This window comes from Amblyomma americanum, chromosome 5 (genome assembly GCF_052857255.1).
Source record: "Amblyomma americanum isolate KBUSLIRL-KWMA chromosome 5, ASM5285725v1, whole genome shotgun sequence".
Lineage (NCBI taxonomy): Eukaryota > Metazoa > Arthropoda > Arachnida > Ixodida > Ixodidae > Amblyomma > Amblyomma americanum.
In genome coordinates this window covers 69,614,703-69,685,799 of record NC_135501.1, presented here as the reverse complement: position 1 = coordinate 69,685,799, position 71,097 = coordinate 69,614,703, and the positions used below count along the sequence as shown (strand labels likewise).

The 71,097-nt window shown below is 45.9% G+C and overlaps 4 protein-coding genes and 1 non-coding gene across 6 annotated transcripts; 2 read left to right on the top strand and 3 right to left on the bottom strand.

Moving 5' to 3' along the window:
- Positions 1-9,516: 9,516 nt before the first annotated feature.
- TRNAP-AGG (transfer RNA proline (anticodon AGG)) lies at positions 9,517-9,588 on the bottom strand. The gene has a single exon. It is a non-coding gene; the product is annotated as a tRNA-Pro (tRNA).
- Positions 9,589-23,428: 13,840 nt separating this feature from the next.
- On the bottom strand, positions 23,429-43,543 carry LOC144134775 (uncharacterized). Of its 2 annotated transcripts, XM_077667605.1 has the most exons (6): positions 43,031-43,543; positions 29,664-29,734; positions 29,420-29,516; positions 28,956-29,050; positions 26,258-26,480; positions 23,429-24,039 (listed from the first exon to the last, which is right to left on the bottom strand). In XM_077667605.1, exons 1-6 carry the CDS (start codon positions 43,377-43,379, stop codon positions 23,918-23,920), a joined length of 957 nt encoding a protein of 318 aa, XP_077523731.1. In that variant the 5' UTR covers positions 43,380-43,543; the 3' UTR covers positions 23,429-23,917. The 2 variants fall into 2 exon arrangements, with proteins under 2 accessions (XP_077523731.1, XP_077523730.1); XM_077667604.1 differs by having other exon boundaries at positions 29,420-29,734.
- LOC144133631 (uncharacterized) lies at positions 30,940-35,768 on the bottom strand. Its single transcript, XM_077666808.1, has 7 exons — positions 35,580-35,768; positions 34,943-35,037; positions 34,618-34,852; positions 33,397-33,557; positions 32,382-32,520; positions 32,220-32,294; positions 30,940-31,242 (listed from the first exon to the last, which is right to left on the bottom strand). Exons 1-7 carry the CDS (start codon positions 35,761-35,763, stop codon positions 31,112-31,114), a joined length of 1,020 nt encoding a protein of 339 aa, XP_077522934.1. The 5' UTR covers positions 35,764-35,768; the 3' UTR covers positions 30,940-31,111.
- On the top strand, positions 36,581-39,398 carry LOC144132521 (uncharacterized). The gene is made up of 4 exons (XM_077664993.1): positions 36,581-36,653; positions 36,786-36,875; positions 36,974-37,075; positions 37,168-39,398. Exons 3-4 carry the CDS (start codon positions 36,998-37,000, stop codon positions 39,385-39,387), a joined length of 2,298 nt encoding a protein of 765 aa, XP_077521119.1. The 5' UTR covers positions 36,581-36,653; positions 36,786-36,875; positions 36,974-36,997; the 3' UTR covers positions 39,388-39,398.
- Positions 43,544-44,107: 564 nt separating the features above from the next.
- Positions 44,108-63,527, top strand: LOC144133949 (uncharacterized). Its single transcript, XM_077666995.1, has 4 exons — positions 44,108-44,592; positions 45,436-45,579; positions 46,635-47,587; positions 62,918-63,527. Exons 1-4 carry the CDS (start codon positions 44,278-44,280, stop codon positions 63,525-63,527), a joined length of 2,022 nt encoding a protein of 673 aa, XP_077523121.1. The 5' UTR covers positions 44,108-44,277.
- Positions 63,528-71,097: the final 7,570 nt, after the last annotated feature.

Sequence of the window (71,097 nt, the reverse complement as noted above, 5' to 3'; positions counted from 1 at the left end):
CTTAACTTAAGCTGAACTCTTTTCGTTAGCCTCCACGTTTCTGCCCCGTAGGTGAGTACCGGTAAGATCATGCTGTTGTACACTTTCCTCTTGAGGGAAATTGGTAAACTGCTACTCATGATCTGCGAGAATTTGCCATATGCGCTCCACCCCATTCTTATCCTTCTAGTTATTTCCATCTCATAATCAGGATCAGCTGTCACTACCTGCTCTAAGTAGACGTATTCCGGCACAATTTCTAGGCTCTCGCTGCCAATTGTGAACTGTTGTTCCCTTGCTAGGCTGTTGAACATTACCTTGGTTTTCGGCATGTTAATTTTTAGACCCATCGATCTGCCCTGCCTGTCTAACTCGTTGATCATGACTTGCAGTTCACCTCCTGAGTGACTCAGCAATGCAATGTCATCAGCAAATCGCAGATTATTTAGGTATTCTCCATTTATTCTTATTCCCAACTGTTCCCAATTCAGGCCTCGAAATACCTCCTGCAAACATGCGGTGAACAGCATTGGCGAGATCGTGTCTCCTTGCCTGACGCCCTTTCTTATTGGAATTTTATTGCTGACTTTATGGAGGACTATAGTTGCTTTGCAGTCGCTATATATATCTTCCAGAATTATAAAGCAGGAGAAAAAAACAAACAAACATGCCGCCGGTGGGATCCGAACCCACGACTTCCGAATTTCGCGCCCGGTGCTCTGGGTTCGGTTACCACCGGCGGCTTGGTAGTTTTTTCTGCTGCTGAATAATTACAGTTGTTGGCTGCGTATATACCATCAGCCAGGTCCCAAAGTTAACGCATCGTCCATGCAGTATTCACTGCCGCTTGTTCAATAAATCTGAATTTAAAAGCGAAAGTCATCGCGTACGCTTGTTCATCGTGTTGACTTCCACGTCGTCACGTGTACCGACTTACGTTTGCAGCCTTGTTACCAGAATCTTCTTTATTCCATATTTCCGTTTTTTCCTGAGCCAGAAGTGCCCCTGAGGGTAGAGTGAATGAATTGCATTCGGCCTGTTCTCAGCAAGGTGCACACGGCGACCTGGTGACGGCTGCAATGTTACCTCAAAGAGGAGAGGCGGTCGCAACTCAGTTCTCAAGTCGACTCGTTAATTAGGTTTGTTGTGACGACGAACGATGTAGCATGTACATGTCTTCACGGTTTATTGCGCGAGGTTGCTTCAGCTTGCCAGCTTTTAAGAGCACGATTTTTCTTGCAGTATTTGTCTACGCTGACTAGAAGAAAACTGTATATTGATGTACGTGGCGCGTTGCTACCAGTGGCATTGTATCGTTACATATACGGTGCAGGTAGAGGAGAGAATGTTCTAAAAAGAGTTAAGAAACTGCCAATGCGGTCTTTAGCTACAACTCTTTTTTCCAGCTGCACAGCAATATGTTGCCAGTTAAGCCCTGGCTTGAAGAAAAAGACAATTTTGTTCCGTGATCCGTCAACTGCCTTACATGCAGAAAACCCGAGACCATTGTACACACTTTTCCTGAATGCTGGGATGTGGTTTTTTAATGGGAAATCCTCCAGCGAACATTGAAGGAAGAGTTCCCGTTGCCACCTCGCGGTATCCGGTTTTCCCCCTTTCAAATGAGGAGAGTGCACCACTAGACATGGTCATGCTACTAGCACTGCACAGCCTATGGAAAGTGCGTATGGCAGTTCGCAATGCTGATATGGATGCTCGCCCAGGGCGACGGTACTTTATTGAGAGTGCCATATATATCAAAGACGTCCTCAGTAGTCAAAGTGTATCCCCAGGGTGTATTTTTATATTGGATGACATTGTAAATCTGAAACTCTTTAATTCAATGCTCCACCAAAGGTGGCGGATATGTTATTTAAGATGTGCTGTATATCGTTCGACAAGCCTACAATAAAGAAAAAAAAGACTCGTTAATCTAAGGGAATGATTCTCACTTCGAGTGCGGGACGTCCCTTGTTCAAATCGTGGACGAGCCCGGCAATAATTTTTAGATGACGATTTAAAACAACCAATTAACCAAACGTGGATTCCTCATTGGTAGCCACCTGGAGTAGATAAAGAGAACGCTGCGTCACTTCCGATTTAAAGAGAACAATAGGTCGGCGAAGCTTCCCGGGGCATGTAAGGTTGCGCGGCATATTTACACTGCTGTCCTCAAAACGGCACCGAGTGGTTCCAGAAGTTCCACCCCGTTGACTGTGCCTATTACGTGCTCTTCAAGGAACCGAAAAACTGAGGTTGTCTGTGAAAAAAGAATGAACCTTTGTGAGCCCTTTTACTTGTCACAGAAAAATAAAAGAAAGTAGAGTACATAAGCTAAGACACCGAACAGCAACGTTTAAAGCCTTGTGGAAGAAGGTTAAAAGGGCTGTTGCACCAGTCAAGGTTTCATAAACGCCAAAGCAATGGAAACAATATAACGAACGCTCGGCCATGCTCTTTGGTCTAGGTGCATTAGTCTCGCTTCCTTTTTCTTTACTTCTGTTATGGTTCGTCATGTACACTGTAATTACGTAGGCGCGTTAAAAGAAAAATTATGATAATCGACCACCATCTAAGTAAACCGGTAGGACCGCGCTACGGTGGGTATCTACCTATATGCTGTATGGTCACCTTGTCATTGAACACCTGCGAGTAGCATCAGTTTCCCTCGTCTTTTTTTTTGTCTTTGTCTCCATGCGCTAAAAAGCGGAATAAATTTAAATTTTAGCTATATAGTAGACGTAAAGTTAACTCCTTTCAAATACAGTGACGACTAAAAACAGGTAAGAGAAAGGGCGATAAGTCCATAGTAGTGCCTCTCAGTGGTTTTCGGGCATCAGGGAAGGATATAAGACAAAATACGCGCTCTCTTTTCCATGCCAACATTGTTGACGAGGCGAGCATAGCGCAACTTTGATCGAGCTGCTTCAAAGTGCCCACATTTGTTCCTTGCATGTCATCTTTTTACCGGCGCTGATATCTCCATACATGAGCATTATTTTAGCAAGTTGGCATTTTCATGTAATAAAGCGAGAGTATGCTGAGCGAAAGAAAGCCATCCGGCTCGATAGGCGCCGCCGGTACCAGAGTGTATTGCTTTTAGCCAAATAGAGCACGAGTCGACACCAGCCATACTTAATTTTTTAACATTAGGTACTGACCGAAACTACCGTGCTATGCACACAAAGCATGCAAAGCATTTCCTATGCATACAAAGCATGTCATTGCTGAATCCTGATCTGCTGCCCCAAATTCGTGAAGCACGTCGAATTTCATTAGGTAGTAAACTTCCTTCTTTTTCCTTGCCTAGCTCTGTTTAGTGGGCACATGTTGTAATGGTCGGCGTGCTTACCTTCGCCCTGAACAGGCGCACGAAGTCTCAAAGCAGTTTCATTTCAATTGGCTGCGCTGTGCCAACGCGGTCAGGATAAAACAGTCGAGTAAGGGGTTCGAGCTTCGAATCGCATAGACTATTCCATAACCAACATTGTCTGCAAAAACTTTGAAAATTGGGAACTTGTAAGATACTTTTATGAAAAAATATAAGGTAATGGTTCTTTCTTGTGGTATGTAGAAAGATCTTTTTTTAAGTGTTTCTATCGATCTCATCGAACTGTTAAGATTGCGTAGAAAGCCAATGGGGAGCGCTTTTGACGATAGCAAAAACGTTAATAGAAAAAAATACAAGTCTGGCACCGGGTGATCTGCGGATATGTTGAATGTTATAGTGAAATCTTGCGTTTTATGAGAAACTGCGTCCATAAAACGTTTCCTCCACAAAAACACTTTTGTTCAGAATTGTTGGGTATGCTTCGTCACAATGCTTCGGCCTAGTCGCAATGGCCCATGCTATGCGGCAGCACCTTTACGCTGACAACACTAAAAAGCGACAGCACGTTGCAACCACATTCGGTTAGAGCACAGCACGACGCCGCCGTTGCAACTTTCGGGAACGCAGTCTGGGTAGTCGCATTAACACTCTGGTGCACTTTTTCGCTGGCACATAGTGCAACCATACCATACAATTGTTTTCTATAACTCATGACTGAGTGGTCAGAGCCGTGTCAGAGAGTGAACAGCGCTCAGCGCTAGGGTCAGAGCTGGGACCGCCAGTTCAATTCGGCTCCTGAAAGTGGACTTCGCGTAGACCGCCGAGCGGTTTTATATAAAACATAACAGACCTCCAAAAAGGTTTGCTTTCAGCTTGGGTGCGCGATGTGTAAACGTATTACATGGGCTATATTCCAAGGCAGCTGCACTTCATTGCTTACACATCTCCGACAGCGCATGTTTCACATTAATGTGGTCTTAAGCAACGCTACCCTACCGCTGTACTTTTTGTGTAATCAATTGAGACGCTGAGATAGCAGTTCTGGAGGTGTTGATACATGTGAGCGAGCTGACTGCTCTGTCAGAATGAGATCCAACTTTCGCCCACCGCTCTTTTCTGTTCCTCCAGAAGTATTGGTTTACACAGTGCAATGTATTGGTAAACTATAACTTATGTAGTCACAACTGCCCCAAGAGTAGAGTTCATATGTGCCGAAATTGGCACCGAGACCACCGAGTCTTTCCCATAGCATTTTTCTCGTACTGCTTGGAGTAGCCGGTCTTCGGTCCCTTCATATTGGTGAATTAGTCTCTGAATAGATTTGCTGCTTTCTGTTTTGCTTTTGCTTGGGTCCATTAGTGTTCTGAGGATCTGCCACGTTCTAGCTGTGCTGAGGGTGCCATTCAGTGAGGTACCAAACTGTTGCCACCCCTGTCTCGCTAGCTGCGTTGCATATTCCTCAGCTTGCAGTGTTATTTCAGCAATTTTCTTCTTTAGTTTCCGATTTAGTTTTTGGCGCTTCCAGCGCTTGGTTAGGCCCCGTCGTGCCTCCCATAGTCTGAGGAGTCGCTTGTCCACTTCCGGCGCTTGTTATGCTCGATCTACCTCTTTGGTGTAGAGGTCCATGATTTGCTTGAGTTGTTGGCTCCATTCTTCTACTGAAGCTATATCCCCTTTTAGCTGTTTGCAGTGGATTCTGAAGGCGTCCCAGTCTGTTAGGGTTGCCTTACCAATTATCCTCTTGATGCTTTCTGCTTCCGTGCTGATCCTAATGATGTAGTGATCGCTTCCCAGATTTTCTTGCAAGTTTTCCCATTCCACTTGCTTGGCGCCCCTGACAAAAGTTAGGTCGGGACATGTGTCCACACTGACGCTATTCCCCTGTCTAGTAGATTGGCCCTCACCTGTGAGTAGTTCGCAGCCTATGTTTTCTGCTGCTGTACAGATGCTGCGTCCCTTTTTGTCTTCAATTCTGCTGCCCCATTGCGGGCTTTTTGCGTTAAAATCCTCGGCTATTATCAGGGTGTTTTGTCCCGGTAGCTTTTTTGCTTCTGTAAAGAGTTTAATGAAGTCTCCCCTATTTTTAGGTGGGCTGTATAGATTGACTATGAAGGTACATTTAGCTTTCCGCTTCCTCTTGGGGATTATCTCGGTTACTATGTGTTCGAGGTGTGTATCCTCGAATTCTTTGTGTGCAATGGTGGTGATTTTGCTGCTAATTAGAGTAGCTGTTCGTCCGTTCTCCTGGCAAGTATATCCTCTCAGGGCTGGAATGCAGTTTGTCTCTTGCAAAATTATTAGGTCTGGTGGGGTTCCTCTATTGCTAATGAACTGCTGTAGGAGCCCTTGTTTGCGCTTGTAGCTCCTGCAGTTCCACTGCCATATCTCTAGTTTGTTTTGTCCTGCCACGTTGATGTATTAGAATTTGCTTTCGCTCCCTGGGATTCTGATCCAAACCTGCGCTCATTGTAGAGCCGGTCTCTGGCTTCATTTACAGTTCTCTGTGTATTTTGATTCTTTACATAATTTCGAAAGCTCTGATCCTGCATGGCTATCTTTTGATTTAGCTGCTGCATTTCGCTGTTGCATTTGCTGTATCATTGTTTTCAAATCGTCTATCGGGGAGGTTCCTCCTTCGTTAGTCTGTAAGCTTCCTGCGCTCTGCTGCGGGGGTGAGGGTGCCCTGACAGGCGGAAAACCTGCCTTTCGCGTCTCTTGTATTTCTGCTATTAGTTCACTCATTTGTTTTTTGAGCTGCCTGTTTTCTTCACGGGTCTGCTCCTGTTCCCTCTTAAGATTATTAATTTCGACAGTAAGCCTTTTTTCGTTTTCTGTTTGTGTGTTTGTTTTGTTACTGTTGTGCGGAGCAAAACGCGTCTTGGGAGGGCCGGCTCCGCAGCTCACCTTAACTCCGCCGCTCTTCTGCTGTAGTTGCTTCGGCTTCGCCCAGGCCTGCTGACCGCCCAGGGGTGGGTAGGACTCGTCCCGCTCCCGGCTCCGGCCCTGGCCTCGGCTGCCACTGCTGCCCCGGCTGCGGCTCCTCGACTCGCTCCGGTAGTCGCCTCGCTTCTCCTGGTCTTCGTTCCGGCACCAGCGTGGGCGCCGCGCTCCGCCTCTGCTTCTGCTGCGGCCGCGTCGTTGCTGACCCTGGAATCCCCATCGTAGTTCGCTCGTTGTCTTTAAACGTTGCTTGCAGTCCTTTGTGCCGGCTGTGTTGGGCTCCCCACACAGCAGCCACTTGGGTGCGCATTGATGGTGTTCCTCTGGATCCTTTTGGCCACACTGCCTGCAGGTCTTGATCTCGGGAGTCGGGCAGACGTCGGACCGGTGTCCCTGCTGACAGCAGATGTAGCAGATCTGTCTCGTTGGTCTGTAGGGATAGCACCACATTTCTCCCCCATAGTACAGAACTTGCTTGGGGAGGATGGGGCCATCGAAGGTGATTACGGCAGTGCTCGACCGGCCTAGCATTCTTGCCGCCAAAATCTTCACACCCTGCGTTCGGGTTCGTAGGTTTGCCTCGAGTTCTTTGGCAGGGGTTCCCGGGTCCACCCCGTGGATTACCCCGCGCAGCGTTCCCTCCGGCGCCGCCACGTGTGCGTTGATGCCGTAGCTGTGCTCTCCAAACTTCAGCGGCGTAATGCGTCTAATTTGTTGAGCAGCGCTTTCGTTGTCGGTGCTTATAACATTGATGTTGGAACCTGTGCACAGTCGGATAATAAGGTCTTCTGCCTTGCATTCATGTCCGGTGGCTGCAACCACCGCCCGCGCCACTTGGTGCGTCTGCAGGTTCTTCACAGCTAGTCCCTTTGGCCTCAGGACTATTTTTAAGTAGTCCTTGGGTAGCGGAGGCAGTCTAAAAAAATAACATGCAGAAAACCAAGGTGATGTTCAACAGCCTAGCAAGGGAACAACAGTTCACAATTGGCAGCGAGAGCCTAGAAATTGTGACGGAATACGTGTACTTAGGGCAGGTAGTGACAGCTGATCCGGATCATGAGAGGGAGATAACTAGAAGGATAAGAATGGGGTGGAGCGCATATGGCAAACTCTCGCAGATCATGAGTGGCAGTTTACCAATTTCCCTCAAGAGGAAAGTACAACAGCATAATCTTACCGGTACTCACCTACGGGGCAGAAACGTGGAGGCTAACGAAAAGAGTTCAGCTTAAGTTAAGGACAACGCAGGGAGCCATGGAAAGAAAAATGATAGGTGTAACGTTAAAAGATCGGAAGCGGGCAGAGTGGGTGAGGGAACAAACACGGGTTAAACGACATCCTAGTAGAAATCAATAGAAAGAAATGGGCTTGGGCAGGGCATGTAATGCGAAGGCATGATAACCGCGGGTCCTTAAAGGTAACGAGTAAATTCCAAGGGAATGTTATCGTAACAGGGGGGGCAGAACGTTAGGTGGGTGGATGAGATTAAGAAGTTTGCAGGCATAGGGTGGGTGCAGCTGGAAAAATACAGGGTTAATTGGAGAGACATGGGAGAGGCCTTTGCCTTGCAGTGGGCGTAATCAGGATGATGATGATGATGCCAAAGATGCATCCCAGGAGATTTGGTCTGAATTAGCGTTAGATTTTTGTTACCTGTGTGAATGTATGAAGCTCACTAATTTGCACATGCTTCAAAAGGAGGAGTGAAAGTTTTTATTTCTACGGTGGGGGAGTGCGGCAACGGGCTCACCGGACGCGTCGCACGTTCTGTTTCGTTGGGGTCCGGGAATCGCCCATGTCGATGAGGCTTACGGGGGGTCCTTTGCTACCAGACATGTTGATATGCTCGGCTGGATCATATAAGTGTTCGCGCGGGCAGCTTCGCCCTGGCAGGAACATGTTCGAGGAGGAATACTCGACCGTCCTTTGGACCGTCAGCTGAGTATTTTCTTCTCCTCCGCCACTTCGCCAAACTCTCGTTTCTTGTCCGTACAAACAGCGTTCTTCACTCTCCCTCTCCCGCTTCGGGCCGTTTTCCTCTCTTCTAAGGCTCTTGGCATTCGAGCCTGCGGTGCTGCGTCCAGGGCTCAATGGCCCGCAGATCACTTAGCCTCAACCTCCGTATGTGTTCCGGTGTACTTGTGATGCCTAGGCAAGCTCTCCACGTCCCCTGTCACCTGAAATGAGCCGGCAGTCCGCGACAAAAGGAAACGGCGTTGGGTAATCTCCTAACGCTTCTGAAGCAAGGGTGGAGCGACGTCCCCGGTTGGCTGGGTGTCACCGAAGGGAATGAAGGGGAGAAACGGCGGGCAGCGAGCAGACTGCTCCTCCCAACAACAAACGTGGTGGTTTCACAAACACAGTGGTGGTTTAACACAACACAGTGGTGGTTTAACGAACCAACGGGGTGGGATGTTTTTCACAGCTTTCCACTACGACACCTGTCTGTCACTCCTCTCTCACTACCTTCTTCGCCCTCACCCTTCCGGCATGGTTCAGGGATCCGCCGTCAGTGAGGCCATTTCGTGCCTTGCTTCATTCTGTTTCATCTTTTTCATCACGACGCCATTTTAACAATTCTGCAATATGTGCGCGCTGCTGTGATTTTTCTGCGACACATGCGGGAGTTTTCAGGCCGTAACTTGCCAGCTAGGGAAAGAAACTTGTGAAGCATAACACCCTGCGGGAGGTCATCGACAGTGCATTGCGTGGGAAGAAACGAATTTACAAGAACACCTTCTACAGGTGTAGAACGCTCTGAAAGAAACCTTATTGGCCCGCCACGTTCATGATGAACAAAAATTAGTTAATTTCTACGCACCACTAGAGCATCTGCGGCTAACTTTACTCAGTGCACAACTACGCTTTGCGGCAAGAGTCGCATGAACTCATCATTAACTAGCATTCCAGGGAAGCTTCTTTAAATAAACACTCAACCGAAGGGCTTCCACTATCAATAATAGCTATTAAAACAAATAATGTCATATAGAAGCTTACAAATGGCAATACTTCATATTCTCAATCATTTTCCAGGCCTGTATAAAAGGCAATCAAGAGAATCAATGCACGTGTTTTCTTTATTTCATCACCTATTTGAAATCTCTAAAATTTACTTTCTACAAATTCGCCAAAATATTTGGATTCTTCCACTGTTCGCCCATTTGCTCTCCTGAGCCTTTTCTCAGATGAGGAGGCATCCTGCAAACGATTGCTGCAAATGAAAGTAAAGTGTGCACTCGCAAACAGACCAGCCGGAAAAAAGAAACGGGCTCGTCCGGGATTTGAACCCGGGACCTCTCGCACCCTAAGCGAGAATCATACCCCTAGACCAACGAGCCACGCATGAACGTGCTTCCATGATGCCCAGCGTCTTGAGTCTGCTTTGCGCAACATTACGGAATGGGTCCCCGGCTGGGCTCACTCTACGATCGCACATCGGAAGCTTGAATACTTCGCATTGAACGCGTTTCCTGAAACTTTATTTTTCAATGATCATCATTTGTCTGATCTCACGGAAGACATTAATTTCAGCGTTGCTGGCAATACGTTTTGCTGATAGCTTTGTTACAGCTAGAACTACAAAAGTATAGAAGTGTCGGCCATTTGGTAAAATTTATGTGTGTTTTAAAGGGACAGTGAGGAGAACTCTATCAATTTTTTTAGCAAAATTTGATAGTTCGGCATTTCATGGCTTTGTTGCCGCTTGTCCGGGAACGAAAGATGCATGTATTTCAAAGAAATTTGGATTCGAATTTGAAAAAGTTTTTGCCGCCGCTCTGATTCAAACTCGAGAACTCTTATGACGTCACGGCGAACTATTATGACGTTATAGGACGGAGTGACGTGAAAAGTAACGTAAACGCAGACTCCGTGATTTCTGGCGACTAGCCGTGTGCTCTAGCAACTGCCGAAATGAAAGCTGCCGCTGCCGCACGTTGAAGGCATCTATGGGGGGTCGCTACCGTCGCTTCGTTTACGTTTGCACGGGCGTCTTGCCAGCGTTTTGATGGATCCCGTTTCCGAACCCGACGACGAAGTTCTCGCAAAAACTCCGGCCTGCATTTCAGCGACCTCAGCTCCACAGAGCGTGCGATGCTTTTGAGGGAGCACGGCTAGGTTAGGCGCCGGCTGGTCGTTCACTCCTTCCGCGGTGAGCAGCCGTTGCAAATTAAATATCTTAGCCCCAGTGCGGGTAGTCGCGAGGGGCCAGGACAAGGTCGGCGCGTTGCGCCCATCGGAGGCTGGCCGGGCCATGGCGCCAACTGATTGCGGTTCCTTGAACGGCGTGGTTGCACAATGCAGCAGGCATTGTCGATGTCTCCCACGGTTGCAAGGACCAGGTTATTTACTTATTTTTTTTGCCACAAAAACGGATGTGTGCTCAAGGGCGCTCGCGTTTAAAGTCGGTGGCTTGAAACTAAAGCCGACGCACGACGCTTCAACGGCTTCCGCTGGATCCAACGGGCCCACTGGATCGGGCTCTCTCGCGCATTTGCATGTAACTTCAGATGTGTTCTGTGAATGGAATAAATAAGCCGAGAGCTCGAAAAGAACAGCTCCACCCAACTGCCGAAGCTATTGAATAACATCACAACGCGCACCTCGCCGCGGAGCCGAATTGGTCTGGCCGGGTCGGCGGCGGCTGGCGCACTCAGCCGGAAATAGAGACATGCTCCAAGTCTCCGCCAGAGCGGCCAGAGTGCGCTGAAGCCGCCGAACGCGTCGGCGGTCAAGCGCAGTTGGAGTATAGAGGGTCTCGCTTTGGCCGAAGTGACATCGTAGTGCAGCGTGCGCGTTACGCCGGAGCATAAACGCGCCTTAACAGAGCCTGCGCTTAACCGCTAACCAACGTATTAGTCGGCGGCATCTATGGGAGCCACTGAAACCCCCCACAGACTCACTGAAAAAAAGAAAACCTGTGTCGAGGCTCAGAATCGAACCAGGGCCTTTGGCGTTTGAGGTGGAGACGCTACCACTCCGCCACGACGGCTTTTTTTCTTTATTGCCTGGCTTTGGCCCATAACATTGAAGCGATAAACACTGAACAAAAACACGCAAAACGCTGAGTACATACGACACGGTCATGGTCAGCCAGCACGAGTCTGGTTTCGTGACACTAATATTCACGTAGCATACAGAGCGGCTCTAGTCTCGAGAGCCACTCGGGAGGCTCCGCAGCGGCTTTCTGGATGGCAAGAAAGCAGTCCATTCTTTCCCGAAAATAAATTCTGGCAGGACGTGCGTCTTTGTCACAATAATAGACTGCCATTCTGGAGCGCCATATACAGTGCAGGCCCAAGAGCATTATGAGATCAAATGGTACCCCATCCTCTTTGTCAGTGCTTAGATAACGAATTCCCTGCGCGTCAAGTGATAGCTCTTTCTTTATTGTCCTTTGTAACACATGCCAAAAATAAACCCCCTCCCAGCAATACAAAAAAAACATGGTGTATTGTTTCGGGCTGTTTACAAATTAAGCAGTTCGAACCCCACGGTAAAAAGAAATCCTTTCCCTCTAAAAACTTTTTAACTGGCAGTGTCACGGTGTGTAACTTAAAAAAGAAGGTCTTTACTCCTGGTGGCACCAGCATTTTCTTCACCCTTTTTAATACATCACCTCCCGCGCATCCACTGTACGAGGCCCTGTACATGGGCTCTGGGAAAACAGTATCACAAAGATCATTGTACAACTGTTTCCTTTTAGTTTTGTACAAATAATCGCTGGAAAAACATACTGAAAGAAACTTAACTCTTGCTACAATCTCTTTGTAGTAACCAAAAATTCCACTCGCGACCTCTTCTGTGGAAACAACAATCTCCGGCAGCAATCGCCGACGTCTCACTTGGCACACGGTGCGCAAGAACGGGTCTGTGACATCGCTAAAAAACAAAAAAAAACGGTTAACCAGCTGCTTAAAAAGAGGTGCCCTAGCCCCAGCCCCCCGTCTTTTACCCGGCTGCAACGTTCCCATTCAGAAGCCCATATGAAGACGGCAAAAATCCGGTGTAGCTTCTGAATGTTCACCCGCGAGCAATGCAAAACCTGCATCACATACCAGAGCTTGCTAATAAAAAAAGGTTGCAGACTGCAGCTGTGGCGAAAATTGAGAGATCGGTGCGTTTCCATTTTCCAGCTCTGTCACGTGCTTCTTTTGTTTGCTCTTTCCAATACTCCTCGCTTTCGCGATAAGAATCGAGCGGAACGCCCAAATACCTGCCCGTGGTCGTTGCCCACGGTACGTTGGCGAAATGGTCCGGGTGGGATGGCCACCATCCATGCCAGAGTCCAAGGCATTTGGACCAGTTAACCCCGCTACCGGTGACTTCGCTGAACTCGCGTACACACCCGACGGCTTCGCTTATGCTCCCCTGATCAACTGTGAATACAGCAACATCGTCAGCATACGCCAGCAGCTTAACTTAAGAAGCTTGTATCCGATAGACTTTAATACTATTGTTTTATATTATTTTCCTACACAGCGTTTCGATGTAAATACAAAATAAGAGAGGGCTGAGGGGGCAGCCCTGACGCACCGAACGCTGAATGCTAATGGGAGCCCCCCAGAGACTTGTTAACGATCAATCTTGTCGTGCAGTTTTGATACGCCAGGGCTACACCCTCGCGGATAACTGAACCGAAGTTCACATGGTCTAAAACGAAAAACAAGATTTCATGAGAAACAATCAAAATCCTTTTCGAGATCAATCTGAAGCATGGCCACTCGCCCGTTAATGTCATCGCAGCTTTCAAGTACACTGCGCGCTTTTTGAATGTTGGAAAAAAATCGAGTGCCCTCTTATTCCACATGTCTCTGGGGTCCAACAATATCCGATATCACTGTCTGCAGTCTTCGCGCCAATACATTGATAAAAATTTTGTAGTCCACATTAGTGTGTGCTATCGGTCGATATGCGGTAACAGATTGTAATTTCTCTATATCATCAGTTTTAGGTATGAGTACTGTATGCGAAGTCCCAAAAGACGCAGGCAAAAAGTTTATTTTATAGGCTTCATTAAACATTGTACACAACACCGGGGCAATTTCATGCTCAAATTCATTATAAAATGCAGCACCGAATCGATGTGGTCCTGGTGATTTACCGAGGTTTAATTCATCTATCGCGTGCTGTACTTCGTTTTGAGTTATTGCTAGTTGCATTTTCTTTTTCCTTTCTTCGTCCAGCCGTGGCATTGCACTAAGAAACTGATGCTTAAATGCAACTGCGTCTACCGGATGCCATGAAAAAAGCCTCTGGTAGAATTCTGTAACGGCTGCTTCGATGTGGTCAGTGTCAGCCGATAAGATACCCCCTTCCATTCTAATTTATCGATGTGATTCCTTTCAGCGCGGGCTTTTTATAAACCGAGAGCACGTTTTGATGGCGCTTCGCTAGCAGCTATGTCTTCCGCCCTCGCCCTCAACAGTACTCCGCTATAACGGCGTTCTTCCATAAACACTATCTTTTGCTTGGTTTTCTTGACATCTATACATTTCCCAGGCGCTTTGCATTCCTGCTTCAGCAACGTTTGTAGTAGTGCCCTCAACTCAGCTTCTTCTTGTTTTTCCTTATACCGGATACAAGTGGCCCTTTCTATTGCTTTGATTTTTAAAGATTCTTTACTTACCTCCCACTGTTGCCAAATCTTCAGGTTCTTGCACTGGTGTACTTTCCCTATTTCATCTTTTACTGCTCGGTAGTACACATCGTCACGAAGAAGCGTGTTGTTTAGCTTCCACATTTCCCAGGAAAATGCCTTGCTTCGCTTCACACTTCCCAGACAGCACTCAACTAAACAGTGGTCTGAGAAGGACACTCCCACAACTTCGTAATCGCTGCATACAGGGGCAAGGTCAACTGATGCATAAATGTGGTCCAGCCGTGCATGACTTGAGCCCTGAAAATGGGTGAACTTCACTGCACACGCACTCTCAAGACATTCAGCCACATCCTCGAGGTTTCCGTTCTCAATCATTCTGATCAACGCTTCAGTGCTCCTGTCTCGAAACCCCCGGATGCTCGACTTATCGCGCGCATTAAGGACACAATTGAAGTCGCCTAAGACAATGAGCTGCCTCTCTGTGCAAACGCGCTCTTGGAAGCTTTGGATAAAAGCAACTTGTTCCTCAACCACATTAGGCGCTTTCACAATAACAGTGCGCCACTCAATGCTGTTCAGTGAAAAATCAAGGACAATGCACCGGCCAGACACAATCGAAAAATAAGCTTGCACCTCTAGCCCAGCATCTTCTTTACAAAGAGCACGCAACCAGCCGATGTCCCCACTGCATGACTGACGACAGCAAAAAATCTAGTCGTGAAGCGTCGCACCATGCTGTCGGTTCCTTCGTTGCCGTCCACTTTCGTCTCTTGCACGGCCAATACATCTATCTCGCGCTCCGTAATAAGTCGGTACACCTGACCTTGTTTTTCCCTGGTCGCCAGGCCCCTGAAATTTAGCGCAGCAACTTTAAAGGCGGAGGCGGGAGCCATTTTTACGCAAGAGGAAGGACCCACCAGCATGGCGCTTACCTCCCACGCTTAGCGCGCGGCTAGACGCCACTGTTGCCGCCAGTATCATCCAGCGGAAGAACATCGGCCTGATAGAGGAGTACCTTGTCGCCGGCCCGCTTGTCATCCGAAAACTTTAGGCGCTGCCGGAACTTCGGACGCCGGGCTTGAGCCGTCTTTGCAGGGGGTTCCTCGGTGCCGGGCGCTACCACCTTGTCGCATTTAGATTTGTAAGATTTGTATGATCAGGTTTCTGTCATATAGACGCGTATGCATTTAGTGGCGGTGCGAATATCGTTGGCGATCTACCGGATGACGCGTGGTTGAAATTACAAGAAGGGACGTTTAAAAGCATGCATTATGCTGTGGCGTTTGCCGGAAGGCAGGTTTTGATGACACGATGGGAAGTGTATACACTGCGAATGGTACCGCGCTCGTGGCGCTGCAGAACAAAACCGTAGAGATCGAGTCGCTGCAAAAAGTGGCAGTTTATGTAACGTGACTCTGACGCGATTAAAGTGCGTGGAAAATATTTTATTTGATATGACACACGACGCCAGTCGCGAATGCGCGGAACAATATTGTACGTGCAATCCGTCAGACGCCAGCGACAACACAAAGTGTGGCATAACTCCCATGATATCCAATCAAATGTGCGAGACCGCGAGAACAGCAAAGATAGACGAGCTTAAATTGCAGCATGCTAATACACACATTACGAAGATTGAATGTGATGTTTTTTGTTTTTTTTGGCGGGAACGAAATGGCGCAGTATCTGTCTCATATATCGTTAGACACCTGAACCGCGCCGTAAGGGAAGGGATAAAGGAGGATGTGAAAGAAGAAAAGAAGAGAGAGGTGCCGTAGTGGAGGGCTCCGGAAAAAATTCGACCACCTGGGGATCTTTAACGTGCACTGACATTGTGATGAAAAAATTAAAACGGAGTCTGAAACAAACGCCGATGCGGATGATGCGTTAGAGAAGGCGCGATGCAACGACCGGGAGCATGTTGTTAGCGTCACTTGGAGTGAAGCCGTAGACAAGTGCGAAGCGGATTGCAAAAATGCAAACTCCAGTTGGGCGAATGCCGTGGGCAAGTGTCAATCGGACTGCGATGCGACGATCGACAATTACAATAAAACGTTGGCAGATGCGGAGACTTTAATTGCAAATCTAAACAAAACGCTCATCAAGTGCAAGTCCAATGAAACGGGAAATAACATATTACAAGAGTGCGTGTCGGATAAAACCACGTTTGAAAATGGTGCATCGAAATGGAAGGGCGATTTTAAGACGTGTGACGCAAATCTTGTCAAAGCAAAGAATGCGAACTAAACCGCATCCAATAATCTCGCGACGTGCACGGCTGCCAAAGAGAAGTGCGAACTCGTCGATTTGCAAAAAGTGTAACGACGACATCTCTGACGCCAAGCGTAATATTAAATTGTTAAAGGATGATGTGGGTAAGTTGAAAACGAGTAACAAACGAGTAACGTGTCATGCGGAACTGTCTATGTGTGAGACCATTAGGTCAAAATACGAGACGTGCAAATCGGACAATGAAACTTGCAACACCGAGTACAACACAAGTAAAATTGACTACAATAGTGTAAAACAAATCACAGCACGTGCACGACCGATTTGAATAAATGCCAATCGGACGAGACCAAGTGTACGCGCGACAAGTAAAACGTGACCACGGTCCTCGATCAATACGTAAAGGACCGAGACGAATGCCTTCGTAGAGAAGGGGTATGCAATACCACCGTAAAAGGGTACAAGCAATACGAAGATTTATACATACAATGTAATACGAGGGGTGAAAGTGTAATCAAACGGTGGCGGATAACATGTTAAACATGGTCAACAATAGTGTGTATGAAAATTGTACCACGAATTTGAAGAATCTGCAAGTAGTATGTAATTTGGTGCACGATGTGAATAAAACGTGCGTCGATAATTACGAGAAAAACAAACACATAATCCAAAATGCCCCGCAAATGGAGATCGATAAAAAGCTCTGCGAAGGCAATTACAACGTGTGTAAAACGGAAAGAGAATAATTTAAGAATAGCTCAAAGGATTGAAAGCTGAAGTTTGACGATTGCGATCGCAGTTACGAATTGCTCGAAAAAGACCGCAACGACGCGGAAGCGTCCAGAAAACAAAAGGATAAGGAATACGACGAATTGAACGATAATTATGCGCAATGCCTGGCGGATAAAGAGAAGTGCACAGACGATTTAAAATTTGAAAAAAAAAACGGACACAAAACGACAGCGGTAAATTACGAAAAGTGTAAGAATGAAATGGAGCGCAAAAAGAGGCTTTGCGGAAAGTGATGGCCGCGACGACATCAAATACAACACACGCCCTGGTCAATCCGTACGCAGTAGAGATGGATGAACTGAGAGATGAAATACGACAATTGCACACGAAATTGGCCAAAGTTAACACGACTGTACGTTCACGTAAGACCGATTAAAAATTGCAACAACTGAATTGGCCACGTGTAATCGTAATGTGATTCTGTTGACACACAACAGGGCGAAACTCCAGCAAACGCGCAGAGAATCGTGCGGTGCTCAATTGCGGATGTAATTGGTAAACACGGAGTTGAACGAATATAATAAGTGCACCAGTGAAAAGGCCTCGGATTCAATGGCCCATAGAGAAACGCTTAGAAAATTAAAGATGAAATACGATAATATATTGAGAGAAGCGTATAATAAGGACAAGCGCATTGATGACACATTGAACCCATATAAATGCAGCGTTATACAGGAGCTAACATCCCCGGCCAAACAAACCTTGCTAGATTGTAATACGTATGATTTAATGGTCGAGTCGCATGAACTGGAGTTTGCCCGCAGCGTTCGCGACTTCGAAGTCGAGCTGGAGTGCGATAAACGATTGAGCATATATAGGACGGAGTTGGATCTGTGTCGAGCGTCTTTAAACGGGGCTCGCGATTCCGTCGCGCATATTAAAAAGACGAGTGTGGATCTGAGCGAACCATGGATGCACTTATTAAGAGATCGACACGAAGTGTGTCACAATGAATTTGATTTATACAAAAAAAGAATGCAATAGTAGAATAGAGGCAGTAAATGCCGACAGAAATGAGTTAAATGCTAAAATAGAGGAATGCATATCCAAGCTCTGAAGTTCGTACGACGACTATTCACAACTTTCTCTACAACTCGGAATTTGTGAAGATAACGATTAATTGCGGCAGAAAGAAATTGGTGACATATTGGGATGCGACTCCGTCTCGTTTGAACAGATTGTTAATAAAACCGCTTCGTTAAACACCAATCTCGAACGAAGCCGCCGCGGCGGCTGAGTGGTTACGGCGCTCGGCTGCTGGCCCGAAAGACGCGGGTTCGATCCCGGCCGCGGAGGCGGAATTTTGATGGAGGCGAAATTCTAGAGGCCCATGTACTGTGCGATGTGAGTGCACGTAAAAGAACCCCAGGTGGTCGAAATTTCCAGAGCCCTTCACTACGGCGTCTCTCATAGCCTGAGTCGCTTTGGGACGTTAAACGCCCACAAATCAAACCAAATCAATCTCGAACGAAAACGCATATATATTACAGGCGCGAGGGAAATCATAGAAGAACACAAAAAGACTGCGCGGAATACTGGATACGAGTGTTTCATAAAACACAATCAAACATGAAATATGACATCTAGCTCGTATACAATTACTCCGTATATAAAGCAAATGTCGAAATTTATTGGAATTGATGCATCCACCGGCGACCGTCTTGTCAGTGGCTTCGGTGGCGCCGGTGCCGCAGTTGCAACTATCGGCGCGCTCAAGGGTGTCGGGACCGTGAAAAATAAGATAATGAATGCAAACAAAAGGCGAAAACGAGGGCGCCACGCTGAAGACATAGATAGTGGTGCGGAAGGAGATGCTGACGACTCTATCGACGATAAAGATAAAGGTCGCAACGCCAGCGGCAATAAAGAACAAAGAAACGACGATGAAGACCGATCCGCACAATCTGACATGCATGACGGTACACGCGCCGCTGATAAAGACGACGTTCCGCAATTACTTACCATGTAGGCAAGCACGTTGCGCGCCGGGTTCAGGTATTTCGGAGGAACGAGCAGTGACGCAGGTGGCGTTGTCACGGACGATGATTCCGTTATTGTAAACGACGATAAGGATTCCCCGTAGAAGATGACGCAAAAAGTTCTGCGAAACGGCATAGTGCAATCAGCCCCATATCTACGCAGTGTAAGCGACGGGGCGGTTTCAAGGCGTTCAAGATATGGAAACAGGCGCGGACGATGCCGAAGAACAGTGAAAAGAGACATCAGCGTGATAATGCTGAACAAGCTCACAGGCCCGAACGCGGAAGTACCTACATTTCAAAGTCCACTCTAGACGTTGATGATGTAGATGTTGCACATTGACTATCCGCCTTTGCGGCGGATAAGAATCTCGAGACGAGTTGATGCATGCGGAAAGTAGAAGCCGGCATTTTCTTTGGTATCTGGTATAATGTAAGAAATCTAAATGAAGTATGTCAAACGCATTAAATGCTTATTACTACTTGTATACAAGAGTGATGTTGTTTCAATTTATTTGTGTCGTTTTGCCGCTGTCCGGTGTAGATGCCGGAGATGCCGCGCACGATTTTCCGCAAAAAGCTATGCTCAACGAGACGGCGTAACTCTGAAAGTATGATAATCGCGTGTATAACCAATATGTAGCGGGTTTATTAGTGAAAACATCGGCGCAGCCACGCGTAACGCGAACCAGCCCGGACAAAATATTTAGAGATTTTAGAGCCACGTTGGACGAGTATCTCAGTAGGGTGAATCAATTGCGAACGGTGGAAATGACGTGTACTCGTTTACGAGGTGCCGACATGTATCTGTCGTGCACGTGGGTGCATATAGTGATAGCACGTGCCGAGGAATGCGTGAGAATCATGATGATGTAGAATGTAGCACATTTTGCAAAATACATCGAGCAAAAACGCGGATACATGTTTGCAACGTAACGTGCCGAAGATATTATGAAACAAAGACGCTTTTAGCACTTGGGAGCAGTCGAAAACTGTATTACGTCCAATCACTGATATACACGTGGCCAAGGCGGCCGAGTGTGGAGTGGATAGGTCATGGTGCGAAATAATTCCAGAAAGGGCAATGGCGCTGTATACGGCTTTGGACAAAATATCGACCGATCCCAGTGGGTCTGCAGCTACCGTACAGTGTCTATTACCTGCGGTGGACATGGCGTTTCCCAATGACAATGCACCCAAATACGATGGGTATATGGAGCATTTAGAACCGTGTCCGTTGCTGGTGCGTGCAGCAGCGTGTTTTTAAATGGAGAAATGGCGGACGAATGTTTAACGTGGATAGATGTTTTGCATTCCATTAAAATATCCAATTGCGGAGATGGAATCGATGCTGCCGTGGAACTATGGTACAAAAAGTCCAACAAGCGATCGGAAATGGCTCTCACATTGGAACTGGGTGCCAACGACGTAAAGATGGAATATATGAAATTGATCGGCGACTAAAGAAGAAATGTTACGCGCATGTTGGCGTCGATGCGGACCGTTAATGACGTGGCTGAATACACGAGAAAAACGGCTCCACAGTCGGCGATAGAGCACGAAAACAAATTGGCGGAATTTCGAAAAGGAACGTTTTCAGACTCGTGCGAATATATTACGGAGCTTTCTAGTTTATCTCTCAAGCGTTCCGAGTGGCTCGCACATTACAATAAGAGCGTTACGATGAGGTTCGGAAACTTGTGGACGAAGACATACGTCTTTTGAAAGACGGATTTAACACCATCACGAAACCCGAACTGAAACGGCAAATGGAGAAACGGGTATCGGACGAATTGTTCAACACGGGAGTGTCCACAATAACCGAGCTGAAACGCGCGTGGGACTAGTGTATCGCGGCGTGAGACGATGCCGTGCGGTTTTCCGACGCGATAACCTCTGCCGCGGGTGTGGCGGATTTTGCGAATTATACAGCCACACAACAAGGGAGCAGGTCGTTCAATACATTAGGAGCAAATTATACAAGCGCCAGCAAATTGAAAATGAACACGCGGATTTTGAAACGCTAACGAAAATGGCAATAGCGTATTCCATTGGCAAAAGGTCATTGTATGACTCGTGTCAAGGTCTACTGAACGAGTACGAACACCATTACGAGCTGTGCAGAGACGACTGACGTGGGTGGCTGCGCGAATTTAGCGAGTGCAAAGTAAATGAGGCCGGGTGTAAAGGAGATTCTAACAATGTCATAGAAGCGCTTAAAATATGCAACCAAGAAATTAATACGCTAAGTATACGATTTAAGACTGCGGAGGAGCGAATAGCGTTGCACGGGGTCTAAGAAAATACGTTAAAATTGATAAACGAACAATTACACGCTCAGATTATAGATCAAAGTGCCATGAATGAAGACTTAAATAATGAAATCAAATTGTGTAAGTAATACATGATAAGTATGCACAAGTGCAAAATCGAGTTGCTCAACCAATTAGGAATTCATGCCAACTTGAGCGCCGAAGTTAACGTGACTAACCAGCACAACAGCGAATGGGAATGCAGCATAAAAATTGGCGTGGCGGTGAAAATCCCTTACAAAAAAAATTGCAGTCTTTCTGCAGAAATCTTGTAGACCTTGATTCACCAAGGACGCAGAATATGTGAAGACTGGTGACAGACTTTCTGTCACCCTCTGTCACCTCCCAGCGGTCAATTGGGACACTCTTTCTGCAGAAAGTCTGCTGAGCCTGTGTAGCCGCAGGATGCATCTCGTCCGCAGAAAGTCTGTAGAGACTGTGGTCACAGGATGCAGCACATAAGCAGACATTTGAGAGAATCTGTGCAGCCCACGTATCGGGATCTGGCATGCATGCACACAGGCAACGTAATCAGACACTAAGATTTTTTATTTGTTCATCTCATTGTTTGCACCTTACAAATCTCTTCCAAGGAATGAAGTAGTGAGTAAGGAACAAAGCAGAGGCCTTAGTGTATAAAGTTTCATCATTCATTGTGCTGTGACAGGCGCTGTGAAACACGAAGGTAGTGGGAAAAGAAACACAAGTGAAGCGAAAATGCTAACCGGGATTGATGAATGAGAAGGATTTATACTCATGGCTGCTATCACCAGCACAAGAAAAGGAAAAATAGTCAAAATGAGTCGGAAATGAAAAGGCGACCCACTTGATGAGGTAGTGACTCCGACTACTCGCCCACGCATGCTTCAGCACCAGCCGCAACCATGCAAAATGCTTCCAATATCTCTCTTGCCACTTTGTACGTCCTTGTGAGCAGGATTTCTGTACTGTCAAAAGACTGTGCAACTGCACCTACTGTAGTGCGCAGCAAAGTTGTCCAAAGAATTTACTGGCTGAGAGCATATCTTCGCTCTCAGAGTTTTTGATTCAAACAACAGCCCGTTTTTTCAACTTAAGCATGGCTGCATGTGAGCATGCAATATCATGCAAACAACTCCCTCTACACATACAACTAAATAGGGCACATGTGTGCGAAGAGGGAGTCATTTACAAGGCACCACTCACAGGCATCTGCACTTACATTGTACACAAGCGTACAGGTGCTGGAACCACAGGCTCAATGATCACAGATTCGCTCTTAGCATAGTAAATACACAGGGCAACTAGCCTGCGCACTGCACGAAGTGTGGTTGCAGTCTTTTCACAGTGCGGAAATCCTTCTGATAAGGAAGCACAAAGTGAGGAGAGAGATATGGAAAGTATTTTGCACGGTTGTGGTTGGTGCTGAAGCCTGCGTGAGTGAGAGCCGTCTGTGTCACCATCTGATCATCGAACTCACTTGTAACATAACATCGCCGCCAGAAGATTCAAATATGTCGCCTTATCAGCTCTAACTCATTCCGGTGATCTTTTTTCTGCTTTTTTTGCACATGTAACCAGCACCTGATAACAGATACGGGTATAAATTATTCCTTCTTGTTCAACAGACTTACCGTATTTATGCGCATAATTTGTGCACCCTTAACTTATCACCCTGGTTTTAAAAAGAAAATTTTTACTCGCACATTTTACGCACCGTGCTGCGCTAGACCACCATCATGCACGCCGGCTTTACCCTATGGCTCTACCGAGCAGCATTCGCCTGATTCGGCTATTCCGCGTGTTCGGAAGGCTTTTTGAATCTTTTGTGCACTGGGCGTTCATGGTAGCGTAGGGGGCCACTGTTACAATTGCGGCGGCACCAGCGACATCGCCACTCGGAACGGCCGGCAGCGCTTCCAGGGTGGATCGGCAGCTGATAGAAGAGCCGACATCGCAGTTTGTTTGGCTCACGACCTACTGTGGTTTTTCTTGGCGGCTCTGATGGCTTGTGTTTTGTTGTTCAGTCGTGTCTTGGGATGGGATATCAAATATATGGCGTTTCAAACTGCTTGTTAGCGCCTTATCATGGCGCGAAGCCAGTGAGAATAACCGCGCGCGCACAAGTTTGCCCATAGATGACAAACATTGTGTCCGCAAACTTGTGCGCACGTAGCTACTCTCGCTCACTTCGCCGCTCTGCGCAGTGATAGGACGCTGACAAGCAGTTTGGTCGACGCTCGCGTGGTACTGTCGGCTTGGTGTACATCTTGAGTACGGTGTGATTATTGATTTGCGGCTGCTTTCCCGGACGAAGTTACGAAAGAAAACTTACGGAATCCTGAACTACCGAACAATTGGCTGGGCCGCAAGTGATGACACTGTTTTAGCATCATATTGAGCTTTTGAGCTTGGTGCATGCACCTTCATGCCATCCCGCAAATGAAGGAGAGGGGGTGCGCGGCCTTTCATTTAGAATGAACTTTTTTTCGGGGGGCAACCAGCGTGGGATGCGGGTTCGGGTGCTGACGTGTATGCAGCAATACACTATACCTATATTGTGCGTTGTGACCTTTGTGTTTTTTAAGTCGCGCTCGCGAAATCCCCGCGTAATTTGTGCACCCCCTTCTTGAAGCCCTAATTTCTGAATAAAAAGTGCGCAAATTATGTGCGTAAATCAAAAGCTTGGGATTAATTTGTGCGTTTTATTTTTGTTTCCACTAACTCTGTCAGCATGCCCATCACAGCACAATGAACGATGAAGTAGTAGGGATCCTTACTGCTCGCCACTTGACTCCTTGGAAGAGGTGTCATTCTTGGTGCCCATTTTCTGCAGCATGGAACCAAGGCTTCTCTTCAATTTGACATCCGAGCACCTAAACTTGCAGCATGTGTACTCTGTAAAAGAATGAAAATGAATGTTAGAGACATTATTTAGGGACATATCTTAAAAAGTACAACCCAGAAACAATATGAGAAGCAATGTCTTGCCATATACTGGCAAAACAGACAGGTGATGCTGCTTGAGCTATTTCCTGAATTTTGGTCAGTCAGCCAAGATGAATTAGAATTGAGATGAACTGGAATCCACTATGCCATATTGCAGTCAATATAATGCTGGTAAGTGCGGTAAGACTTGCTAGTGCTGCTGACATCAACACTGGGGTAACTACACGCTGGGATTCTGCACTAAGAATAAGGGCTTCAGCTTCAGTCTGCGGCGGCAACAATGCATGTGAAAGGGCCCAAGACATTGCAGGTGGCGCCACACACCGAAGCTTTCCTGTGCATAAAAAAATAACCTAGTTGCATCCAGCTAGGTTATTTTTAGTCTCCTGTGGCAAGTGCAATGTAATGCCCACCAGAAGCAGGCATGTAAGATTTACAGCAGCAAGATTTTTTCCTAACTCCTTAGCACTTTCATTTGTAGCAATGAACAATATCAATGCGAACGTCCAACCACTCAGGAAAACACTGCATACACCATAATAAGGCCTATCCACTTGTCTCAAGGTGAAACATTAGGTGAAGAATGCAGCAGTGTAATGGCAACAATAAACCATGATGAGCCAGTAAGATGCAGTAACATCCAGGCGCATAAAACTATAGAAAGAGTGAGCGAGAGTGCTGACTTTAAATGCAATAACAGAGTTGGTCAGAAAATATTTAGGGAGAGAAAGAGCTGTATGCAGCACCAAAAAAAGCAACCAGCTAAATGATGTCTCAATGTGAGCAAAAAGTGGTACAGTTGAGCTGGGTATGTAATAGCGCTTGGAAGCAAGGCATAGAATGCAAGGAAAAAAAATAGATACGAAAGGCTGCAAATAGGAAACCTGGAGGCATAGACTACACTTATACCACCATCATTTTCTTTTATTATTTTCAATAAAATTTCTAAAACTCTGCTGTTGCAGATATTAACATCTGCCTCAGCAGTTGAACAACAAAGCCAAAATTTATGTATGCAGCAAACCACAGCACAAGATTTGGCAGTTTACAAATGTGTGCTAATTGCTTTCAGGTGCGATGTGGGCATACAGCAACAGCAGAATTATAGTCATTGATATGCAAGACACCTTTATTCAGAGCTGATTCTGTATAGCCAGCACTACGTTCAGGGTATAGGAAACTCAAAATGTGTGGCAGAAAGCATGGTGCACCAATCACTGTCCCTCCTACAGAAAATGAGGGGTAACTTGGTCACCAGTGCAGATGACTTTAGCAACACAACCTCAAAGTGTGTGCTCTGAATTGCTAAATTAAATGCGTTCAGATACTGATGAACTACTATTGCTTAGGTGAAATTTACACATGCCCTGAAATCATAAATTACAAAGGATCATTATCTAAAAAAGTTAGCCTTGAGCTATAGTTTATTGAGCATGTGATGCCTGCTATTTAAGTGAATGCCACTGAGAGGTGCAATGATAGTATCTGCAATTCCTGCTGAAATTCCTGAAAATTTTGTTTGGACATAAAAACAAATGGTGCAGCACTGAACAGGGTGCGTTTAAGAACAGGAAATATCATAAAGCCGTGAATCCTCTTGCAGCAAAAGTGATTGAGGCTGACACAAACTATTGCCAGAGTGGGTTTAAACATACTTTTGAATTCAGAGTATGTTACGTATGTCGAAGGAAGCAAATGAATGAGATGGATTACATGACGCTGGGCTGTAATGTCATCAGGATGGAACCACATATTCTGTCATAAGCATTCATTATATTAGGGTATACTGCGAACAAATCAAGCAAGTTTGCATAAAACAAAGGACAAAGTGCTTTGTGCCTGATATAACAGAACTTCTTAAAAGCTTCACACAAAGGCAAACAATCAGCTTCCCGCTACTACTCTTGCAGGTAAACTAAAAATGCTATTGCTGGTTTTTCAACCTGAAATAGTATATGCTCGAACAAATGCTCACATTTCATCAATGAAGTCGCCTATTACTAGAGAATGTCACAAAACGTAAAGGATTGTAGGTAAAAATTTAGCCTAAGTAACCTCACTCTTCCTTGCTTTATTGCTTATGTGCAAATTTTCCTCCACTTGTTTTTCTTCAACATGACAATCACTTAAATGGTTACTGCATGTTAGTTATAAAAAGGTGGCATACCAAGGACTGCCGACACTCTCTTTTGGTCCAATGCAGGTTTGACGGGGTTTTCCTTGTGGCTGTTTGCCTGCCGGCCGAAAAGTGTCTTGTTTAGCAATTCTTCATCGCTAAACACCACCCTTATTAATGCCCTTGCAAACTTGCAAGGAGCATCTCGGTAGCTCTCCTCAAGCCTGGTCAAAGTTGCTTCGGAGACCATGACCCCTCCCCCAATATCTCGGTGCTGCAATAACGAAGAACACAACACATGAGTATGTACACAAACCATAACTGCATAGCTAAAGTACAAAACGTAAAAAATCTAAGACAAAAACTACCTTAAGACCCTGAAATGGCTTATTTCAGTTCCAGGACAGTGATGAGGCAGGGAGTATTGTGGGGGGAAGTGACCCTTTTGAGGTACACTTTTCTTATTATGTTGACAATTAAGGTAGCAACACGCCAGTAAACACTGCTTTCCTTCTCTACCGGGTCAGTCTGTGTTGTTCCTCTACAACTTGTGTGTCTCGTAGCTGGCTGCTCTGTCCCACACCGTAAAAACTAACCGTCAGTTTGACGAGCATCTTTTTATCTACCTTAACGAGCCGTTGGCATCAAACGAAAAAGACTGCACCTTCGCCGTGAATGAGCGAGCGAGTAGAAACAGACGAAGAGCGCAACACAAAACAAGTAACTTGACTGGCTACCGCATAAGAGCACATCATGTGAGACACCAATGCGCGCTTCGGGCCAACACCCTCTAAAGGTTCGGGCCCGCAGTTGCGTGAAGGAGGGAGTCATGCCTCGATGTCCTCCTCCAGGACAGCACCTTGGGCATGTAGGTTATTCATTTGTGACGGACAGTGCAGAACAAGTGGGACAGAAAAGAGACAAGTGCTGACTTACAACTCACTTAATTTTCAAGCAACACCACTTTAAGACAAGCACTAACTTACAACTCACTTAATTTTCAAGCAACACCACTTTACACCTTCCACACCCCCACCACAACACCTGTATCGCGCCCATATTGCTGAAGCGACCCAACAATGGCCGCACAAATAATGGCCACACATCATAGATATGAATCAATGCGTAACAAAGCAAAATCATTCTTTGTCAACGCAAAGGATGGTGTGCTTGTACAATGATCGCGCGGCCTCATTATTGAAGCTGCCTCTATGATTTCATGAACCAACTGCTCCTTGTTGTTTACCCATACTTTACACTTTCTGAATTCAGGCGCGCAGGTTTTCAAGGAGCAGTCTCGACAATGAATACCTAGATTTCTGCTGGATTGTTCAAAATTGTTTGTGTTCCAAAAGCCTTTCATTCATGCGCCTGCCAGTCTACCCAATGTATTCTGTTCCATAGGTCACTGGCAATGAATGCACTTTAACCTTTGGTGCATTCCACAAACGGGCTTTGATGTTTTATAGTGCACCCCCGTTTCCTTTTGGTTGGGTTTTCATTTACTCCTCTTCAAAGACTTTTCAGTTTGTTAGCGACAGTCAGCATGACATTTACGCCAACTTTTCGATCTATTATTTTTATGCGATGGGAAACGTTATGAATGTATGGTATTGTTACTACAGGTCTCTTTTCTTCCTTTTCCTTCGGCTCAATTAGCTGCTCAGGCATTGCCCGCATCAGGTGCTTCTTTATATGCTTGGCCACGAACACCAGCAGGTGCGAAGGGTAACCCGTGCTATCACTGAGTACAGGTGCGATCCATGACCCAATGAAAAGCCCATGTTTCTGCTAATGCTTTTTCATCCGAGACAACGTGGGTCAACCTAAGGTACACGCTAAAAGTTCCAAAAAAAGTTCTGTGGGCATCCTGCGGGCATTCCGAAATGCTACAACACCGTGCCTGTCTATGAATTCTTCAGCAGACATCGTAAGCTCATCTTGCGGAATAGAATAGTATAAATCTTTTATGTCAACTGAGCACGCAGCAAAGTCACTGCTAGAATTGTTACTTCAAATTTTTTTTTTCCTATGACATCTGAGGATTTTACCAGAAACCGGTCGTCAGTGATTAGTAGTTTTAGTTTAGCTTGCAAGAAAGCGCCGAGCAACTTTTTCCAAATGCCTCTCAGAAATCATTACCCTCAAGGGCCAGTTCAGTTTATGAGGTGTCACAGAGAAAAACATGTCCAAGTTAGCTTTTTGCACGTTTTTATACCTCGAAAGAGGCCGTCAAGCTTAAGTTCTTCACAAAGCTTCATAGATGTTGATGAAGACAACACCTATGCAACACTGCCTAGCACGCCCGATTCCTCTGATACCTGACAGCATGTCACTACTGTGGTAACTGACAGCCGATATTTGCCTTAATAAGTCAAGCTTTTTGCAGCGAAGTAACATTTCTCTCTTATTTGGAAGTTTGGAACTAATTTGAAGCCTGTGTTGTTGTGATGTCACATTATCTGCATCAAAGAAGCAGGGTCCGAAAAAAATCAGCTTAGTGCTGCGCCACATGCAGATTGCCAGTAATGGCGATTTATGTGCATGTGAATCTAAACATGCAAAAATCACACGGTTAACCCAGACCATTTGTGTCCTCAATGGTAGGACACTTCCCTTTACTATTTAGTCAACTTTTCAAAAGTTTGTGGGTCCCTTTGTTTAGGCAATAATTAAACTGGTGCTGAGAAGTTGATAGACAAGTGCTGCACGCCATACACTGAGCAAGTTTTTGGAGTACAACTCTTACCGTGTTCCTTTCAGGTTCGGAAGGCTTTGCTCCGTCAGCAGCTGATGTAAGCTGATTGACTGCCCGCTGCAGCCTTTTCAGCATTTTGGCAGTGTCTGGAAGAAGACGGTTTAAGAAGCTTAAGAGCAGTAAGATGCACTGGAGCACCAACTACTGAAGAAACAGCTTTTATTAATGCCATGATAGGCAGCTTTGAAACTTCTATACAGGTCACGACACCGCACATTACTACGTGCCCATTCAGTTGTCTGCTTAAGCGGCAGCTACGAAACCTTGCATTTTATATTACTAGCCGCTTCTCAGGGTCCATTAATGTTAATCGTCTGCTTCAGCTTAAGCGATAGACACTCGGATATTATGATTTTCATTGTGAAACACTTCTATAGAATTAGAATGTGATAAAGACAGCACAAGAAGGTATTTCGGCCACTGGTGATGTGTATGACTAATCAAAATGCACGTACCAATTAGATCTTTTTGCTCCTGGAGCTGCTTTTTTAATTCTGCATTTTCTTGTTTGAGCGCTTCCACTTCCAATAAATGGTCACAGCATGGCTTTTTCTGGAAAAAAATTGCTGAATTGTATAAAGGCAATGGCATGCAGCTGTCATTCAAACAGATGCCTGGGGACCTGGCGACAGTTGCTATTGCCAGTATGCAAGCTGAGGATGTTTGCACTCCATTATTGATTGAATGTTCTGCCATTACCTTTGCCACAGCATCACGTACTGCGCGTGCCGCTAGCTTCGACCTTTTCCGCTCCATTTTGTCTGCCTCACCTGCAGATATAATGCACATTGGATGCACATTGGATACACATGCCTCTGAGCCCAGCAAATGCAGGCGCTGGGCGACTTGTACTAGTGCCACACTTCCAGACTCCACTTTTGGTTTTGAGACCCACGAAATGCACCTATAGAAGCCCGGTCATGTTGGCTTTGACTCGCCGACATGACTGTTCACTTGATGCAATCCGACGCATTGTGAGGTGGCTAATTGTTTTACGCAAAGTACAGCACGGCATGGTCGTGCAGACACCGTTACTGGGTATATGAACACTTGACGGCAACGGGTACAACCTTCGGCATGCAGTGTTACCTTCCGCATGGCTGAAGATTACGAAAGCAGGGTGCTTATGTTTGGGAAAAAGATCCATACTGTACACAGGGTACACACGCACGAGCAGGCGATATAGCGCCGTGCGCAATATTCGCCCAGCTGGAAGGAGTCACATTTCGTAAAGGCTGAACCACACGTCCGCGATTTCAAGCGCGAAAGGCCAAACGACATCGATGAGCGACAAGTTCGGCTGTCACCCCAGTCAAAAAAAACCATTGGGAATACCAATTGGAACCAGTTGATTTTTGGACACCATTGGAACCAATTGGACTAGAAACCAACTGGAACCAGTTGGAACCAATTGGACTAGAAACCATTTGGAACCAGTTGGTTCAATGGTGTCCAAAAATCAACTGGTTCCAATTGGCGAGCAGACCAACTGGTTCCAATTGGTATGGAATGCCAATTGGTTCCAATGGTGTTCGAAAATCAACAGGTCTGTTTGTTTTACTGCGACCAGTTCTGAAACCAATTAGGTCCCATTGGAGCTATCATTATGGCGTATTCAAAATGCAGCCAGGTACTCCAATTGGTTCTTGTGTGAATCTGCAAGAACGTGCAGCGGTGTGAAGTGAACATGCACTACTTAAAGGAATACAAAGAGAGCAACAGTGTTAAAAAGTTTATTGAGAAGAATATAACAACATGCTTCAGCTCACTCATTGGCCTTGTTCTGAGACCTAAAAAAGAGAAATATAAGTTTTTACATATATTCCATTAATAAATTCGCTCCGAGATTTAACAAAGGATTCTCAATCATTTATGACATATAAAACTACGGCAATTATACGCCATCCTTGCATGTATGTATGCTATAAAAAATTTAATGTAAAAGAAATGAGAAGATGCCATATAAAAAGAGCTGTTTCCACACCAATGCACACACCGATTCGGTTAGAACAGGCGTCAATATTTTTAGCACAGAAAGGGCAATGGCCATTCGTAGCGACCAACACAGAACAAACAACGAATAGACAATAGAAAAATACCAAAGGGTATGTGCAAAATGCATACAGCTGCAACTCTGCAAAAACTTGTCATACATACCGCTTGGCAGTCTTCTCAATATCGGAGATTTTCTCGCTTATGAACCGGTTGAAAGACTTTAGAGCGTTTTCAAGATGACCTTCAGGAAAGCCCTGAGCACGCAGGCGCTCTCTGTAACGATCTATGAACCGAAAACAATGAAAATAGGTTTTAAGCCTCAATGCACACACCACACCACCATCCACAAATATTTGTAACTTGTAATGCCAATCAGTACTTTGATATTTTCATTTCATAAGATATGCCTACAGGTCTGGTCATTATGAATGCAAATATGAGAACCCAACTACACTGTCGCAATGAAATGGTATCAGAAGAATATTCGTGACCTACAGTAGCACACTGGCTATGAAACCATAGAGGGCTTCAGATTATCCTGGGCAGCCTGAGGTTCTCTCACATGCACTGATATCCCCTAGCATAACATTTCACCTACATCGAAAGGCAGTTGCTCTCAAAGAGGGTTCCAAAGAACCCAGAAGTTTTGCAAAGTGCTTTTTGGTGTTCCCCCGCGTACCTTTATTCATGCCTGGATCATCTACCACTTTTCTTACCCCCTTTATTTTTGCCATATAATGGTAGTGCATTTTGTTATACACTCGTCTATTGTATAGATAGTTACTATTAATTGAACTCTGGCATTTTTAGAGCATCTGTACACTACAAGCCCTTTTATACACCCATGTTATGCAGGAACGACTGCAGGTGCATGAGGTGCCTTAGCATTCTTTTGCAAGTCGTTAGCGTTCCCACAGGTTCAAAAGATTGAGAACCTCTGCACTTGGGTACAGCTGATCAGTACAGCCAAGTGCTTAAACTGTTGAGCCACTGTGGTAGTTGGTCTCAGCTAAGAGCGGTACTGAACATTGCAAAGCTTATTTAAAACCGCCACTGCTTGACACTTTCTGCATGCATAGCTAGAACTGGTATAATCTGTACTGGACATGAGCACCGTAACCTTTTTCAGTGAAAACCAGGCCAAACAGTAGGAAGATATGCACCCTGTTTAACAGCTTAATGCTGCAATCCTGTGTTCCCAATTCAAAGTGTTAGTGACTGCTGTTATGTGTTAAATCGCTGTTGTGTTGACGTCTGTACCTTTCAGTACGGCCACCTTCCATGGAGTCAGTGGTTCCTTTCTTTGGCGGCCAGGGTGACGGGGGCAATGTTTCCCTGGGAACATATTGCAATATTTAGCATTTATGCATGACAAAACCGCCTAGTATATAAATAATGAATGCAAAGAAGCTTGATACCTACCTTCAAGAGACTTGGTCAATAGGACTGCAGGGTCCCAAACTGCCACAAGGAGGTCCTTAACAAAGAGTGAATCTTTTGTGCGGCCTTCTATTGTTTTCCATGTGGTCCGCTTTATCAGAAGTCCATTTCCAAGATCAATCTGAAGAAAACCAAGAAGTAAAAGATGACTGCATCATTCATACACAGAAGCAAGATGGGGAAAAAAAGCAAAAATTTGTAATTCCCAGTGGTACCTTGCCCTTTGTGGACTGCGGTCTCGCCTTACTGCAGGCGTACAACAAATAATAATGCTAGTTTATGGGACACACTAATAAAAGCTTATGGGGAAGAGCTTGATATGGCCAACACTAACTATCTTGCTGCACTGATATTTTTTATGCGATGATGTATACAGCTCGTTCCATTCTCGCGCCACCGTTGCCGTGACCTAGTATCGCTCCAAACAGATCGCGAAAAATACCAGCAGCTCCATGGGCTGTGGCCTTGTGCAGCTGCTGGCGCTCGTTCATGGTGAAAGAAACGGGGTTCATTTCTGCATGCAGAACTCTATTGCACCAAAACCCTTAAAAGCTTAGCTTGATGAGGAGAAGGCGGTAACATGTCTACTCTTAATGCGAATTAAGCTTAAGCGTCCTCCTAATTTTTTTTCCCTTCACAATGAAACAGCAATTACAGAGACATGCACTAATCTTAACAATGAGACATCACATAGGCAAGACATCAGAAATGTTATTTTTTTTACCCTAACTTAATGTCAAACTGCAAAGCGAACCAGTAAAATGAAATATATAGGAACCTGCTTGCCCTTTGTGACAAGCTATGATATTGGCAGTGCAAGACAAAACGCAATAAGAAAAGCAGAACAATTTAAATGCTTTTGCTCGTTGCCAAATGGTGCTGAAATGTAAAATTCATGTTCACAATTGCAGCAAACTGTAAATCTAGACAGTGTGTCTTGTCAGGAAGCTAAGATTAATAAGGCTGCCAAGTGAGGTATTAGCTGAAGTCCCCATACCTTATCTGATAAGGGATCTTCCTGAGCAACTGAGTGGTCCAAGGTACTTGGCGGCGGGGAAGCAGGGCTTTTTAAGCATGCTTGAACAGCACCAGAATTGCTTGCCGTGGAGTGCTGCTGTGGCCTTGGCGGCGTTACGAATTCTTTCAGGTAGACAGGAGCTGTAGGGAGGTGAAAAATATGTGCAACAGACGCAGCAGCTTATTAAAGGAGTATAGACACCTAACTATTGAATGCATTTTTTTTGTAATAATGCATAAGGCATCATTATAAATGAATTACCATGTGGAATTATACGACTGCTACATAATTTATAACCGAATTTCTTTCTTATGCTGTTTCAGTTTCAACAGCTAAGCGGTGACTGTGACATCAAAGTGTGGTTATAGGTCCCGTGAGACATGAAAAAACTGCAATATAATCGCTGCTTCTACATTCGTTGTCATTCCAGATCTTGAGGAAGGCTGGCTTCTGCACTGTAGTGAAATAAGATGATGAGGCAGTGATTATATTCTAGTTTTTCCATGCCTCACATGACATATAACCACACTTTGAGTCACAGCCATCGTTCAGCTGTTGACACTTAAACAAAAAAAGCCCGACAGAAAAATTCGATTCTAAATTATTTAGTGGCTGTAGGCGAGTACAACGTCGCGATTGATGCAGAGCAGTGTGTTCCGCATCACTGTAGATAAGAAAACATGCCACCAAAATTAGATGTCTATACTGCTTTAACAAGAAACGTTCAGAAGAGGTGCCAAATTGGCTCAGAAACGCATGAAAAAAATTCACAAAATGAGCAAAATGTGACAACAACAAAGATTTCTGTACTGCAAGAGCTTTACTGGTATGCATTGCTGCCCTAAACAGGACAGGTAAATCGAGATGTTTACTCACACTGCTTTCACTTCGCTAATTCCTTATTGTGATCGCATTGCATTTTGCATGCATAATTTCAGCAAAAATAGTAAAGCTTCGGTTTCATATGCAACATCTCACAGATGATATGGGTGCGTCTTTTTATAGCAGGTTCTCTGCCTATGTCAAGTTTTTTGCTGAAAGAAGCAGCTGTCTTGTTGAACACAACAATCCTACTTGAAAAGGGTGTTTGAGAAGTGCTTTCATTCGAAGTAATGCAATAAATTTACTCCTGCAAATATAAGTAATGAGTGACATACCTTCAACATCTTTCATCTTTATAATCGTTTCTTGAAGGCCCTCATTCAGGGTCGATAACTTGGGTATTCTTTCTTCCTGTTTTTCTATGGTTCTTTTCAGGCTTGCTATCATTTCCTCCTTTTTTTTTCAATTCCTTTTCTGCTCTTTCCAGTTTACCTTGCATTTTTTCTGTCTCCTCACTTCTTGCTGCTTGATTTATTTTTCTTTTCTTCTTTTCGATCATTTCAAGGAGGTCATTTTTTGGCATTGTCCTCTTTTTTTTCCTTTCCTTCTCCATCTGTAAACAAAGTCAACTGCTTTCTACACATCTGGTATGTTTTAACAAGGAGTGTGATCGTCACACTACTACACTGAGCACTGTACGTACCTCATTAGGCTCGTCCTCGCTGGTGCTGTAATCGAAGCTTTTCTGCACACGCAGCCGGCCACTTTCTAGGGTAGCTTGGATTTCCTTTTCAGAATCTGAAAATAATTACCAAGGATTTTTAAACAATACACTGCCATTGTTTAATTTATTACATCTGCACTATAATCCCATATCAAAGAAACATGCTTGCGGAACACTAAGCTATGTACTTCCAAACTGCTACCAAGAAAAAACTATGACGAACATTTAACATGTAAATAAAATAAAAAATATCAAGCACAAAGTTTCTGAACACATTAAGCCCTAGAATGCTACCACCAAAATTAAGTGCGAAAAATTGATTTAAAAACATAAGCAGTAAAAGCGCTCATGGCTGCACTATATTTTTTTCTACACGTGTTATGTCGACTGATGGTTTAAAAGGAATCCAGGATTTCACATAGCAAATCAAATAATTAAGGCGAATAACAGGAGATAAGGGTTACATATCAGGGCTAGCTAGTAATATCAGTCGCAAGATTCGCATCACAGTGCGCGCGGTGCCGCTCTACAGCACAATGCCCAGTAGCACAATGCCCAGTAGTACGCACATGCGCACTCATTTCCCGGCATTACATGGACCCAGATTTGTACTCACCTCCAAGAACTAGGATTCTTGAAGCGTAATAATCGCTCTCGCCATCGGCGTCCGTCCACTTCACAAAGTACGTCCGCGCTGAAAAGTCATTTTTGTTTGCGGGATGAAAACCCCTCACATCGGTGACAGGAACAATAGCGAAGCTGTTGTTGTCCTTGTACCGCACGTACGCGTAAGCAGGCATATTGCAGAAATGCAGGGCGACCAAGACAACCACGATTCAAAACGCGAACACGGTGTTTAGCTGGCCTTCACGTGGTTCAGCGGTTCAGTTGAAAGCGTGACAGCGCCACTGGGCCTACTGGCTACTGGCTCCCTGATGGAGGCTTGTTTTGGATTTTCAGCAGAGTCGTGTGCATGCAAAAATAATTGCCTTCCTAATCATAAAATTGTATTAAAACAGTTTCCTGTCTAGCTGCAAAAGCATGCAAGGTAGATACCATTGTGGTTGATATCTGCTTGTAGAATACGTATCTATCGATGCTCATTGTGGCCTATTACCAGCTGAAGCGACAACAAAGACGGCTTTCATCCCTTTTCTGTTCATGACGAAGAATTCACCGGTGTTGCGCTCCCACGTGCTTTTCCTTTTTTATTAACTGCGTTCTGGTGAATAATAGCCACCCGATTCTTGGCCGATCCCCCAGTGTGGGTATGTGCCATCTTTAGATAGGGTAACAACAACTTCCTCCGTAGGCTCTAGCCGCTTGCATCGGTTGCAAGTGATTCACAATTAAGGAGGGGGAAATCACCTGCGGGGTTGCAAACGCCATTGATTCCAATGGAACATTCTAAAAAGCGAGTGCGAGGACCCTATAAGACTTATTTACACCAAAGCTCACAGCAATGCTTGCCAAGGACTACGGCCCTGCGACAGCACAGAAGTGACCCCGAAAGCGCCGGCGCTGTAAGTGACATTCCGAGCTGCATATGTGCTGCGCTCAACTTGCGTAGTTTCTCTAACCGAAAAAGAAAACGGAAAAAACTTCATTACAGAGTAGAAAGGGCACAAGAGGTCTGCCACAGACAAGCTTGTCAGAAGAGGGAAACCAGAGATCTCGGGAGCACGCTGAGGTAAGTGGCGCGCTGTTTAAACATGCATTCAGGAAGCAGCTTGATTTATTGCAACATGTGCGGTAGTAAATTAAGTTTAGAGCCCCTTTATTACTCTTTTTTTATGCTTAGCAGCCAGTTTCTTGTGTGCAGAACGTACCTTGCCCAGCAGCTGATGACATTTCGAATTTGACTGCATCGCAAGACGGCGCAAGCCCGGCATATGAGCAGTTGCAATCACTGGTAAGCAAGTTTTTACCTTCTGCAAGAGCAATGCGTTGGTGCGCCTAAAATACAGTTCATGTGAAATGTACATCCACTGCTGAAAATCTCACGTGCAGAGTGCTGTGCATCAGTGCAGCAGCATGAACCAGTCGGCGCCGGAATTCACAGGCGACCCAGAAGATAACCAGGCGTCCGTTCACGGGCAGCAACAGCTCTCGGTAAGTTTTGCAGAACATAGCGTCCCACAGCACATTTGCTAATTCCTACAAATTTATTCGTGCTCTGATAAATATTCTGTTTGCATTTCTAGGAACCTTTCAGTGAGGAGGAGGTCCGGCCTGGGAGTCCAGATCAAGTGGGGAGCTGTGATCCTGGCACCTCAAGTTTGGAGGACAGAACAGAGAATTCAATTTTTGACCTTTTTGAAAGCACTGTGACTGAAAAAGTAGTACTGTCTAAAGGGGACATATTGCTTTTAATTTTAAAATATTCCAAGCGGCATAACCTGACACTAACAGGGCTTGTAAACCTTGTTGAATTAGTTAATTTAATGTTCAGCCAGCCGATATTACCAACTTCTCCGTATTTGCTTAAAAAACTACTGAATCAGCAAGGAGACACACTGAAGTTTAATTATTACTGTCCGATGTGCATTATACATGTGGGGGAGGTTGAAAAAAAAAAGCAGTTTAATTGCCCAAAATGCAAGAAGTGGTGGTCAGTGTCTGAGGCACCTTTTTTTGTAATGTTAGACGTTGTTCCTCAGCTGCAAAAGGTCTTAGCAGGATGCGAGTTCCTTGATCTCACGCAGCCTCTGCCGTGCACTGATGAGCTGTCTGACATTTGTGATGGAGCTATGTACCGTGACTTTGTTGCTGCTACTTGTGATGCTGGCCATAGGATCAGCTTTACACTAAATGCTGACGGTACTCCTCTATTTAAATCAAGCAATACTTCAATTTGGCCTATTCAGCTGATAGTAAATGAGGTCCCTGCAGCAGAAAGAATGAAGAAACTCATCTTGGCTGCTCTATGGTTTGGCAAGGATAAGCCGTGCATGGAAATGTTTCAAAATATTTTTGTGCAAGATATGAACAGTCTTTCCACGAACGGCTTTTTACTTAAATACAAAGGTTATGCAGAAGTGTTTCATGCTTTCTGCATTTGCTGTTCAGTTGACGCCGTGGCAAGAGCACCAATGCAGGGAGTAACCCAGTTCAATGGATATTTCGGTTGTAACTGGTGTCTCCAGAGAGGCGAGAGAGTTGGAAAGGCAACAAAATATCCAGTTGTTAATGAGTGCCCAGATCGGACTGAGGAGCAGATGATCAATGACATGGAGGCTGCCGTTCAAAATAAGCCTGTAAATGGAGTAAAAAGTGTTTCCCCACTCATCAACCTGGAACATTTTCATATAGTCTGGAGCTTTGTTCCTGACTACATGCATTGTGTTTTGTTAGGGGTGGGGAAACAGTTTTTAGAGTTATGGCTTCAGCCCTCAGCTCATGCATATTATATAGGCTCAGAGCAACAACTTGATAAAAAGATTCAGTCAGTAGCACCTCCAAAAGAAGTGAGAAGGTTTCCAAGGCCAACACGTGAAAGAAGGTGGTGGAAGGCTAAAGAATGGGAAAATTGGATTCTTTTTTATAGTTTACCAGTTCTTGAAGGCATATTGGAAAAAAAATACTTAGACCACTGGGCACATCTTGTAGAGGCAATACAAATCTTGGTGCAAGAAAAAATTTCCTCCTCAGACCTAAACGTTGCTGAAGTATACCTAGTGACCTTCCATGGTTATGCACAACATTTGTATGGTAAGGAGTGCATGACCTTTAATATGCACCAACTCCTTCACCTGACAAAAAGTGTGCGCCATTGGGGGCCACTGTGGGCTCATTCAGCCTTCCCATTTGAGTCTGGTAATGGGACCTTAAAGCAAGCAGTCAAAGCTGCCAATGGCATCCCACAACAAGTATGCAGAGTTCTGCAAGTGGATGGCTTGGTTAACAAGCTCAGCGAGGCAACAACTTCTATTAGAGTTGCATCCTATAGTGCCACTCTAGGTTCGGGCTCCAGGACACTAAATAGTGTTGCTATTCGCGGTGAGGCACGGTTCTTTGGGAAGGGCACACCATTCTTGCAGCCGCAGTGTGAAATAAGAAACATCCATATGCTGCCTGAAAGTCCTGTGCAGTATGCAAGAATGTATAGAAATGGCTGCATTTTTACCAGCTCAAATTATGCTCTGGGAAGGAGAACTAATAATTCAGTTGTTTTTCTTTCAAATGGATCATATGGCATCCTTAGGAATATTCTCTGCTGTGGGGAAAGCACATTTGCTGTCATTCAGCTGCTGAAGTGCATACCTGAAAAGTTCGGTGCATTAATTTCGCGTCATGTGCTAAGAGTTGTAAGGCATGAAAGTGTGCTGACATTGTTGCCGATCACACAGATTGAAAAAACTTGTGTCTTCGTTGACCTGGGTAGTACATATGTTTCAGCAGTTCCGAGGTCTTTGAATCTCTAAGTGGGGTAGCACTTGATTTTAACTTTTATGTTTACTTTTTGTGGTTGGTTGGTTTGGTTTATTATGTTTATTGTCTGAAAGCAACTCAGGCTATAAGAGATGCCGTAGTAGGGGGCTCTGGTAGTGCAGATATTGAGACCACCGGGGATTTTTTAACGTGCACTGACATCGCACAGAACACGGGCCTCTAGTATTTCGCCTTCAACGAAATGTAACTACCGCGGCCGCGATCAAACCAGCGTCTTTCTGGTCAGCAGCCGAGCACGATTACCACTGAGCCACCGTGGCGTGTCAAGAGAGCCGGCACTAGCCTCCCTCAAGTATTGATTCCAATTGAGTCCAATGCTCCTCAGTGATTGGACTAGAACCGGCGTATTCAGCATAGCATGGCCGATGGGATGTCAGACATTAATTTACATGAATCACCACATGCCATTTGCCTGTGTTTGTCAAATAATCACAATTCTATTTTTTTTCTTACTTCACGTGTCCGTGATGCAACAATACCTGTAACATCAGAGTTAACAGTATTGAGGTCACACAAGACACGCAGAGAGTAATACAATCACAGTTTTGTCTGATTCAATTGTTCTTTTATGTTCGAGAACACTCTTGCAGGCTAGTTGGTACATATTTTTCGAAAAACGTCTCCGTGATGTCAGTATTGGCAAAATTAAAAATCATGGTGTTTACTGTTCCAAAGCAACTCTGGCCCAGAGATACTGTAGTAGAGCTAGGGCTCTTGTTTTTGTGCATATACCTTGTGAACTCAATTGTAGAGAATAGCCGGTGTTTCACGCATTTTATTCTTTGCCAGTCCACCTCTGCCCATTGTGTTACACGGACCTAGAAAGGGGCTCTCAATAATTGAAAGTTGCGATACACCTGGGATGTTAAAAGGCACCGCTTCATAATTATCCTCCAGCAAGAATTATTTTAATGTGTTTTGCGGAAGCTGAGTTATATATAGACAAAATTTGAACTTCCATGTCTTCGTGCCTTTCCCTCTACTCTCGCATGCCAAAACGACAGTGCTCCTCCACCGGCCTCACCCACTCTTCCCTGCCCCTACCTCCGTCGGCTGTGACACACACAGAGTGGCCGCGGTGGCGCTTGACGTCTGAAAGAATTTGGCACTGGGAACCAATGATAACCCCCGGCTGCTGACGTCACTTGCACCATGTGACATCGTATGCCAGGTTCTCGCGCGAAAACCCGGCACCGCGTGTCACCGCGAGGTGCAAAGGCGGGAATTTTTAAAAGTGTATTGTAAATTTCCCGCTCGCTTTTGAGGTCTCGTACTCGGCATGGTCACTTGGTGGCCTGTACTCTGCATAGTGCCAGCATTTTAAAGCCGAGCTCAAACACCCCTTTCTGTGGCCTGTTAAAGGAGTTTTCCATTCACATTCAGTTACCTGGTTCTATGCCAGTTACAACCACCTTATCCTTACAAACTGCTAATCTTATTGGTTGACCTCCCTGCCATTGGCTGCCGCAGTTGACTTGCCTTAGTTTTGGTCCATGGTTTATGGGGGTTTAATGTCATACTTCCCCATTCACTTTCAGTTACCTGGTTCTATGCCAGTTGCAATCACCTTATCCTTACAAACTGCTAATCTTATTGGTTGACCTCCCTGCCATTGGCTGCCACAGTTGACTTGCCTTAGTTTTGGTTCATGGTTTATGGGGGTTTAACGTCCCAAAGCGACTCACCTAGGCTATGAGGGACGCCATAGTGAAGGACTCCAGAAATTTCGACCGCCTGGGGTTCTTTAATGTTCACTGACGTTGCACAGCACACGGGCCTCTAGAATTTCGCCCCCATAGAAATTCGACCGCCACAGCCGGGATCGAACCCGCGTCTTTCGGGTCAGCATCCGAGCGAGTTGCCTTGGTTTTGTGGGGCTTTAATGTTCCAAAGCAGCTGAGTGTGAGAGGTGAGTAGTGGAGGGGTTCCGGTTGGATTTAAGCCACATGGGGATGTTTACTGTGTGCTGACATCGCACAGCACAACGGGTGCATTGTCTTTCAGCTCCATCGAAATAGTCGAGCGTCTTAACCACTGAGCTGCCAACTATTTCACGTCAAATCCACTCGGCAGAGGCAATTGTATGACTGTATCAGATGAATTGCTCTGCAATGCCATTTTACATAGCTCCATCACAGTTCTAAAATAAAATTATTTCTCATTTTGTGCACTTACAGATGTAATGTGCTATGTACGGTTTAAATTTCCTTGGACGGATGCAGTACTGGAAGGAAACTGCGAATATTCGACCTCCTGGGGTGCTTTAGAGTGCACTCACAATGCACAGCGCTCTGATCCTTTGTATTTGGTCTCCATCAAACCGTTTGACTGTCGCGGCTGGGAATGAAATAAGAATGAGGAAGCTCATCTTGGCTACTCTATGGCTTGGTAAGTGTGATAAAGGTGAAGTGTGGCAAGTGCGCTGCACGCACTCGCGCGCATGGGGGGAGAGAGGACGACGAAGTAGGGGAATACAGAGCGGCTCGACCGTATGGTACGTGTACTGTTTCATTGCTAATTATCATTACTACGATACAACAGTAAGGATACGCCATGCATCCAGGTGCCTAGTCACTGAGCTACCATGGCAGTCTCTTTGCATTTCTGCTTTGTATTGTGTAATGACCACTCCCTTCGGTGCATGCATTATAGGAGTTGACACTCACATTCTTGAACAGATTGCAAGCTCGTCTCGTTATTGTACATATTTTCTTGCTTGTATTATATTGCTTCATTTTTCTTGTGTCATCTTATTGCTGCACATTTTCAAATAAATTATGTGCTTGCATTGGCTATTTTGTTTTCGGTGTGATTAAAACTTTTATACACAAACTGATTTTCAGATGCTTTTGTGAAAATTTCAAGCAGGTAAGCATATTCTGAGAAAGTTATATAAGAACATTTTTACAACACACTCATCTGGCATAGCTCCCTGATCACTTTCCCCAAACTGATCAATAATATCCACATAGAGGCGACCCCGCTATTGAGCAAGGTGACACCATTTCAAGTCTTGTAAACTGAAATCTGAAAAACCAATTGGAATTATCGAAACCATTTGGCATTGTAGGAACCAGTTGTATTCTCCATTGGAGGTTGCAAAACCATTTGGAATTGTGGGAACCAATTGGAATGCCCAGTTGGGATTTGTAAACCAATTGGTTTACCCAACTGGTCTGACCAATTGGGTGACTACATCCCAATTGGTTCCAGCTGGAACCCATTGGCAGACCAACTGGTTCCATTTGGTCCCAACTGGAACCATTTGGCCCCAACTGGAACCATTTGGCATTCCCAATTGGTCTCAATGGTTTTTTTTGACTGGGACCCGCGCCGATTTATCGCCATCGCGCACATTATCGCTCAGCCCTAGGATTCTAGAGTGCCCGGAAGTTCCCAAAGCGATAAGCGTTTCGTCCCGCCATCGCTCGGTGAATCGCGCTCGTGTGGTTCCCACTAAAGTTGAGCGAAATAACGAAAGCTCGCGGATGCACACTTAGCGTCTCTATGACAGCAGAGCAGACTCAGAAGGAAGCGCCGATTTATAGCTCAAGTACGTGAACTGGTAACAAGACAGATAAAATATAAAGTGCAGTGATTTTCACCATCACTTACCGGCAGCCACCACGTATGCGTCACATGGCTCGTCTCCCTCCTTCCACACTATTTTAAACGTTTTGCCAGCTAAGGCCTCTACCACCGTCGGATCTTTTATAATCGAGGTGGCAGTGGCCACGTCGACCATACATCGACTTGAATACACATCCCACTGCTCAGATGAAGCCCACTTAACTAAAATATGAGACATCACGAATATTACTAAAGCTGAAGATAGCCGAGAACAAGAGAGCTGAAAAAGAGACAAAAGCAGTTTCGGTATGCTTGCGCCGGTCGCTGTCGTCTGCTGCCACTGCGCTGCAGCGTTGCCCGCGGCGGCGCTGGCGGCGCAGACGCGTTGTGTCATTTTCGCAATTTATTTCTTTGATATACTATTTTTAATGCTTACGACTGGTTATATTTTCATTCATAAGCATGTTTGTGTTGTCTACTATGGTCGAGAAATTTTACTTTTTATTAGGCTTGACTCCAGCCGCGTTTGCCGCCAGATACCAGGATCGCTGCAATCGTTCCGACCGTGGCGACACTTACGGTGCGGACGCGCAACTTGCAACATGCCACAGCACTTGACAAAAGCAACTCGAGAAAGGCCGACAACTGGCTTGACTAGGCTACAACTATGGCTAGTACAACGTACTGAAGTCACAACCGGGCATAGCTGAAGAAAACTACGGCCAGTTACCGAATTGAGAGCTGTTGCGCGGCGCCGCCACCACTGTCTGCGTTGATGTAGTTGAGGAGCGCTGCAGTCGTACCAGGCTACAGGGTTGTGCGGCATTGCGTTCGCGAAGCGGTCGCGGCAGTGCAGTGACATTTTTAAATACACGTCACAAAAAAATAACAATTAATAAGTAGAAGTATACGAAAAAATTGTCAATAAAATATAATTTGTTGTTAATGAGCACTTCTATTTTGTACTTGAACGTTGGATGTCAGTTTGGCGCTTGCGTATTGTTGCGCCATCTATGTGCTTTTTAAAAGCTAAAAACATTTAAAATACATTAAAAACAAGCATATATTTAAAACTTAGGCCTCCAGTGGCTGTCGCGACTGCACAGTAAAAGGCGAGAAAACTCTCGCGCTACCGGCTCTCACCACGATTTAACGCCTGTCGTGGTTTCCGCAACGCAGGACATGTGACGTCTTTCGAGTTAGCGCGAGATACAGGCGCTGTACGTCGATGAGGTGACAGTTTCTGCTGGAAATTACCAGCTACCGCCGTTTACCGGATTTGTTCTGCAGATATGCCGAAAAGATACCGAGAGTGGTTGCTCAAAGACAACGTTCCGAAACCTCGCTCAACAAAATTCAGACACGCGAAGAAAGCTGCTCATAGTGATGGCCGTTTGCTGTTTGGAGCTCCTGACAGAACGGAGGATGCAGCGGCTTCAGTGGGCATGCCGGCTGACGCTTTAAATGATGAGGGATCTTCAAGTGACGACCTCCTCGACGATCTAGACAGCAGTGCTGAAATGAACACTGCAGCAGACCCGTCTCTCGGCTTCATAAGTGATGGGCTTCCTGAAGCAAGCGATGGGCAGCTGAATATCGTACAAAGTGTAAGTGCGAACAAACTACTCTAGTTTTTTTGCATGACCTGTTTTAACTCACAAATCGGCTATTGTGGCATCGTGAACGTTCGAATGTATCATTTTCTATTTCGTGTGTTCGCACGTAGCGCGGCCGGTGCACAGACAGGTAGAGAACAAGGCGAAGTCCACCATTAAACTTGAACAGTTCATTTGGCAAACTTGTGCCCGCAAAACAAACGAGAAAAAAAAACGGTGGTGGTGATAGCAGCCTGCGTCGACGTCTGTCGTCGAGCCAAATTATGCCCCTCTGGCTTGTACGTAATTTCTAATTCTGTTACCGAACTTATGGCTGTGCCACATTGATACAAATTATCGCCATTTGAGTTCCATCCTTTAGTTCCTTAACGTCACTAAATCCTGGTGTCGGTGCCACACGGTCGGGTTTAATGAACTAACAAAGGTGCGACGACGATAGTTGTAGTTAGATTTGCGTTGCAAGCTTATCAGAAAATAAATGTCCATTCAATTTAAAGGATTTTTATTAAAAAAAACGTATAAAAAGTGTTCATACAAGTAACATGCCTATTAGTGCATAAATCATTTGGCTGTACGAAAGTATTTGTTTATCGGCCGCTTTCAAGTGGACAGCGATTAGAAAATGGCCCTACTTTTTCTTTTAATTGTTACAACCTTCTCGCATCTGTTCAGCTGCACACTTTGAACTGTGTCAAGAAATATGCAGTTACTCTTTACAGTTGTGGCATTTGCTTTACATTCTCTGCAGTTATGTGCAATGACACAGTAAGTCCCATTAAGCCTGCATTATTGGTACACTCTTCTTAATAATACAGAACATGTCTGTTTCCACAGGATTCAGAAGCAGGTTCTGTTACAGAAGAAGATCCTGCTGATGCTCTGCAGTATGACCTGCTGGATAATGTGTCCTCGTGCTCCAGTGATGACGAGGACTTGTCGCCCCAGCATGAACCTTCAGAAAACCAAAGATCAGAACTGGTCAGTCTGTTTAGTAGTCTTACTCATGGGCACTGGAGTCGTAAGGCAAGGACGGGCGGGCCTTTCTCCTCCCGAAAAAAGTTCTAAGTGGGACCTAATCTATTATTAAAAGGTTCATTCTTTCATAGTTTTGTTCACAACACTTCTGCTTGTCATGAAGGACTGTTCATTCCACATTTGTTTCTCTTTATGAGCTGTTCGTTACAAGTCACTGCGACTCCCATAACATGCCTCAGTTCGCGCTTGGCTGTCAGTTTTGCAGTTATGTGCGTTAAATTAGTCTAGTTCTGGAAATGGACAGACATGTCTGTCTGCAGCCTTTTTCTTGGTATTCAACTAAAATAGAGCGCATCTGTCCTCTCATGTCATGAAGTATTAAATGAGACATTCTGTCATTACAGAAAATTGTCCTGTTCAAGCAGGTGACCGTCCGCCCTTCTTTGCCTTAGCCCTTGTCATCCCCTGCACTCGTTCAGAGAAAATGGAACAAGGTCAAAATGAGTGCTCATAACGTAATACTCCTTATGATGGATCCCTCCTCCGTCAGGCCACAAACAATCACTGAACTGTACTCAGCACTGTTGCCACTAGTTTAGTGTAGAATTACTTCGACATATTTGACTTCTTGACACGGCGACTCATGGCGACTTGCGAAAGAACTTGAACATGATTTGCGTGCTGCTTTTTCTGAATATACACACATCAAGCATGTTGCGAACTGCGCAGTGAAGGGTGTTGTGCTTACTGAGTGTGAATTTACGGCCATTGAACTTAGGTATCTAGCTGATTAACACAACCCGTGTCTTAATAACCACAGAATAAAATAGTGCAAGCGAAGGGAGAAGGGAAAGGAACAGGTAAATGAGAATTCTTGTTTTGACATAGCTCGCACCTATGTGCTCCTGTTTTTTTCTTCCTTTTTGCTCACTTTCCTCACAAGGCTGAGTTTGCTTGTAAACTGACCAACCTGACCACTTTTATGTATTGTAATCCTGTATACAGGCTATGTGATGTATGACAGTTCTGTATTCAAAACTGTTTTTCTTATTTTGCAGGATGAGCAACTCTACCCTGGGTCACGCTTGACCATTGGTGAGAGCATGGTGCTTATTCTTGGACATTGCCTGCGACATAACACCACTAAGGAGGCAACTGAGAGCCTTTTAAAGCTCATTGAAGCCCACGTGCCTAAGGAAGCTGCCATACCAACATCGAAGTACATCTTTTTTAAGCAATTTACAAATGCTAGGGAGAGTGCCACACTGCACTTTTATTGCCCATCTTGCTTACTTTATCTGGGTGAGAGGCAGGCACAGGAACTCCACTGTTCCACCTGTGGTGCTGATTTTGTTGTCGACACACTAAAAAAAAATGAAAGCTATTTTCTTACTTTTGACATTGCCAAACAAGTCAAGGACAAGCTTTCGCTCGATGAACTAAACTTCAAGTTATTGCCCAGACAGTTGTCCTATGATGTAGGCGAGCTGACGACTAGCCAAGGTTACCACAACCTGCCAATGTCTACTCATGACTTGTCAGTAACGTGGAATACAGACGGTGTTCCTCTTTATGAGTCATCTGGGTACAGCATCTGGCCGCTGCTTCTTCAAATAAATGAATTACCCCAGAAAGTGAGAACGAAACACATGCTTCTAGCTGGGTTGTGGTTTGGTACCACAAAACCTAAAATGTGTTCCTTTCTCAAGCCATTTGTTGAACAAATGAACATTCTTTCCAGCAGTGGTTTCCAGTGCACAAACCTGAAAGGAAATACTCTGAAGGTGCGAATTTTTCCAGGGCCCTGTTGCGTCGACACAGTGGCCAGAGCCATGGTTATGAACATGAACCAATTTAATGGTTCTTATGGCTGTGCTTGGTGCATGCATGAGGGACAAGTTGTTAGGAAAGGCAGCGGTCATGTTCGTGTGTACCCTGTTCTCTCTTGTCGACCAGCGCCTAGAACACACAAGACATTTTTGCGAAATGCTGCTAAGGCAGAGGCAACACAGCAAGCCAAATGTGGTGTCAAAGGATCAAACGTGCTGTTTCATTTGGCATTTTTTTCATTTCCGGCAGGTTTTGTTGTCGACTACATGCATGCTGTGTGTGCTGGCTTTGTTAGGCACACAGCATGCATGTGGTTTGACACCTCCATGTTGTTTCCGTACAGTCTTGGAGGCAAAATTGGTGAGATTGACCAGCAGCTGTGTGTTTTGGAACCTATCTGGGAGATTTCTAGGCTGCCGCGCTCGCTTAAAGTCCGGAAATACTGGAAAGCATCAGAGTGGCGTAACTGGTTGTTGTTTTATTCTCCAGTAGTGTTGAATAACATTCTACCAAGAGTGTTATACAAGAATTGGTTGAAGCTTGTCAAGGTGATGCACTTTCTTCTTGCTGACACAGTCGCTGTAGAAAAACTGAAAGAAGCTGGCAGGACAATGTACGTGTTTGTGAGGGAGTACCAAGATCTGTACGGAATAGCACATATGACATATAACACCCACCTTTTATTGCACCTTGTTGCATCAGTGGAAGTATGGGGCCCATTATGGAATTATTCAGCATATGCATTTGAGGGCATGAATGGGCAGCTCGTTCAACTTGTAAATGGCACACGCTATGCTGGCTGGCAAGTGGTTGAGAAGTTTTATTTTCGATCAAACCTTCCCATAATATGGGACAAATGTTCCCACTTTGAAGATGCCCATTCAAAGCACCTGCTAATGAAGTACTTTTTAAGGGGGTATAATTTGCGAAAGAACTCTCAGAGCACTTGTGGTGTTGTTTTTTTTGGAAAGGGAGAGACTTGTAACCGTGGCATCTCATACAAAGAAGTGCTAATTGGTTCATTCCTATACTGCACGAAAGGCCTTGATAAGTCACGCCGCCTTAACTCATTTGTGTGCATCAATGGCATATTCGGCCAAATCGAGAATATTTTGGCAATTTGTGTAGAGGGACATTGATCATGTGCATGTGTTCGCCGTGTTGTCTTTCATTTGCGCAAACTTCACGTAGTAAGAACATTTGTTGCCGATAACTTGAGTGGAGCCATCATACATGAAGTTTGCATGACGTCAGAAGAAGTGGAGATGGTTTGCGAAAATCCACGAAAATGTATGTTATTGCAGTCTTCGTCAAAGACATTTGTGTGCTGTGTTGCGAGCAAGTACATTTTTGAAGCAACATAAAGATGTTCTTGCATGAGGCAGAAGGTAGCCAGAAGCAACGAAATTTTTTATACTAAAGTGCTAAGGGAGAAAATACTAAAATATCTTATTTCGAGCACATACTTGCTCATTGCTAGCATTTTTTTGGCAAAGCAGCATTCTTCCATAAACTTAAACTGGTAGAATTTTGCAACAGTGTTGAATTTTAAATAAGAACCGATGGCACAAGTGCATTGCCTTTTAGGGAGAATACTTTGACGCTTGCTTATTAAATTATAAAAATGATTTGAACTATAAACGGCTCAAAATGATTATCACTACTTTTGTATCCCTCTCATACATGCTGTTCCAGCACTAAAAGTGCCGTTTCTCATGTTGTTGCTATAAGCTTTTTTGTTGTTGGCCGTGGTACATGCCGCTCAGTTGCTTGTGTTGTCTTGTCTACAGTAGGTGTAAATTAACCTTGTTTCTTTTGTGTTTCATACGTAGGCTGCGCACTATATGTAAAAGCTTTCTTTATATAGAGGTGCAATTCAGTGCAACAGGTTGATGTATTTGTTTTCCTGGCATACAATTGTGCCTACACACGTTTATGAGAGTACATTATTTTTGTGTCCATGAAATTCTTTATTCAGTGCTCATTTCATAGACTTGAATTGCTCTCAAGTGCTCTCATACAATTGACTGAATGGTTTCTTTCCGAGCGCTAAGCCTGTCTTGCTCAAACCAAGTAAATTGGTTCATTGCTGTGAATTAGGTATAAAAACTGTTGTTTGTGCCACACAAATGTTTATTTTTTAGTATTTTGCCATAGCAGCGACACATGAATTAGTAGGTGTGCATACTATTGTACTTCTCTAACAATTGTTAGTTTTTATTGTTTGAAACGTCTGTAGTTACGATGTATTTTGTTGACTTGCCTATGCACATAAATTTCATTACATTGTTTCTGCTATGTCTTGTGTATTTCTTGGAAAATTAGTGTGCTCAGTGTGAAATCTTCACCTGAAGAGAATAACTACAGGTGCATATTGCATATATCTGCTTCTTCAGGTATGTGTCGCAGTTAAAACATTGCCTGCAGTGGACGCCAACTAAATGTGATGTTGGCTTCTATTTCTGCCTTCATTGCTTTCAAGAACAAAAGTCTCGTTAAGCTGCAAACTAGCACCTTTCAGTTCTTGTCAAAGCTTTTGTTTTGTAAATGAATGAATGCCAAATGAAGGTCGATTGATTTATGTATATATAACTACCTTTTGTTATCGCAGGCCTGTGTGGCCTGTAATTGTGTTCTGGTAAGCGGTTCTGTAAGCTTGTTGGAGTATAAACCTGCATACCTTCTGCAGGTCATACTTTTTTGTTTTATGGGAATCCTATGGGTTAGCTAATGGGCATGCAAGAGATTTGCCATGAGATATTGAAATCTGCCTTAAATTGGACATTCCTCTGGACATACCAGGAATGGGCACTCCAGTTTTAGCAAAAATCATGTTCAACCCTAGTTTAACCTTAATTAGTGTTCTACTGATCAAACAAGTTTTGGTAGATGCAAGCAGGCATGGTTTGTAACTAGCATCTGGCGTGAGACTGAGTGCAGAATAACCGTTATATATGACTTGCTTCCACACTGAATTGACCAATAGTGCAACTGCTGCATTTAATGCAGATTACATAGCCACTCCCTTATTTCAATTAATATTAATTGCTGTCGGTTGCAGGCACTCTCAGACTGTGTATCCGGCGGGAAAGTTTAAAAAGGCAAAACTAAGGATAAAATGTGTCTTGGTTCAGTATACATGCATGCATACATACTTAAGCACATTAGTCTGCAGAACATCTAGACCTAGTCTGCAGAAAATCTGCAGACTAGGTCTACATGAAGGTGTCTGGTGGGTGACTCATAGGTGACTGAAAGGTCAAACCGATTTAATCGTAATTATAAAATGTGTCATGGTTCAAAATATATAAATGTATATATATATACCTACGCATACACACTAGGCGCGCATATTAAAGACTAGTCTACTTGAAATCCGCTCGGCATCTACAGACATTCTGCAGACTAAGTCTACAGGAAGGTCGAATCTACAGGTAGGTGACAGGGGTGACTCGTGGGTGACTCATGTATGACTGAAAGGTCAAACCCATTTTTGTAAGGGAAGGACGCTCTTAATAAATGTATGTTGCAACATATGCGATCGAACATTAGGAGGTGATCCGCCGAAGAGCGTTACGGGTGGGAGACGGCATGCATAAAATACGCAAAGAGCAATGCGGCGATTTCGGAAGCGCAATGTGCGCCATGCATGCACACCTTGAAAGACGTTCTCAAGTACACCACCATGGTGAATGCCGATACGTTATCGTGTCGTAATCGCCAAAAAATTGGCATCGCATTCGCCGGCATTGGTGTTGGAGCACAGCGGTTGAGCATCCGCAATTGGTTGAGCATCCGCCTCGCATGCGGGAGGTGCGGGGTTCGAGCCCCAGTGCTGCCGGGTACCCACCGGTGATACAATGGGTACAAGCTTTCTCCTGGTCTGGCGCTCGGCTTCTTTAGGGTGAACTTCTTGGGAAATGGGTCTTTGACCCTACCTTGAGAAATGGAAAATACCTTGTGTCATGGCGCTCTGTGGCCGTAGATGCCCTTCCGCCATAAAAATTCACTATCATCATCATCATCATAATTATAAAGTACCCACCGGTGATACAATGGGTACAAGCTTGCTCCTGGTCTGGCGCTCAGCTTGTTTATGGTGAAATGCTTGGTAAATGGGTCTTTGATCCTACATTGAGAAAAGGAAAATACCTTGTGTCATGGCGCTCTGTGGTCGTAGATGCCCTTGCGCCATAAAAATCCATAACCAGGTGTTGTACATGATAGTGAACAGCAACGTTTACGATAATAATGCATTGTCGATAGCAGGGAGTGGTAAGGTCGGTGGTGGCACCAATAGTAATAATATTGGTAAAACGGACGCTAGCGATCGCTTACAATCTCTTAATGAGAGCGATCACATAATGCGACTCATTGTGAACGTACTGTACGACCGCCAAACATCAGACGCAGAAATAACGGGTGGCTTGTCGCAGTGCAGACAGCAATTGGCAGTCGCAGCGTGGCGTAAAATGTACAACGAAAATAACGCCTACGAAGACGAAGAAGACGATAATGACAAGAAGACAATAATGATAATGACGATAATAACAACTAATTACACCCCTCCACTGGCATCAAACATTGCAGTGGAACAACACGGCAAATATGTTGGTAATTGGAGAGAACGAGAACACGTGACAGACGGTGTTGTGTACACCACACCTACGACATTGGTAGCTAAATGGGACGAGTTGATACAATACCTCGCTGGTCTAAACTCGGTGCCCTCGTACGAGATGCCGAAATTAACGACGCTTGTAACGGTATCGGATGTGGAAGCGTTTCATAATGCCACTGAAATGTATGAGCACATACAAATGCTGGGGCACAGAGTTGCGCGTGCCGAAATATTGCGAGACAAAATGTCTCAGACGATAGAGAGAATGAGGCGAAAGCTATACGAGTACAGTGAATTTTATCGAGGGGTGCAGCAGCTTCTCATTCTATTTCTGGAGATAAATAAGACGTCGAGGGTATGTACTCGAATACCATCGATTCGTTTTTACAATCCTGTGGAATAGTATAAAGCGTACGTCCCGACGGAAACGGTTTTATAAATTATCCGATTCGAGTGAAATAACAAGCGACATGCAAGACGAGATGGAATATGCGAATTATGATGAGAAGTCGGATATTTTCGATTCGTTGATGAAAACAGATTCGTGGTCTCAACTAAAATCGCTGTGGTCTGTTATGGATAGAGTGCACAGCATGTTGGCTGTAAGTACAATAGTGGCCGCGATCGTGTTTTTCGTATACATTCAGAAACACATTAACAGCCTCAAGAAAGCGAAGCAAAAACAGAAATAAACAGCATTCAATGGTTATGCATTGCAATTGTGTGTGTGTTGTTAAGCACATATCTCTATGACACAACATACCTAACGCAGGTGACATCAATTTTGCAAAAATCTTTATTTTGTTACTGAACTGCTGTTACGTATAACCAGTCGGTCGGCAGTGCCTGACGTACACGTCTCTATATTGCGTTTCCTTTCACCCGTTTTACCACCTTCTATTGGCATGTAATCGTTTTTCATTACTCCCTTTGCATATACTGTTCTAACGTTCGAAGAAGAATTATTTTCGTTGTTGGCGTTTTCGCTTTCTTCCGTTGTCAAAGAGGATGTTGTATCGTCGTCGATTATTGTATTTAAACGGCGTAAGACGTTTTCCATCACATGCTGCGTCATTCTTTTCATATCAAGCGCTGCCGTGGTTCGCGGTATCCGCATGCGTTCGTAATGGGAGACTAGTTTTACTTGACTTAGATGAATCACTCGAACTTTATCGCTTTCTGGCGACGTATGATTCATGAGCAAAACGGCTTCTTGTAATAAATGATCAAACGCACTGTCTCCGGTTTCTACGTTAGATAACTTGATACGATGGCGTAATGTGTTGATATCGGTAAATAACGGATTGCGTTTGGGATGTGATATTATATGTACGAACGCCGCTGTACCGGACTTTAGATGCCATCTGTCAGAGGGTTGAAAGTCGCAAGCCGATGCCGTTATCATGGACCTATACCCGCACAAATATTTGCTCAACATGGAACTTATAAACGGAACCGAGTGGCGATGTATCATGTAGTGCGTCCCGACACCGTCGCTAACGGAGTCGTACGCCAACAACAACTTTTGCCAAATCGATTTAACCACGGACGTCAGTGCAGTTGTAAAATATAAGTGCCGAGCGTGCAAGATCCTATACCTATTTGAAACGTCGAACGCCTCTTCGATTTGATGCACTTAAGTCCACACGCGGTTCTATTCGGCGGTCAGCTTGGTGTGCTCGTCTCCGTTCGACGCATTCAATTCGTCTCGCAATCGAGTCGCGGCCGCCAACAAACGATTGTATTCTCCGTTCGAGAATTTGTCCAACTTGTCGAGTTTTGTCTTAATATCTAGATTCGCGCCTCTAAATACGTCGTCCGTTAGTTTTACCCCAAAGACTTTATTGCGAAAAGAAACCACATCCAGTTCGTATATATAACGTTCGAAGCAATGTGCCAGTAACCACGCGTCCTTTTCGGCTGGCGAAGAACGGATGATTTTGTCCACGTCTTCGCATAATATTGGATCCACGCAATATATATATATATATATATATATATATATATATATATATATATATATATATATATATATATATATATATATATATACACTCTATTATGTGCATAAGCGACACCACTTTCGAAGATTGCATTGTTAATGCAATTCTGTAATCGTCGGACCCCGATAATATCTTACCGGCGCTAGAGGTGCCGCACTGGAGGGCTTCGGAATAATTTCGACCACCTCGGGATCTTTAACGTGCACTGACATCGCACAGCACACGGGTGCCTTAGCGTTTTGCCTCCATAAAATTACATATTACAAATTCTTATAGGAGAGGGAATTTATGCGGCGAGCTAGCGCCCCCCGTTTTGGCGGCGAATCACTGCAATAATATATACGCAACTCGTGATATCGATAATGTTATCGCGTATGATATATAATGCGTGGCCGCCGACCGCCGTCGCATTCGAAGGCCGCCTCGTGCGTGCATGATTGCCTCATGGGTGAGATAACAATGCCTCACATTGTCGAGAGACCGATTGTTACTCCACACGGATTGCCGTCGTCTCCAGTACCGCTCGCTAGCCGCGGTGTCGCAAACGCTACCGTCGCAACCACCGGGAATGCTGGTGCCGTAAACCCTGCTGCTATCGAAAATGTCGTCACCGCCGGCCGACTCCGCCGCCGCTGCTACCGGGAATGCCCCCATCCTCTCGGCTACTACTGGGAATGTAGCCGCCGCCAACTCTACCACAGCTGCCGAAACTGCGACCACGGCCGACTCCGCTACCACCTGCTCGGCTGGCGCTGGGAATGCAACCGTCATGGACTCCGCTACCGCTGGTGGATCGCCGACAGGCTCCTCGCTACGCCACGTCGACCACGACGCGGGCCCGACGACGACTGTTCCGCCAGCTTCGGTAGGACGTGATAAACATGTTGATAACGATAACTGGATTGATGAATTTGAGGCATATTTAGCCGCTAGACAAAAGCAAAGAAGCATCGACGCGACTAAAAGGGCTCATGTAGATCTCAGTTCTGTCGATACCCTTGCATATACCTCAACCGACGACGGTGCTGTACATCCACCCGCAAAGAAGAGGCCGTCGACTTCTAGACAGGAACCTGAAAATAGGTTACGCGACTCCACTGAATACAGTTTGCCCGACACCCGAAACGCGGGTCGACGTCGACAATTTGCGGGCAAGGCACAGTCTAAGCGGATGAAACAGTTCAAGAAATTTATAAACATGCAGGGCTCTGATAAATGCTTAAGCGACGCTCAATACGAGAAGGTGAAAGCAACCATGCGAGACGATGTCGTCCCCCATTTTTGTAGCATTAAAAACCGGCAAGCACTCCCGGAACAGTTTCCCTCTGCTAACATCCCCCGAGATTGGAACATTCAATGCATGCAAGTGCAATTCACCCCCGAAGAGTTCGATGTGTTATTGTGGACAACATTTGCATTCCTGCTCTTTCGACTGCGCCCGTCCGACTTTCTCAAAATCGAACCGTACATTAAGCCGTTCATTGCCACCACTTCCACCGTGCCATTTGTTTACACCCAGAATGCGGTGCGACTACGGGAACACATCAAGCGCACGTACCATGAAAACAAATATATATTGGTGCCGAACGAAATGAAAGATAGTCGACCAGACAGACCCATCCAGCCCGTACTTTTAGCGCCTCTGTCTCCCGACAAAAAATATAAACTGATGCTCATTAATGAATGGACCAAGCCACACTTTTATCCTTTTGTGATGAATGTGGAATACACGGGACATAAAAAGATGGTCGATGTTGCCATGAGTTCGTTTGTGGTGGCGCCATCGTACACGACGGAAGCTATTGGGATGCGAGTCATGTCTCGATTGGTTAGAGCAGGTGAAATCTATCTAAACGGTTTACTATGCAAAGCCTCGGACGTGGACGGGCACGTTGCATACAGAAATTACATGACCGCGAGTCAGTGGATTACGGAAGGTACTATCGGAGGGGAGGTCATGGAAATTATCATGCAAGGCATTCGAGATCTACTAGTACACCCTTCAATTTCCAGCAACACACGGCGTGGGTACATGAAGTGTTTTTTCGAAGGTTACAACGCGCTGTACAAAGTTCGTTCCCACATGGATTTGCCAAAGCGGTTGCCGGTTGACAAGCGATACACTGAGTGGTTGGTGTTACTTCCTAAAATGAAACAGCCAAATGTGAAACACAGTCCCAATGTGTTTTCAAAGTGCAATATAGAATTGACACATCCAACTAGAGATGAATGTGATGTCATGTGCCGTAACATGTGCATTAATATGCTTGACAAATGTACAGAGGAAATGCAGTGGGTCGCTTCCGAAATCAGATCCAAAATGTTTTTGCAAGTCATTTTGAGTGTGATTAACAACACGTACGCAAACGGTGGCATTTTGTTGTACTCGAATGATGTGTATGTGATTTCCAAACTGTTGGCTGTTCTCGAATGCATATGCAGCAACGTATCGTGCTCCATGACTTTTTATGAGCAGAGAGTGTTTTTTAAGCACAACTTAAAGGACAGAGCCGACACTATGTACAGAAATGACATTGATCCAGAACGCCTATACAAACTGAAGCCTCATGTAATCGGCGATAAGAAAAGGAACATGTTGATCATTGCGTGCATACACGCCGGCAGTGCTGACGAGTTGAACGCCCTTAACGCTGCATCCAAACGACCCCGATCCCAGTCGTGCATGGGCTCCACTACCGACTTTAACATTATACTGCCCATATGCGTCGCCAACAACACGTCCAAGTACAGGCAACTTGCAGACAAGTATTTCAATCGGTCCGCCTTCATGTCCATCGCGGCTGCCATGCACGTGCCGTCTGAAGGAGCAGTTACCAACGCGCTGATACACAGTTTGGATACCATCGCACGCTTGCACGTTTCCATGGTCGGTGCATTTGCGCACATTGTTACTCACATTTGCACGTCGTCTTTAATTAAAGAGGCCGCCGATGGAAGGCGCAAGTATCAACTTTGTGATGTGCAAATGATCACTCCCAACCCCATTTACAATGACCGTGGGTCGCTGCCAAAAACCATCCTCCCCCCTCTTCCAGAGTACAACGATAACGCCACGTGTAATACCGGTGGGACCAATTTAAATAAATATTTAATGGCACTGGAAGAGGACAAAGACGTTCTGCGATACCACGAACAACGCTACCGCGAAGTGCGTCAGATGCCTCCCCCTGCAAACGCACAGCCGCCAAAATAGAAAAGGTTACTAATGTGTGCTGCGACGCAGGAAGTGGATGTGCACATTATGGAGAAGTTGCCCACTACACAGATCCAATCTAAGAACACTGCCAACTACATTGAACGTAACACTGCGCATGCTCGACGCGCTGCCGAAATGCAGGCAGCCAGGTTGTTTGATACGTCATCGACCATAATTGTTACGCCCGATGACGACAAAAATGAGGATTTCCCTCAAATTATTGAGATGGCATCGACCACTCTGCCGTTTGAAAGGTTCACTTCCAGCGAGACATGCGTGGTATCCACTGAAGAAGAGAACGCGCACCATGACACCATGTCTCGACCCGCTAAACCCAAAAAGCAAAATGCCAGTGAAGTGGATATAGTTCAGGTAACCGATTGCTCGCTCGCCGAGGACGCTATAGAAGCGTCCGTAGTGTCTCCAGCATCTGAAGGTTCCGTCGAACAACTCTACAATATGAGTTCTAGCACCGAATCCGCTGTAGGCACTCCAATGTGCTACATGTCCTCTTCACCTGTAAACTGTCCAATGCATACAGATACCGCACCGGTCGCAGACACAAAAACCCGTGGCGTGGATTCAGTGCCACCACCTCTGTCGGCTGTTCTTCCAGAGTATATTGACATCATTGAAGGCAGATGTACTGATAGTGCAAAGAATAAAGAAACCATTGATTTATCAAATCCACCGACAAAGAAACCAAAGCGCAAATATACTAAACGTGCAAAAATGTGAACTTGGATGTAGTAGTGTGTTATTTTGTATGTTGTGTGGTGTTCATATTGTATAATGATGTATATGTGTAATATGTGATATTAATATTGTGTAATGATGTATATCTTTTCCATCAATGTATGAATGTATAGTGTATGATGTATAGTGATGTAACTCAAGCAATTTATAGTAAATAATGTGTAATAAAGAATGTTGTGCATTACTACTACACGTGCTTAATTTCGTTAAAACAGGCATGCTTTAAAAATACAATATTGAATGTGCATGCACAGTAGTTTCCAGATAACACTAGAACGTTCTAAGAAAGGTTAACTCCAAAGTCACGCACGTGGTATAAACGATGCTCACATATGCGGTCATTACGCGCATCGTGAGTATAAATGTACCGAGAGATTGAGAACGTGAAGGTCAAGCTCAATGAAGCCTGCTCTTATACAAGGTCAAGCACGTGCCGTTCGGCAGCACTTCTTTAACGATCACGTAACACTTGCTAGAGATTGAGCGCTGCGCTCAAGTGACACAGTGAGTTCAATGCTCACTTGATCACAAAATAGAAACACGTTTTGAAATAAAATATCTTAATATATTATTGAATTTGGGGGATCGATATCTTGGTTCCTAATTATCCGATGGTCTTATGACATATATCTGGATTCGCCTCGACGCGGCGAACACGATGGACACCAATAAGGCCCCTCTGAGCCAAAATTTGGAAGTCACGTGACCTTCATTAATTAATAACTGATTACTTAATCGCGCTACGACCTACATAAATACATATTCGGAATCCACGCAAAATTTCCAACAAGATAGATACCTCTTTCGTTTAATTACGTTGAGATTTAATTATGGTGAGGCTTAACGCCTGCTGAGTCATCGTGACGGGGAAAAATTCATTTCTTAGCGGCGGGTGCCCGCTCGCCGAAAAAATCGCAGCTGGGGATCTGAAAACGCCAGCGAAAAACTTTTTCGCCGCGCTTGCTGGCACCTGAACAAAACTCTTTCGGCGAGCGGCTGCCCGCTGTCGAGTAAAAATGTAGCTGATCACGTGATCACGGCGAGAAGATTGGTCCCTATGCCGCAGATGCGATGGAGCGATTTCAAGCGTATAGGAACGATTTCGTCAAAGACGCCGTCGGCGATTTTTTGAGCGGTCGCACGAATTCCCTAGACGAAGAGTATTTGGGTGATATAGGAGGCGAACCTCGTCCGGTCGGTTTGAGTGGACATATTCCATACGTGTTGCTGCCTTACATAGCACCGGACGTGATGTTACCACCAGAAGCTGGCTGCGCATCAACGGATGCTCCTGTCGATGACGCGGGGATCATGCCGCTTCAATACTGTTTGCCCATGCAGTCGCACGACGATAACGCTCTGTATAAAATTCCCAAGGGAAGCCCGCATTCAGACATGAAGGGCGAGATGCTTTTGAGAACGCGATTGAGGTTGAATCTCGAAAACAATGGCGCTCATAGCGAAAGTGCCTTGAAAGCGGACGACAATGAAGATGAATGCGCGGTGCGTTCGTTAACGATTAACGTAACATCGTGCTTCGACCCGTCTTTTCGCCAATTATTGCAACAGCCTAGGTGGACTTCCGTCATCGATGAATGTTTATTGTCATTCGAGACGCGCGGGCAACACGAACTATCGACGGAACCGACGGATAATCCGCACCTTTTATTGCGAGAGATCACTACGCAAGACGTTGTGCGAGCCGTTAGGACGTTATTGACCGTACCAACCAATTTCGATCAAGCCACGTCCAAGGAAAGTATGGCTTCGATATTGTACGTGATAGATAATTTGACGGGGAAATGTTTCACTAATCACGGCCTAATAATGTTGCTGTAAGCTAACGAATTAATGTGCGACAGATTGAGGATGGGCAGTTTTATGCCGGAGGTAACATACAATTTCTGCGCTCGCATAATGTTTCGAGCTTTGAATAAAGACACTTCGATACGTTCTGCATCTAGATTGCGCACTTATAGTCACAGAGGAAACGTGGCGATAGATAGTAGATTATATCCACTTGATAGTCTAAACGAGACTATTGGAACACCGTACGTATTGGAAGACGACATCGACGGCAGATTTGCATGCAGCTATTCTAAGCGTACGAGAAAGCGCGTTATGAGAGAATATCGAGACGTAGACGAACCCGAATACTGCAAAATTGAAACGGATGGAGAGTCTGTGTCGGAAGCGGCGCCTACGGCGGACATGGAGGACGATTTACGTATAATCGGCGGCGACCATTCGACAGAAGAACGCGCCATATATAGAGAAATTTTAAAGCGTCAGCAAGACTATGCTAATCATGTGTACATAGACATATATCAATAAATATACTTTATTCTTGTGTCATATATTAGCTTATAATATTTATATATCATTCAGTTATTAATTAAGGTCGTATGACTTCAAACATTTTGCTACAGTGGTGTCTTAGTGGTGTTCACCGTGTTCTACTCGTCGAGGCGAATCCAAATATATAACATATATTATCCTCGGATAATTAGGAGCCGAGATATAGGCTGCCGAAAATGCGATCACGTGATCGGCTACATTTCTTTTATTCGACAGCTGGCGGCCGCTCACCGCGAAAGTTTCGTCCAGGTGTCGAGCGAGCGCGGCGAAATAGTTTTTCGCTCGCGTTTCCCGCTCCCCAGCTGTGATTTTTTCGGCGAATGGGCGCCCGCCGATAAGAAAAAAAATTCTGCCCCGTCGCGATGACTCAGCAGATGGCTAAGCCTAATCATAATGAAATCTCAGCGTAATTAAACGAGCGAGGTGTCTATCTTGTTGCAAATTTTACGTAGATTCCAAATATGTAATTATTTAAGGTTCATATTAATTAGTTAGTTTGTTAATAGTTATTTATTGTCACGTGACGCCAAAGTTTTTGGCCCGGGCGGGCACAAATGGCGTCCATCGTGTCCGCTTCATCGAGCCGAATCCGAAAATGTACGTCATAAGACCCTCGGATATTTAGGACCGTAGATACTGCTGCCGAAAATGTGATCACGTGATCAGCTACATTTCTTTTTTTCGACAGCGGGCGGCCGCTCGCCGCAAAAGCTTCGGCCAGGTGTCGAGCGAGCGCGGCGAAAAAGTTTTTCGCTCGCGGGGGGCGCTGCGAGCAGCCGAGAAGAGCCGACGCATTTCACATGCGCTCCGCAGTTTTTAGGCCCCTTGACCCATCCAAACCGACGGGACTATCGAAATTTTGGTTGGAATCGACGCCGACAGCGAAGCGGACCACGCGGAAACCACTTTGAAGCCGGTGGGTCCAGTATTTTTGGATTTTTTCGGACTTGAAGTTTTCCCACGTGGCCGACCAGAGCTAGGCCTTTTAGGCCTAAGACGACAGCGGGGCTCTGCGGCCCTCCCGGCCTTGGCCAACGGCAGAGGAGCCTGGAGCGACGGCCCGAGTACTCAACCCCAGCTTAGGACACACACCGCTACGAGATCCGACGAATCTCATGGCCGAAAACCACGAAATCATGGACGAAGACTACCAAGACGCGGCCGGGGAGACCCGTGACCACGGACCAGCGGCAGCCACTTAAGGCCTGAAAAGCAGCACCCCAGCGACCACAACGTCACAAGTAAGTCAAAATCTCGACGCGGACGCGGAATGGAAGAGAGCCATTTCTAAGGGGCAGAAGAAACGCCAACGCGGCAGCCAAGCAGAATTTTATGCGAAGCATACTAGTCGCACAACCGAGCTCTTCCTTGCTGCGCCGCGCGCGGCCGCGTAGCTACCACTTGACCTACATCGGCGCACCACGTGATATGAGATCACAACAGCTGTGAAAGCTGGGGCTCAACTCGTGCGCGCGCTTGCGGACGCGCAGCCTCCGTCGGCGGCCTTACTCCCGCTCCTACCGCTACGAGATACAGACGTCACGCAATTGTATAAAAGGCGACGCACTCGTTGAGCCAGTTGAGCAGCGAGATGTCGGCCAGGGAGAGGGCGGCTCGCCAGACCGCAAAGCGCAAGTTACAAAGAGCCACGGAAACGGGAGAAGAACGAGAAGTACGGCCTGCCAAGCGACGTATGCTTCGCATCCTAGGCTTAACCATAAGCTAAGCCAGGCCATTTTTTTGGCGGGGACAGGGCTAGGGAACGGAAATTCCCTAGGCTCGGCGAAGAGCCCAGGTGGCACGCCAGCTGCAACGAAACAAGGAGAGGGGGAAGGAGCGCCGAGGAGGAGACTGCCTCCGCTACCCATCATCATCATTATCATCATCAGCCTTACTACACCCACTGCAGGGCAAAGGCCTCTCCCATGTCTCTCCAATTAACCCTATCCTTTGCCAGCTGCATCCACCCTTTGCCTGCAAACTTCTTAATCTCATCCGCCCACCTAACCTTCTGCCGTCCCCTGCTCCGCTTACTTTCTCTTGGAATCCACTCCGTTACCCTTAAGGACCAGCGGTTATCTTGCCTTCGCATTACATGCCCTGCCCAAGCCCATTTCTTTCTCTTGATTTCTACTAGGATGTCATTAACCCGTGTTTGTTCCCTCACCCACTCTGCCCGCTTCCGATCTCTTAACGTTACACCTATCATTTTTCTTTCCATGGCTGGCTGCGTTGTCTTTAACTTAAGCTGAACTCTTTTCGTTAGCCTCCACGTTTCTGCCCCGTAGGTGAGTACCGGTAAGATTATGCTGTTGTACACTTTCAGAAATTGGTAAACTGCCACTCATGATCTGCGAGAGTTTGCCATATTCGCTCCACCCCATTCTTATCCTTCTAGTTATCTCCCTATCATGATCCGGACCAGCTGTCACTACCTGCCCAAAGTAGACGTATTCCGTCACAATTTTGTAGGCTCTCGCTGCAAATTGTGAACTGTTGTTCCCTTGCTAGGCTGTTGAACATGACCTTGGTTTTCTGCATGTTAATTTTTTTTAGACTGCCTCCGCTACCCAAGGACTACTTAAAAATAGTCCTGAGGCCAAAGGGACTAGCAGTGAAGAACCTGCAGACGCACCAAGTGGCGCGGGCGGTGGTTGCAGCCACCGGACATGGATACAAGGCAGAAGACCTTATTATCCGACTGCGCACAGGTTCCAACATCATTATTATAAGCACCGACAACGAAAGCGCTGCTCAACAAATTAGACGCATTACGCAGCTGAAGTTTGGAGAGCACAGCTACGGCATCAACGCACACGTGGCGGCGCCGGAGGGAACGCTGCGCGGGGTAATCCACGGGGTGGACCCGGGAACCCCTGTCAAAGAACTCGAGGCAAACCTACGAACCCGAACGCAGGGTGTGAAGATTTTGGCGGCAGGAATGCGAGGCCGGTCGAGCACTGCCGTCATCACCTTCGATGGCCCCATCCTCCCCAAGCAAGTTCTCTACTATGGGGGAGAAATGTGGTGCTATCCCTACAGACCAACGAGACAGATCTGCTACATCTGCTGTCAGCAGGGACACCGGTCCGACGTCTGCCCGACTCCCGGGATCAAGACCTGCAGACAGTGTGGCCAAAAGGATCCAGAGGAACACCATCAATGAGCACCCGAGTGCCTGCTGTGTGGGGAGCCCTACACAGCCGGCACAAAGGACTGCAAGCAACGTTTAAAGACAACGAGCGAACTACGATGGGGACCCCAGGGTCAGCAACGACGCGGCCGCAGCCGAAGCAGGGGCGGAGCGCGGCGCCCACGCTGGTTCCGGAACGAAGACCAGGAGAAGCGAGGCGACTACCGGAGCGAGTCGAGGAGCCGCAGCCGGGGCCGCAGTGGCAGCCGAGGCCAGGGCCGGAGCCGGGAGCGGGACGAGTCGTACCCACCCCTGGGCTGTCAGCAGGCCTGGGCGAAGCCGAAACAACTACAGCAGAAGAGCGGCGGAGTTAAGGTGAGCTCGGGAGCCGGCCCTCCCAAGACGCGTTTTGCTCCGCACAACAGTAACAACACAAACACATAAACAGAAAACGAAAAAAGGCTTACTGTCGAAATTAATAATCTTAAGAGGGAACAAGAGCAGACCCGTGAAGAAAACAGGCAGCTCAAAAAACAAATAAGTGAACTTATAGCAGAAATACAAGAGACGCGAAAGGCAGGTTTTCCGCCTCTCAGGGCACCCTCACCCCCGCAGCAGAGCGCAGGAAGCTTACAAACTAACGAAGGAGGAACCTCCCCGATAGACGATTTGAAAACAATGATACAGCAAATGCAACAGCAAATGCAGCAGCTAAATCAAAAGATAGCCATGCAGGATCAGAGCTCTTGAAATTATGCAAAGAATCAAAACACACAGAGAACTGTAAATGACGCCAGAGACCGGCTCTACAATGAGCGCAGGTTTGGATCAGAATCCCAGGGAACGAACGTAAACTCTAATACATCAACATGGCAGGACAAAACCAACTAGAGATATGGCAATGGAACTGCAGGAGCTACAAGCGCAAACAAGGGCTCCTACAGCAGTTCATTAGCAATAGAGGAAGTCCACCAGATCTAATACTTTTACAAGAGACAAACTTCATTCCAGCCCTGAGAGGATATACTTGCCAGGAGAACGGACGAACAGCTACTCTAATTAGCAACAAAATCACCACCATTGCACACAAAGAATTCGAGGATATACAGCTCGAACACATAGTAGCGGAGATAATCCCCAAGAGGAAGCGGAAAGCTAAATGTACCTTCATAGTCAATCTATACAGCCCACCTAAAAATAGGGGAGACTTCATTAAACTATTTACAGAAGCAAAAAAGCTACCGGGACAAAACACCCTGATAATAGCCGGGGATTTTAACGCAAAAAGGCCGCAATGGGGCAGCAGAATTGAAGACAAAAAGGGACGCAGCATCTGTACAGCAGCAGAAAACATAGACTGCGAACTACTCACAGGTGAGGGCCAACCTACTAGACAGGGGAATAGCGTCAGTGTGGACACATTTCCCGACCTGACTTTTGTCAGGGGCGCCAAGCAAGTGGAATGGGAAAACTTGCAAGAAAATCTGGGAAGCGATCACTACATCATTAGGATCAGCACAGAAGCAGAAAGCATCAAGAGGAAAATTCGCAAGGCAACCCTAACAGACTGGGATGCCTTCAGAATCCACTGCAAACAGCTAAAATGGGATATAGCTTCAGTAGAAGAATTGAGCCAACAATTCAAGCAAATCAGGGACCTCTACACCAAAGAGGTAGATCGAACATAACAAGCGCCGGAAGTGGACAAGGGACTCCTCAGACTATGGAGGCACGACGGGGCCTAACCAAGCGCTGGAAGCGCCAAAAACTAAATCGGAAACTAAAGAAGAAAATTGCTGAAATAACACAGCAAGCTGAGGAATATGTAATGCAGCTAGCGAGAGAGGGGTGGCAACAGTTTAGTACCTCACTGAATGGCACCCTCAGCACAGCTAGAACGTGGCAGATCCTCAGAACACTAATGAACCCAAGCAAAAGCAAAACAGAAAGCAGCAAATCTATTCAGAGACTAATTCACCAATATGAAGGGACCGAAGACCAGCTACTCCAAGCAGTACGAGAAAAATGCTATGAGAAAGACTCGGTGGAAGGCTATCAAGGCGACTACCCAGGAGAGGAGAACCCCACAACAGACCGGCCCATCACAAGGAAAGAAGCTGTCGAAGCCATACGAGCAACCATGAAGAACACGGCGGCAGGGGCGGACAAGATTCGCAACTCGCTAATACGAAGCCTAAGTGAAGAAGCAGTAGACCAACTCACCCTCTACCTCAACAAATTATGGGAAGAAGGAACAGTCTCAGCGGAATGGAAACACGCTGGATGGTCATGATTCCCAAGCCCGGCAAGAAACTCCAAATTGAAAACCTCAGACCAATTTCGCTCACATCGTGCCTCGGCAAGCTGTTTGAGAGCATTGTGACCCGACGAATCCAAACGCGCCTAGAAGACGGAGCATGGTACCCCAACACCATGTTCGGCTTCCGGGCAAACCTCTCCACCCAAGACATCCTGCTACAACTAAAAGAAGAGGTACTCGAAACAATGCCGAAAAACGGGTAGAACGTCGTCATGGCCATTGATATCAAAGGGGCCTTTGATAACGTATCCCACGCCGCCATTATGGAAGGACTCAACACTACCAACTGAGGGAAGAAAGTACACGACTACGTCAAAAGCTTCCTTACAGATAGAACAGCGACAGTAGGCCTCGGAGACCTGCGGAGTGACACCTTTCAAACGCCATGCAAGGGCACTCCGCAGGGCTCAGTAATTTCGCCGATACTTTTTAACATCGCCATGGTAAACCTTGCGAAGAAGCTCAACGAAGTCCAGGGAATCAGTCATGCCATGTATGCAGATGACATAACCATCTGTACCACCGAAGGATCACTAGGAGACAAGCAAGAAGCGCTACAGAAAGCCGCCGCTTGCATCGAGGAATATACGCAGCAAAGAGGCCTCAGATGCTCCACGGAGAAGTGTGAGCTCCACAGAGTGGGCAGGCACCCAACAGATGCCCCACTCGAAGTAAAACTCGAAGGCCAAAACATTACGGAACAGAAAATGATCAGGATCCTCGGCATGTGGCTGCAGGGCAGCCGGAGGTGCAGCCACACCCTCTGCCTGCTGAGTAGAGCAGCGGGACAAGTGGGCCGCATGATCAGCAGAGTTGCGCACAAGCGATACGGCATGAAAGAGGAAGATACCCTCAGGCTGGTCAACAGCCTGGTGGTCAGCCGGGTCACATACTCCCTGCCGTACCATGTAACCATAAAAGCCGAAAGAGAACAAGCCTAAGCAATCCTTCGGAAGGTATACAAAACAGCCCTTCATCTCCCAAGAAACACATCCAAAGACAAGCTGATGCAACTGGGAATCAGCAACACGTTTGAAGAACTAAAAGAATGCCAGCTCAAGGCACAAGCGCGAAGGCTCAGTAACACAACAACAGGAAGGGCGCTCCTGACAAAGCTGGGTTGGGAAATAGAAAAACCGCAAAGTAGTAGGGCAATAATACCGGACCTGCTAAGGAAGAAACTACGCATACAACCTGTCCCCCGCAATATGGACCCCAATCTACATACCAGCAGGAGACAGGCTAGGGCAGAATTCTACGAAAAAACGATGGGGCAGAGAGATAACACAGTCTACACAGATGCTTCCCTCTATCCAAAAGAACACAGGAAACACGCAGTAGCGGTAGTTGCTAATAATCAAAGCAAAGTAATCACGAGTCTCACGGCAGCGGTATCAGACATAACCGAAGCAGAGGAATTAGCTGTCGCACTGGCAGCAGAGGAAGGATACAGGATAGGAAAATCCCTCAACATCCTAACAGACTCACAAGAAGCGTGCCGAAACTATATCAGGGGTAGAACAAGCAGCTCGGCACTCAAGATCCTTAGTAGAGCACCGCTCTATGAAGGACAACCTACACACAACATAATCTGGATACCAAGCCACGCAGGGATTCAGGGCAATGAAGGGGCGGACAGCTTAGCTCGAGGCTTAACCATCCGAGCGGGCACCTCAGTCATCCCGGGAGAGCCTCAGAGTACTTGCGGGGACAGTTATTCAGAGCTGCTAAACCTATATAGAGGGCTAAGATTCCAATACCCCCACCACACAAAGCGTTGACGAAGGAGGAAGCCGCAGGATGGCGTAGACTGCAGACGGGTTCCTTTCCAAATCTTTACATACTAAGCAGGATGTTCCCCACACAATATTGCGCTGTATGCCCGTGGTGCGGAGCAAGGCCAACACTATATCACATCACATGGGAATGCGAGAGAAACAAGACATTCCACAAACATACAACACCAAGTGCGGAGCAATGGGAGAACCGGCTCACCAGCTGCGAGCTAGGGGTCCAAAGGGCCCTCATAGCACACGCAAGCGAGGTGACCCGACTCAGTGGTGCCCTGGACTAGGGGCCCACTCAAGGCTGAAGAGGACCCAAAATTATCAAGAATGAAGACTTTGTCCTCAGCTCGCTAATATCTTAAGAACCAATAAAGTTTTCCATTACATTCCATTTTCGCTCGCGTTTTCAGTTCCCCAGCTACGATTTTTGCGTCGAGCGAGCGCCCGCCGATGAGAAACAATTTTCCCCGCCACGATGACTCAGCATGCGGTTAAGCCTAACCATAATTAAATCTCAACGTATTTAAACGAGTGAGGCGTCTATCTTGTTGGAAAGTTTGCTTAGATTCCAAATATGTGTTTATCTAAGCTCTATCTTAATCAGTTAATGAGTTAGGGATTAATTTGGATCACATAAGTCACGCTCGGTTGGGTCCCGGCGATGTTGTCGCGTGTGCATCGAGATACACAAGTAGGCGGGAAAATAATCTTTATTTGTTGTTGTAGGCGTTTGGATATTCATCTACCTTATACGTAAAATGTCCACTGAATGATACCTGTGACATGGGAAATGCATTAAATGGGCACATGTAAACTGTGTACTTACACATAACCAAATATATGTAAATGTGTCGATAATATAAACATTAGACAACAAATAGTCATTATATTACGGTTATATCTCAATATCTTTGCATTATTAATAGGGTGGGGGTAGGTCGGCATGGCGCAAGGTGGTGTAGACTTGAATACATGGCATTTCCCTATAACGTCTCTCGAACTTAATACGCATTATTACGAAAAATATTATTTAACCGAAACCGTATACAATGCATGCAAACAAGTGCTTAAGGATGTGATGGTACCGAAGTATTATTTTGAGTTTGAACGCGATAATGTTTTAACCCTTCCAATGCGCTTATCAGACACGAAACCAACGTATACAAACAAAATAGGAAAAACAATGATATTTGATGTAGAATTGCCTTGTGAATAATTATTGGAACTACAAGCGGAAATGACGATTTTAGGTTTGGCATAACATATACAAATGTATACCAAAGAAAATAGATATTATTATGAACGCGATGTCATGTCATGAAGATTTGGATCGTATAGTAAAGATAGAACCGGTATCTCTAGATACGATTAAAGAGATGGTAAATGATGTAACGAAATTAAACGAATGGAATAAGTATTTAATGGAACGAAATGTACGACTTCGTAACACTATCATAAGTATACGTAAAAATGTCCCAGAATATAAATATATTGCTACGGTTGTGCTTGTGCTTGGAACGCTCGTGCTTGGTGCGCTCGCGCTTGGAACGCGAAGAGGACGAAGCGCGTTTCTGCTGCTGGGCTTCGCGTGCCCGGTTGTTCGGCTGCGTGGCTGTAAGCTGTTTCCCTGTAAATATATTTTTCCCTTTTGGTGTGCACATCTTCACGTTACATTATTGGTGGAGGTGCTGGGTACAGCCACAGCAAGCACGGAACTTCGCAGCGGTCGTCAGCTCGCCGGCTCTTCAACCATGACCAGCGAAGGGGCCGCTCCGTCGGCGTCCGCCAACCCGGCGTTCATCATTGCCCATCCGAGAGATCCTGGGACCTTCAACGGAACGGACGGCGTCGACGTGGAGGACTGGCTCGCAATGTACGAGCGCGTGAGCACACACAACAGGTGGGACCCGACCCTAAAGTTGGCCAACGTCATCTTCTACCTGACGGGCACTGCCAGGGTATGGTTCGAGACCCACGAGGATGAACTCACCAGCTGGGATCTCTGCAAGCGCAAGCTTTGTGACCTGTTTGGTAAGCCATTCGGGCGTCAGCTCGCTGCGAAGAAGGAGCTCGCATGCCGTGCACAAACGTCCACAGAGTCCTATGTATCATACATTCAGGACATATTAGCTCTCTGCATGAAAGTCGACGCCACTATGTCAGAGTGCGACAAAGTAGGTCACGTGCTCAAAGGCATCGCAGATGACGCCTTTAACCTTCTTGTATACAAGGACTGCGGAACGGTTGACGCAATCATCAAGGAATGCCGCCGGTTCGAACAAGCGAAGAGCCGCCGAATTTCTCCGCAGTTCACGCGGTTGCCGAATACGACTGCGACGTCGTCCTGTGTAGACTCGACTCCACCGAGCCGTCTGCCGACATCTGAGAGCCTGACACGACTTGTGCGCCAAGAAGTAGAGGCAATGTCCCCCGTTGCGTTTCATCCACCCGCAACAGACAGTACTCCAGCAGTATCCCTTATACAGGCTGTCGTTCGCAAAGAATTTGCCAATCTTGGGATTCAACCTGTTTGCTCAGTTAGTGCCCCATATGCTCGCCGCATGTCCCCGGAGCTCGGTTCTGAACGTGCATACTACCCTCGACGCAGCCGCAATCCAGATGAATGGAGAACACCTGATGACAGGCCCATCTGCTTTAACTGCTCCCGAGTTGGCCACATATCTCGACACTGCCGAAGCCGTCCGTCCTCGACCTACAGCCGCTACCCGCCGGGTTCTGCATATTCCCGCCGCTCTCCCTCGCCCTCGGAAACGACCTCTTCTGGCCACAACGCTCAGACCCCGCTTACCAACCGTTCGTCGTCACCTCAGCGCCGTCGATCTCCATCGCCCCGACCTCGCCGCCCTTCGTCGCCGGCCCCATATGCCCGCTCCCAGTCGGAAAACTGATGGCTGCAGCGTCTGGGGGTGATGCTGCTCTGACGACCCGACCAGAAAACCCTCCTTTAACTCTTCATGCTCACCGGAACATCCTTAACGTCGACGTGGACGGGGTCCCTGTTACCGCTCTGATCGACACTGGAGCGCACGTCTCAGTCATGAATGCTCGTCTTCGCCGTCGCCTCAGAAAGTGCTCACTCCTGCCCCCTCAACTGTGGTCCGTGTTGCAGATGGCGGTATGTCTATTGTCGTCGGAATGTGTACTGCTCGTGTTTCAATAGCCGGCCGCCATAATTCTGTGCTCTTCACTGTCCTCGAACACTGCCCTCATGACATCATTCTCGGCCTTGACTTTCTCACCGACCATTCCGCCCTTATAGATTGCGCCACAAGCATCGTTCAACTCGCTCTACCTGTTCCTTCAGAGCCACCGGATCCAATTGTTCACCGACTGTGCACCGCCGACTTTGTCCGCCTGGACCCCGATGCCGCCACTTATGTCCGTTTCTCCTCGGTCCCGCCAGTTCCCGATGGTGACTACATCATTACTCCGGTTCCTGATGTGCCCTTTACACGCAGTGTTGCCCTTGCGCATA

What these genes read in the sequence shown, in the direction of transcription:
- LOC144132521 (XM_077664993.1), top strand. Translation starts at nt 36,998, where the DNA reads ATGAACCAGTCGGCGCCGGAATTCACAGGCGACCCAGAAGATAACCAG. An exon ending in ACGGGCAGCAACAGCTCTCG is followed by an intron (nt 37,076 to 37,167) that starts GTAAGTTTTGCA and finishes TTGCATTTCTAG; the next exon opens with GAACCTTTCAGTGAGGAGGA.
- LOC144133949 (XM_077666995.1), top strand. Translation starts at nt 44,278, where the DNA reads ATGCCGAAAAGATACCGAGAGTGGTTGCTCAAAGACAACGTTCCGAAA. An exon ending in AGCTGAATATCGTACAAAGT is followed by an intron (nt 44,593 to 45,435) that starts GTAAGTGCGAAC and finishes CTGTTTCCACAG; the next exon opens with GATTCAGAAGCAGGTTCTGT. An exon ending in AAAACCAAAGATCAGAACTG is followed by an intron (nt 45,580 to 46,634) that starts GTCAGTCTGTTT and finishes CTTATTTTGCAG; the next exon opens with GATGAGCAACTCTACCCTGG.
- LOC144134775 (XM_077667604.1), bottom strand. Translation starts at nt 43,379, where the DNA reads ATGACACAACGCGTCTGCGCCGCCAGCGCCGCCGCGGGCAACGCTGCA. An exon ending in CGCATACGTGGTGGCTGCCG is followed by an intron (nt 29,735 to 43,030) that starts GTAAGTGATGGT and finishes TTATATCTGCAG; the next exon opens with GTGAGGCAGACAAAATGGAG. An exon ending in CCGAACCTGAAAGGAACACG is followed by an intron (nt 26,481 to 28,955) that starts GTAAGAGTTGTA and finishes TCGTTATTGCAG; the next exon opens with CACCGAGATATTGGGGGAGG.
- LOC144133631 (XM_077666808.1), bottom strand. Translation starts at nt 35,763, where the DNA reads ATGCCTGCTTACGCGTACGTGCGGTACAAGGACAACAACAGCTTCGCT. An exon ending in AAGAATCCTAGTTCTTGGAG is followed by an intron (nt 35,038 to 35,579) that starts GTGAGTACAAAT and finishes AATTATTTTCAG; the next exon opens with ATTCTGAAAAGGAAATCCAA. An exon ending in AAGATCCCTTATCAGATAAG is followed by an intron (nt 32,521 to 33,396) that starts GTATGGGGACTT and finishes GGTTTTCTTCAG; the next exon opens with ATTGATCTTGGAAATGGACT.